At 44.9% G+C, this 72,089-nt stretch overlaps 1 pseudogene; it reads right to left on the reverse strand.

Annotated features, from left to right (window-relative positions):
* Window positions 1–36,177: 36,177 nt before the first annotated feature.
* On the reverse strand, window positions 36,178–45,381 carry LOC138394056 (zinc finger protein 568-like; annotated as a pseudogene).
* Between the last annotated feature and the right edge of the window lie 26,708 nt (window positions 45,382–72,089).

Consider the following 72,089-nt stretch of genomic DNA (forward strand, 5'->3'; position numbering starts at 1 on the left):
AGGCCGGGGGCTGACCCTGGGCAGCTTGGCTATCGCAGGCGGGCACGGACATGTGGGCCTGGCGCGCAGAGAGGAGGGAATGGGAGGAAGGGGACCAAGAGGGTGGGCGTGGGGGGCGCCCTGACAGCCCGCTTGCCCCCTGCCAGCCTCCCTGCCCGCCGGCCATGTGGCCCCCGCTGGTCCTGCTGCTGCTGCTCCCCGCCGCCCCCATCCCCACTGCCGAGGCCGCTCCGCTCCCAGACGCCGGCACCCAGGAAGGCCTTCAGAGTCTGATCCAAGGTTTCCACCGCCCCGCTGGGGGAGGGCCGGGGACAGGGAGGAGGACCTCTCTAGTCGGGGACCCAGAGAGGAGAAGGGACGGAGGCGGAGACAGGGACCAGGGCAGAAAGACCAGGTGATGCAGCGGGACAGACGAGCGGCAAGAGTGGAGGGTTAGCGGACAGGACAGGACGAGGGGACAGAACAGAGGGACGGGACAGTGGCGGGAGCGAGCGGCCCTGAGGGCCGGGGGTGGACAGAGAAGGGGGTGAGCCTGCTCCCTCCGCGGAGGCCCAGCTGCGGGCTGGACTTCAGCGCCTCCCCAGGCCCTGATCCTGCGCAGCGGACCGGGGCCCCCGGCTGGGGGGCGGCACCCTCTCCAGCCAGCACCAGGAAGGCCAGCCTGTCCCCCTTTGCCAGGAGCCCGAGCTGGCGCAGACGGAGAGCTGTGGGCGGACTCAAACCCGGCCCACCGCTCGGGCTGTCCTCCCCGCTCCTGAGGTGGCTGCGTCGGCGGTGCAGCGCAGACCCCTGAGAGGACCTGCAGCTCCGAGAGACACATCCAAGGAGATCACGGGCTGGGCGATCCTGGGACTACCCGACTCCTGAGCCCGCCTCTTGTTCCTTCCCAGGCCCATCAGCTGCTGTAGAGGCTGGGGGTGGACATCAAGGCAGTGGAGGGAGACAGATATGGCCCCTCACCAGAGCCCACCCCCAGCACCATTTAGAAATGAAATTCTTCCTTAGTTAGCAGTGCTGGTTTTGGGGGGGATGGGCCCCCAAGGCCTGGTCCACCAGGCCTGACCTGACATCTGAAGGTACCAGCACTGGGCCAGTGTTCCCATTCGGGTATTGTCACTGTCATCTGACAAAGCCACTCTATCCCTCAGTCTCCACCTGACATCCCCAGCCCCGCCGGACAGTCACCTGCAGCCCCGTCTGTGCACCCAGTCCCTGGTCCTGTCATCTCTAGACGCTGCAGACTGTGGCTGCCCCACTTGTGGTCCCCAATCTTTCCAATGGCTGGGAACTTAACTTCCTTTTACCCAAGACCACCTGTGATTTCCGAGGAGCATCTCTGTGCCATCCTACACTGGGGTAGCCCCTGCTACTTTCAGTCCCATAGACTGAAATATACCAGCCCTAGTGGTTTCTTAAAATGTTAAACACACACCTGCGGCACCACCAACCATTCCACATGGAGGCACTTAACCCAGAGAGATGAAAGCACGTGTCCCCACAAAGACGTGCACGAATGCTCATAGCAGCTTTATTTGTAATTGTCAAAACTGAGAAACAACCCAATATCGACAGGTGAATGGATAAATTATAATATATCCTTATGATGGATACTAATCAGCAATAGAAAGGAAAGAATTGCTGACATATGGAACATGAATGGACCGCAAAAACATTATCCTGAGCAAAAGAAACCAAATCAAAAAGATTATATATGAGTCCATCTTTTATGAAATTCTAGAAAAGGCAAAATGAGTCTACATTGACAGCAGATCGGAGGTCGCCTGTGACGGGCTCGAGGGGAGGGTGGGGGTTACAACGGGGCACAGGGGAGCTTTGGAAGTGGATTGATTCATTTTCTTGATTGTGGTGATGGTTTCACAGGTGCAGGGAGATCTCAAAACTTGCAGAAATGGTGCAGTTACACAGATGTAGTTTATTGTGTATCAGTCTGCCCCCCCCCAACCCAGAGGGACCTTGTGCCCCTCCCAGTCCCCTTGGTCTCTGGAAACATGGGACAAGTTGCCTCTACACCATGGGGAAAGACGGGTGGGCGGTGGCACCCAACCCTCCCCCTGCCCGCCATCACGGGAGGCTGTGACTGCTGGTCTCTCTGCTCCCAGGGCCCCTGCTCTCCTCTGTTGAATGCCCACCCTGTGGGTCTGGCTGGGCCTCCCCCGGCCTCCCTGGCCCACCAGAGTGCCCGAGGAGGGATTCGATTTAGGGGACCCTGCCTCAAGGCCTGGCATCTTCTGGTGTCACACATTTGCTCCATATAGATGCCACCTCTGCATCCACTGTTAGGCCTGACTTAAGTGTTTGGAACCCAATCGTACCCCAGGCACCTTTGACCTCATTAAAATGTCCCCTCCCCATGTGGTTGGTTGTGGCATGAGCTTTCACCCCACAGCCACTGACCACAGTGAAAACCTGATGGCTAACACCAGAGTCTCATAAATCAGTTTCCTTCACACGTGTTTTCTGTAAACCCGCCAGGCCACACCCCCACCTGAGGCCAGCCCCGGGGCCCTTAATAAAGGCGCACTCTTCGGTCCGTCCACTTCCGGATGTGTGAGTAGTATAGACTCTCTGTCACTTCACCCGCTTTGCTGTGCCACCTCCTCCGGGCCTCGTGTCCCTCGCACGCCCCGACCTGACTTCTGTCCTGGTCAGAGCAGTGGCTGTCTCGGAAGGCACAAACTGGCCAAGAGCCACAGGGCGTCCAGTATGAACAAGCTTCCCGAGAGAGGGCCACTCGGTCACCACCGGTCAGACACTGAGGCATCGGGCCACCTGCCGGGACAAGGAAGTCTCCCATGAAAGGTATAGTCACCACCCACAGCCGCCTCCCCTGGAACCCTGTTGGAGCTAGTTTCTAGCCACTCTCTAGAGAGACCCCAGGACCAGAGTAGGAGGAAATGGCAACCTGCGCAGCCGGGGCGGGGCTCCCCTCACCCGGACGGGCACGCGTGGGGCTCTTGAGGGACGTGCAGACCCCAGAGTTTCCTCACAGGTCTCGGGCGGACTTGTTTTCCGTTGTAATGAAACGTCTGGCCAATAATTTCCAGAAATGGGGTTTGGGTGTTTGGTGGTTTTAGCTGTGAACCCAGGACGGGCTGTTTTCTGCCCACAGGCGTGTGTGTAGACGTCATTACAGAGCCCGGCGGCGGGGGCTCTAACGCGATTACTTTCCCACGGTGCCTCTACAAGCTCCCGGGGCAGGAATGGCCACGTTTCCTGCTGTGTTGCAGGACGCTTTCTAGAGAGCTTGGCGGATGTTTGGAAACTGTGCCGGTAACTGTCACCGTGCACTGTGTGGCGGGGGACACTTCTCTGATGCTCCAACCCCCGGTTTCCACTTCAGTGTCACTTCAAGCTCAATCATGCGGGACTGTTTAAAGCACCAGAGTCCTAATGTCCCAAGACTGAAAGTCCAAACGCTCTCACATGTAAGTGGGCACATTGGCAGTGAGTGAAAATAAGTGGGTCTCTCACAAAGGAGCACGTTGGTCACTGTGGGGAGGTAAAGTCCTGAGGTTAAAGTGATGACGTCTCCTCTTCTGGCTCTGTTCTCTGTCCTGGGGGCCAGGGTCCAACCCTAGGCCCTGAGGGCTGGAGTGTGAGCTCCTCGGCAGCCCAGACACACCCAGCTCTGCTTCCAGCCCACGGGGGTCCTGGCCGTTGTCTGGGTAGGTCCGGGCTTGAGCCAAGCCAGCGGCGCTGGCCCAGAGGATGTCTGCCTTCAGGCTGGGTGGTGGGGCACAGGGGATGTGGGGACATCAAGAAAAGAGGGGGCCCTGAGCTGGAGGCCAGAGAGTATGGGACTGTGCAGACAGCAGGGACAGGGGCGGAGGAGCAGCCCGCACCCAGGCCGGGGTGAGCAGGCATAAGGAAGATACCAGACACAAGGAGGGAGGCCAGAATGGCGCAGGGGGGAGGATGTGTATTGTAGGAGATGTCATAGCCACCGGTCCCTTGGCTTCAGGCCACAGCGTGACTCAGGTTGCTCTCTGGTTGCCTCTGTGATCCCAGGCTGATAGAACCACCCAGTCAAACGGCAGGTACTTCTGCCAACAGGTGAACACCCATCGAGTACCAGCAGGACCTGGTACTGGGACCTTCTGCATCCTTGGTGTGTGCCAGACAGACAAGCAGGGACGGCCGCTGCTCCAGCCTCCGTGCTGGAGCTTTGCTCATTCTGTTCCACCATTTGGAACGCCAGCTCGTCCTCACCTCAGTCCCTTGGGAATGGAAAAAGTGAAACATCGTTACAGAGCCTATAAGAGGATAATATCAACATTCCATGAATTTGAAAATTTAGATAAAATGGACAACTTTCTCGAAAACACAACTTACTGAAACTTTCACAAGACATTGAATCTGCAGCTTAAAATCTTCCCACCAAGAAATCGACATGCTCAGATGACCTCATTAGTAAATTCTTCAAAACTCTTATAGGAAAATATTTCTGGCGTCCTACATAAACTCCTTCAGAGAACAGTAAACTTGGGTTAGGAAGCCAAAATAGCCTTGTTGCTAAGACCTGGAAAGTAAAATTGAAGAAAGGAAAATTTTCAGTTCAGTATCTTTCATAAACACAGGTGCAAAAAATCCTAAACAGCATATTAGCAAAATGAATCCACCCTCATAAGGCAGATAATTGTGGGGATTATGGCTGAATTAGGTAAATTAAGCTCAGCTGTAAGGAGCTACCCATATAGAACAGGATCCAGGACTTGAAGATATTAATGAGCTTTCACAGGTTGTAGAACTTGAGTGCTGGGTCAGTTGAGATAAACATCATCACCTTTTTTCACGAAATATGAACTTTATGTAGAGCAAGGAAGAAACTGACCCATGGCAGATTCTTTCCTTGTAGTCTGGTTTTGATATTTTGCAAGACTCAGATTTGCTAACAGATGCATCTCAAGAGGTTTCATTTGTGGTCTACCCATGACTCCTCACTCCAGAATGGAGCCTGCTTGTCAGGAAAGAATCCACAACCCACTTCCCACAGAGGTCAGGCCCCTGGGCTTCCCTCCAGGACAGAGAAGCAAGTCACTAGTGTCAATTCTAATTGATGACATTGATTTGCAATCTCTTCTGCCTGGAGGGCAGCTTTTATTCTTTATGATTGGGAAGAAACCTGCCTAGGCTCTTATTGCAAGAGAAATAAGCCTAACTTGTGAGAGGAAGACACCACACACACACACACACACACACACACACACACACGCTGTGTGTGTTCTTGCAGGCAGAAGGGGAAGCAGGTTTGGGGCTTGGTCAGTAGCAGGGAAACTGCTTTCTGTGGGTCCAGGTGGTACCTGAGCCCGGAGCAGCCAGGGGAGCATAGTGGGCAGTAGTGCAAGACGGTAAATGTCAACAGCTGGCTCTTTGAAGAAACAAAAATCCCTGGTTTGAAGCATTTGCCAATTTCTACAATGTAACTAATCCCACAGTGGCCCATTTAAAGCTTCGGATGTGATGTGAACTGGCTCACAAAATCCTGGGAAGAATTGGTTTTCCCGAGGAAGCAGGGCCAGCTGCAGCACACCTCAGACTGCTGTGCTCAGGATGGTGCCATCTGTTTCTCACCTCCCCAGGCGCTCTGGGAGCGATGTCACAGGTGTTTGCAAAGGCACAAAGAGGGAAGAGTCCAGGCTTCCTGTTCAAGGGAAATGGGCACAGCTGGGCTGGTCTCCTGAAACATGTCCTAAGACCTTAGGAAATGGTCCCCCGAGGAGCTAGTTGGCTCTTCCTCAAGTGAATGAGGGGACGTGTCACCCTCTGACCCACAGCGTGGCAGGACTCTCTCTCTGGGGGGTGGGGGCGGCGACGGTCACCTTAAAGGAACAGAGCTCTTCAGCTCTCTTCCCCTCCTGGGAAAAGACATCCCACCCCCTTAAATGAACCTGCAAGGGGGGTTCTCTCTGTTGCACGGAAAGCCAGTTACTGAGACAAGAGGACTGTCGGGGAAGAAAGGAGATTTAGCGTGGAGGATGCATCAACCGGGAGGCGGGAGGAACAGACTACCTCAAATCCACCTCCCTGACCAATGGGGTCAGGGTTTTTCCTGGAGGTGAAATAAATAATGCATGAGGGGAGTGAGCATCGTTACACGTTTGGGGCAGAGTGCAGGGCACGCAAGCACAGTAAGAGATCATGCTAGTACAGACATCGTGTGATCAAACAACGGTAGATAAGTCCCCCCAGGGCTGAGATTTTAGTAGTATGATGAGCTAGGGGTTAACACTGGTCATTCTTTCAGCCTTGTGTGCAGATGGGATGCAGGGAGTAGGTTGCTTGGTGGGTCCTTGGGCATGATCTGTGGTGGGGTGTCGCTTATCTTGTCTTCTCCGGACAAACAGGTGGTGTGAGGCTTTGTAGTTACCTCGTGGCTGCAAGGAAGTTCCACCATGTCTGGGGTGGGGAAGACTCAAAAGGGAATGCATCGGTGCAACAGAAAGTTACAAAGTTCTGGTCTGCAAATCTCACTGGCCTGGGAGTTTGAAACATAAGAGAACTATATAAAAAGGCATTTTTACTTATGGAGCTGGTCGCTGCCACCCCTTGAGTCCACTGGAGCACAAGATCGGTGGCTTTCAGGCCATCAGCATGCAGCTCAATTTACGTGTGGCATGAGCTCCTGTTCCTCATGGTTCCGGAAGGGGATTCTCATGCCCTCCAGTGAGCGTGGAATATTTTCCTGTCCCTTAGCCCTTTGCTCACCTGGACTCAGCGTGAGTGTGGCGAAGGACTGAGCACACCCTGCCCCCTGCCCAACCAGTCCCTCAGGGAGAGTCTTGTCGGGTCTGCTTTTCCTAACAAAAGACACCTGTGGCCTTCTAACTTCAGCTGTGACTGGCAGGTGCAAAATATTGGGAAACCCATGCGGCCCCAGCCCCACTACTTCCTCCAACTCAGTGTTGTTTATAATGAAACTAATGTTTCGACTTCTGTGCCTCTGACTCCAGTGTCTGTCTCTCAGGGGACTATAAGGGGCGAGGGGGAGGACATCAGCTGCCTTCCTCAAACCCTCAAATTCGAGTCATTGTCACCTGCCTGCATGTGTGGACGTGGCGACCGGCTTCAACACCTTCGCTCTCCCCACTCCATCCCACCGCCTCGCAGCAATAGCAGCACGGAGCTGCGCTTCCTGCCCGGAACCTGCAGCCAGGCAACATCGGCCCTGCCCCTGAAACCCGCTGAGGAGCCTGTACAATCTGGAGGATTCCGCACACATTTATCCCCACTCCATCTCAAAACCCACAAGGACTTTCTTAAAAATAAAATAGCTTCTTCCCCCCGACAAAGATAAAGGGGGCATGAAAACAGCTGACTGCAGAAGAGAGATGTCTAGGCCGCGCTAGGAGAAACCTGGATGTGCCAAGGCCAATGTCTGAGCCCAAGTTCTTGGGAGGGGACTAGGGGCGGGGGAAGGGCAGGGCACAGTGGCTCACGCCTGGAATCCCAGCACTTTGGGAGGCCAAGGCAGGAGGATCACTTGAGGGCTTCAAGATCAGTCTGGGCAACGTAGTGAGACCCCGTCTCTACAAAAAATTTAAAAATTAGCCAGGTGTGGTGGCGCATGCCTGTAGTCCCAGCTACTCAAGAGGCTGCGGCGGGAGCATCGCTGGAGCCCAGGAGTTCGAGGCTGCGGGCTGCCCGCCCCAGCCAGCTTAGGGTACTGGCACAGCTGAGGATCAGGGTGAAAACAGGACTTCACGAGAGAGCTGCGCACCCAACAGCGGCACCACGACTGTCTCCCGGAGCTGAAAACATCCTTGCGCACGCCAGGCGGAGCGCGGAGGACACGTAGGTACAGACCCGCTCGCTGAAGGAAAAGGCCGCCTGCCACGCGCCTTGTCTCGGAGGACACTGGGCGGCCCTGCCCCCTGGTGGCCGCATGCAGAACTGCGCCACCTACTCCTGCTCGTTCCTTCCAGAAATACCCGCTGGACAGGGGTGGGACCTGGCGATGCCACAGTCAACAGCAGTGCCTTTGTGGGCTACAGCCTCACAAGGAAGACAGGAAAAAGCTTTATTAACACCAATTACTGGCCAGGCTGCGGTGGCTGACACCTGTAATCCCAGCACTTTGGGAGAATCAAGTGAACACTTGAGGCCAGGAGTCCAGCGAACCCTGTCTCTAAAAAAATCAAACCAATTACTGCTGCTGAGAGAACGAGGGGCTGAGGGAGGTAACTTCAGAGGGGCCACCTGAAGACTGGGGACAGGGTGATGTCTATAAGAGCTATGAGACTCAAAGGTGGCCTCCGGGTTCCAGCGCAGAGCTCAACGTGGCTTTGTCCCGGGTGCTCCCCTGGGCTGTAGTGTGAGGCTCTTACCTGGACATCTCACTCCAGGCTCTGAGCAGTGGGCTGCAGGCTCAGTCCCTCCCTGGGTGTGGGGGTCTCTGTCGCTGCTGTGCAGAGGCCTGAGTTCTGCCTCTCCTCTGGGCTCAGGGGCTCACGTCTAGTACCGGGCTCTGGGCTCTTTGGCTCTGGCCCTGTAGTGAGGGCCAGGCTCTGGGCCAAGAAGACCCAGGTGAGCAGGTGTGTGAATAAGATGATAGAGCAGGGACCAAACCTATGGGAGATGCCAGGAATGGCTGGCGCAGCGTCTGCTCGACCTCAGCCCTGGGGCGTGGGGGGCGGGGCAGTAGCTGTTCACATCTCCCGTCAATATCCAGACCTGTGCCTGCAAATTCCGGGTTCCTGAAGCCACACAGGGAGGACCCACAGGGTTCTTCCACAGGCCCTACCTGCCTGCAGGATCTTTGAGCCTGGGGAAAAGCAGGAGCTGGAGTAAGTGTCTTGGGGAAAGGGGGGACCCCAGTCACTGATGCTGTGGACCAGCCTTCAGACAGATGGAGGCAGAGATTTTCAGAGATGGGGCCTGTGTTGAGGAGACTCCTGTGCCACCCCTAGGTCAGGCTGCCCTAGAAAAAAGCCCAGAGCCCCTGGAGGGGACAGACTGTGCTAGGGTCGAGGGGGTGTCTAGTGCTTGCCCATTCTACCCAGATGGGACTCCCGGGAGCCCGGAGAAGGGCTGGAAGCCCAAGAATGCTGGAGAACATTCGTAGTTGAGAGGTAAAGCAGAGAGCGATCTGTCCCCTCGTGGGTACATAGCCCCTCAAGCTGTCTTTGTCCACTTGGGCTGCTGTGACAAGGTACCATAGACTGGGTGGCTTATAAACAACAGACACTATTTCTCCGAACTCTGAGATCAGGGTGCCAGCATGGTCTGGTTCCAGTGAGGGCTCTCTTCCGGGTCACAGACGGCAGCCTTCTTGCTGTGTCTTCACATGGTGGGGTGGGGAGGGAGCTCTCCGGAGTCCCCTTTATAAGGGTACTAAGCCCATCGTGAGCTAATCACTTCCCACAGGCTCCACCTCCTAATACCGTCACATTGGTGGGTGGGTCTCAACACACCTGCAGGCACATTCTGCAGGCACATTCGGTCCATCACAAGAATAGCAGGGTATGGTTTAGTGTTTGTGTGTGCGAGAGAAATGGGAACAATATTGCAGGCACAGACACCTGGCTTCAATCCTGCCCCAGGATGGTCTCTGCTGAGAAATGACCCCTCCTTGGCTACCCCCATCTGGATCTCATTTCCTCATCTGTAAAATGGGAACAAGAATAGCAGCTCCCACAGGAGAGGGATTCCCGCCCTCCTAGGCTGGTATTTTTGGATCAGAAGTGTGGAGTCTGGGCTTGTGAAGAAAAGGGGACCCTTCCAGGTCCCCAATTTCCTGAGCCATCCATGGGGGCTTCCTGAAAACACCTGGAGGAAGCCCCTCCTCTCCGCAGGGGTACAGGGTGGAACACTGCCCTCTTTTGGCAAACTGGAGTTGCAGTTCCCAGGAGCTGGGCACTATTGGTTTTTGTTTTTTGTTTTTTTTGAGACAAAGTCTCTGTCCTATATAGCTAGAGTCCAGTGGCGTCATCGTAGCTCACTGCAACCTCAAATTCCTGGGCTCAAGCTATCCTCCCACCTCAGCCTCTCAAAGTGCTAGGTTCCCAGGGGCCAGGCTTTCACCTTGACTCTGTTGAATGCCTTCAGGCCTGGGAGGAAAATGCTCCCTCTCCATCTCAATGGAATCTCTGACCCAAGGGGCTCCCCCAGACAAACATGAAATTCAAGATTCACATTTGGACCCGGCGCAGTGGTTCACGTCCGTAATCCTAGCACTCTGGGAGACTGAGGCGAGTGGATCGTTTGAGCTCAGGAGTTCGAGACCAGCCTGAGCAAGAGCGAGACCCCGTCTCTACTAAAAAAAAAAAAAAAAAAAAAAAAATAGAAATTATATGGACAACTAAAAATATATAGAGAAAAAATTAGCCGGGCATGGTGGTGCATGCCTGTAGTCCCAGCTACTCAAGAGGCTGAGGCAGGAGAATTGCTTGAGCCCAGGAGTTTGAGGTTACTGTGAGCTAGGCTGACATCACGGCACTCTAGCCTGGGCAACAGAGTGAGACTGTCTCAAAAAAAAAAAAAAAAAAAAAAAAAAATTCACATTTGTAGGAACAAGTACAAAATTTCCTTCCAGAAAGTTTGACAAAGTTACACTCCCACCAATGGTGAGAAAACTCATTTCCTCTCACCTTTGCCAGCACTGGATGTTAGAAAGTTCAAAAATTTTTGCTGATATTTTTGCAAAAATTCAATATTGCCTTTATATTCTTTTTGTTTTCATGTATTGAATCAAAAGCAAATTGAGAGGGAGAATCACTTCCAGAATGGCAGCCTAAGAACCTCTGAAGATCTGTTCCTCCATAAGAACAATAAAAATACTGGGGGAAAATGGTCAAGATCAACGTTTTCAGAACTGTCAGGGTGGAGACACTAGTGCACATGGATTTTGAGAAAGATTTCTCCAGACAAAGATTAGGGTAGAAAGAAGAGGTTTATTTACTTTTCCCGGGGGTGGGGAGGACAGGCACAGAGGTGCAAAAGGAAGAATGTGCTGGCCAGAAAACTAGCTATTGAGGCTTTTTAAAGGGGGTTGTAGAATGGCAGGTACATTCGAGAAACTGCTACATCTGCTCCTTCCTTTCTTCTTGGTGGCAGGTGGATAACAAAAACTGCTAGGATGTCCAAGTCCAAGAGCTGGCTGTCCCGCCTTTCCTTGGAGAAGGGATTATCACAGGAGATATGGCCGAGGGCTGGAGCTTGCACCCTGCTGTTCTCTCAGGAACTCTCAAAAAAAAAAAAAAAAAAAAAGACAATTTTCAAGAGAAAGATTTACATCTCTTTTCTATCTTTTCAGCTCTTTTCAGAAGCTGTGCAAAACAGAACTCCTGCAGGGTGGCTGTTAGTGAGAGAACTCATAGGATTGCTCTCTGACTGTGACTGGGGAAATTGTGGGATTAGGTCTTTTCCTGTAAATTTTGCAAGGCCGCCCCTTTCAAGAACCTTAGAAATTAACCTAAGACTTCCAACAATTTGGGGAGCATTGATTTAAGAAAAATAGCTGAATATTTGTAAGATCTGTGAGCTTTGTGGCATTTTAACTTTCCATTCCTTTCTTCCTAGCTCTGTGGGAGCCTTAAAAGAACAACAGCCTCCAACTACAGCAGCTGTGACAACCAGCATCCCGGCAGCCACCTGAGAGCAAGTAGGTTTGAATTCCCCAAAAAGCCCTATGCCCGGAGACTTGTCAATACTCGACCTTAAGGCAGCCCCCTAGGCAAGCCTCGTTCCCAGGGCTTCTCTTGAATTGCCCTAAGGGCTCATTTGGTGAGTAAAGCCTGATCCCTGGGGCATTTTTCTAAAACAATCAATGGTAATTGAATAACATTGCAGCTGTCTACAGTGACAATACCAGTTGAGGCAAACAAGAACTTAAAAGGAAATTTTGGAGAATGAGAAGTCCATAAGGGACTTTTAAAAGCTCTGACATACCCCATTGATCTAGAAGGCCAGACGTATGCGTGAGGCTGTGACATGCACAGAAAGTGTCTTGAATAGCTCTACTGTCACATCTGGCTGACTCTGAGAGTCTGAGCAAGCAGGAAGTGAAGGCTAAGGCAGAGCTGTCAACTGCCGGGGTGTGTGAAGGTGGATCCTAACACAAAAGGGACCCCTTGGCAAAAACTGGAAGACTTACTAGCATAAGGAAAGCTCTGTCCAGTCATTGACTAAACACTAGTAACTGAGCAGAGGCAACAACAAAGAGCAACAACCACGAACTCTGAGGAGTAAGGGGGGAATCTGAATACCAGAGTTACCATGTTATATTACTCTAGTCCCCGCCTTATCTGTGGCTTCACTTTATGCAGTTCCAGTTATGTTTGGTCAACTGTGGTCCAAAAATATTAAATAAAAGATTCCAGGAATAATTCATGAGTTTTAAATGGTGCACAATTCTGAGTAGTGTGACGAAATCTTGTGCTGTCTCACCTGGAATGTGAATAATCCCTATGTCCAGTATATCCATACTGTATATGCTACTCTCCGTTTAATAACTTAGTAGCCATCTGGGTTATCATATTGACTATAATAGTGTCACAGTGCTCGTGTTTAACCCTTATTTTACTTAATAATGGCCCCAGAGAACAAAAGTAGTGATTCTGGCAATTTGGATATTCCAAAGAGAAGCCATAAAATTCTTCCTTTAAATGAAAAGGTGAAAGTTCTTGACTGAATAAGAAAGGAAAAAATCATATGTTGAGATTGCTAAGATCTACTGTAAGAACAAATCTTCAATCTATGAAATTGTGAACAGTATATTGTTGTTATTCTTTTTTTTTTTTTTTTTTTTTTTTTTGAGACAGAGTCTCACTCTGTTGCCCAGGCTAGCGTGAGTGCCGTGGCATCAGCCTAGCTCACAGCAACCTCAAACTCCTGAGCTTGAGCGATCCTCCTGTCTCAGCCTCCCGAGTAGCTGGGACTACAGGCATGCACCACCATGCCCGGCTAATTTTTTCTATATATATTTTTAGCTGTCCATATAATTTCTTTCTATTTTTAGTAGAGATGGGGTCTCGCTCTTGCTCAGGCTGGTCTCGAACTCCTGAGCTCAAACGATCCGCCCACCTCGGCCTCCCAGAGTGCTAGGATTACAGGCGTGAGCCACCGCGCCCGGCCTATTGTTGTTATTCTATTTTATGATTAGTTGTTAATATCTTATTGTGCCTAATTTATAAATTAAACTTTAGGTGTGTATATGTAGGAAAAAATAGTGTATATAGGGTTTGGCACTATCTGTGGTTTCAGGCATCTCCTGGGGGTCTTGGAAGATATCCCCTTCAGGTATAGAGGGACTACTGTATTTAAAATATACAGTTTTATGGGAAAAAATACATGCAAAGAAACAGAAAGGTGTGGCCCATGCAGAGAAAATTAAAAAGCAGTCAAGAGGAACTGACACTGAAGAATCCCAGTGATGGGCTTAACTAGACTAAGACTTAAATAAACTATTATAAATATGTTCAAATAACTAAAAGAAATTTTATCTAAAGAATTAAAACTATGAGAACAATGTTCCACAAAATAGAGAACATAAATAAATATAGAAATATGGCAATTCTTTCTTCTGCCAGTTCAAATCTGCTGCTGAACCCTTCTAGTGAAGTTTAATGCTAGATTTCTATTTGATCTTTCACATAATTTCTATGTTTATTTATGTTCTCGATCTAGATTTTCTCTTTGTGACATAACTGGGCTTAGCCAATCTGAGGAGCACAAAAAGAACAAAGCTTAAGAGCCCTGTGTTGTACCATCAAGCAGACCAACATACACATAATGGAAGTTCCAGTAGGAAGAGAAGAAAAGACATATAAAAAATATTTGAAGAAATAGTGGCCAAAAACTCAACAAGTCTGATGCTAATTTACATATCCAAGATCAATGTACTACAAGTAGGATAAACTCAAAGAGATCCATATCTAGACATATCATAATCAAAGTATAGAAAGCTACAGACTAAGGAATAATCTTGAAAGCAGCAAAGAAAAAAATCATATGCAAGGAATCCTTAATATTAATAAAACTAACAGCTGACTTCTCATCAGAAACCACGGAGACCAAAAGCAGTGGAATGATATATTCAAAACACTGGAGGAAAAAGCCTGGCAACCAAGAATTCTATTTACAGTAAAATTATCCTTCAAAAATGAGGGAGCAAAAAAGATAATTCCAGATAAAGAAAAACTTGAAGAGCTGTGCTATAAAAATTACTAAAGTGAATCTTTCAGACTGAAATAAAAGGACACTAGGTAGTAACTTGAATCCACATGATAAAATAAAAAACACCAGTAAATGTAACTACATAGGTAAATGTAAAAAATAGTGTATTTTTGTTAGTATCTCTTTTCTTATCTTAAAAGACAACTGCATAAAGAAACAATTATAAAAAACATATGGATAGACGTATAAGATAATTTGCATGACAATAGCACAAACAAGGGGGAAGAGAATGCACCTGTAATACAGAAGGGTTTTTTTCACTTTTATTATTTTTAATTTACACATACTTGTACATATTTGGGTGATACAGTATGATGTTTTGATACATGTATGCAATGTGTAATGGTCAAATCAGGGTTATTGGCATATCCATAAGCTCAGCCATTGATCATTTCTTTGTGTTGGGAATGTTCAAAATCCACTGTTCAAGCTATTTGAAAATATATGATAAATCATTAATTGACCCTCCATAAATCACCCTCCAGTGCAATGGAACACTAGAACTTACTCCTCCTATCTAGCTGTAATTTTCTATTTGTTCATCATCCTCTCTCTACCTCCTGCTTCCCATCCTCTAGTAACAACTATTCTACTCTCTGCTTCTATGAGATCCACTTTCTTAGTTTCCACATACGAGTGAGCACACATGGTATTTATCGTTCTATTTCTAGCTTATTTAGCTTAACATGATGCCCTCTGAGCTCATCCATGTTGCCAAGAATGACAGGTTTCAGTCTTTTTATGGCTGAATAGTATTCTATTGTGTATGTATACCATATTTTCTTTATCCATTCATGTGTTGATGGACATTTAGGTTGATTCCACATCTTGGCTATTGTGAATATTGCTGCAGTAAACATAGGACTGTAGATACCTCTTCAACAAATGGATTTTCTTTCCTTTGGATATATACCCAGTAGTGGGATTACTGGATCATATGGTAGTTATATTTTTAGTTTTTTGAGGAACCTCCATACTATTTTTTATAATGGCTCTACTAATTTACATTCCCACCAACAGTGTATAAGAGTTCCTCTTTCTTCACTTCCTCACCAGCATTTGTTATTTTTTGTCTTTTTGAAAATAGCCATTCTTATTGGAGTGAGATGATATCTCATTGTGATTTTGATTTGCATTTCCCTGATAATTAGTGGTGTTAAGCATTTTTTCATGTACCTGTATGTCTTCTTTTGAGAGATATCTATTCAGCTTATTTAACCATTTTTAACATTGGATTCTTTTATTTTTTTTGCTGTTAAATTGTTTGAATTCCTTGTATATACTGGATATTAATCCTTTGTCAGATAAATAGATTGCAGATATTTTCTCCCATTCTGCAGAGTGTCTCTTCACTTTGTTGATCATTTCCTTTGTTGTATAGAAGGTTTTTGGTTTAATATAATCCCATTTATCTATGTTTGCTTTTGGGGTCTTATTCATAAATCTTTGTAAAGAACAATGTCCTGAAGCATTTTCTCTATATTTTCTTCTAGTAGTTTCATAGTTTTGGGTCTCACATTTAAGTCTTTTATCCATTTTGAGTTTATTTTTGTACGTGGTGAGAGATAGGTGTCTAGTTTCATTCTTCTGCATGTAGATACCCAGTTTTCCCAGCACCATTTATTGAAGAGATTGTCCTTTCCCCAATTAATGTTCTTGGTTCCCTTGACAAAAATCAGTTGGCTGTAAATATGTGGATTTATTTTTGGATTCTCTATTCTGTTTCATGTGTCTGTTTTTATGCCAGTACCATGCTGTTTTGATTACTATCGTTTTATAGTATATTTTGAAGTCGGGTAGTTTGATGCCTCCAGCTTTGTTCTGTATGCTCAGGATTGCTTTGGCTATTCAGGGCCTTTTATGGTTCCATCTGAATTTAGGGATTGTTCTATTTCTGTGAAGAATGTCATTGGTATTTTGATAGGAATTGCATTAAATCTGTAGAATGTTTTTGGTAGTATGGTAGTTTTTATAACATTCTTCTAATTCATGAATATGGATGTCTTTCCATTTTTTTGTATCTTCTTCAATTTATTTCATCGGTGTTTTATAGTTTTCCTTGTCAAGACCATTCACTGCCTTTGTTAAATTTATTCCTAGGTATTTTTATAGGTATTATAAATGTGATTGCCTTCTTGATTTCTTTTTCAGCTAGTTCCTTGTTTGTATAGAGAAATACTACTGATTTGTGTATGTTAATTGTGTATCCTGCAACTTTGAATTTGTTTATCAGTTCTAAGAGTTTTTTGGTAGAGTTGTTAGGTTTTTCTATAAGATCATGTTGTCTGAAAATAGGAACAATTTGACTTCCTCTTTTTCTATTTAGATGCCTTTCATTTCTTTCTCTTGCCTAATTGCTCTGTGCAAGACTTCCAGTAATTATGTTGAGTAAGAGTGGTGAGAATGAGCATTCTTGTCTTGTTCCAGTTCTTAGATGAAAGGCTTTCAACTTTTCCCCATTTGGTATGATGTTATAGCTGTAGGTTTGTCATCTATGGTCTTTATTGTGCTGATGTATGTTCCATCTATATCCAATTTGTTGAGAGTTTTTATCATGAATGGAAGTTGGATTTTGGCAAATGATTTTCTGCATCTATTGAGATAATCACATGGTTTGGGGCCCTCATTTTGTTGATGTGATGTATCACATTTATTGATTTGCATATGGTGAACCATCCTTGCTTCCCTGGGTAAATCCCACATGATCATCTTTTTAATATGTTGCTGAATTTGGTTTGTTAGTATCTTGTTGAGGATTTTTGCATCATGTTCATCAGGAATATTGACCTAGAGTTTTCTTTTTTTGTGATGCCCTTGTCTGGTTTTAGTTTCAGAGCAATGCTGGAATTGTAGAATGAATTTGGAAGAATTCCCTCCTCTTTAACTTTCTGGAAGAGTTTGAGAAGAATTTGTATTGGTTTTTCTTTAAATGTTTGGTAGAGCTCAGCACAGAAGCCATCAGGTCCTGGGCTTTTCTTTGATGGGAAACTTTTTATTGCTGCTTCAATCTCATGGCTTGAAATTGGTCTGTTCAAGGAGATGTATTGGCTGGACAGGGTCGCTCATACCTATAATCCTAGCACTTTGGGAGGCCAAAGCAGTAGGATCACTTGAGGCCAGAAGGTCGAGACTAGCCTGAGCAAGAGTGAGACCTCGTCTCTACAAAAAATATAAAAATTAGCCAGGCATGGTGGTGCATGCCTGTAGTCCTTGCTACTTGGGAGGCTGAGGCAGGAGGGTTGCTGGAGCCCAGGAGTCTGAGGTTGTAGTGAGCTATGACGACACCATTGCACTGCACTCTAGTCCAGGTGACAGAGTGAGACCCTGTCTCCAAAAAAAAATTTTGTACACTATTTAAATTAGGTTGGTATTAATCCAAACTAGATTGATTTAAGTTGTTAATTGCAATCCTCAAGAAAATCACTCACCCTCCAAAAGCTGTAGTAAAGGAGACAACAAGGGAATTAAAATAGCGTGCTAGAAAATATCTGTTTAGTGCAAAAGAAGGCAGTAATGGGGGAATAGAGGAACAAAAAGACATAAGACATGTAGAAAACAACAAAATTGCAGAAGTCCGCCCTTATTGGTAATTACTTTAAATGTATTAAACACTCCAATCAAAAAACAGATTGGCAGAATTAATTAAAAAATCTTTGATCCAGCTATATGCCATCTACAACATACTCACTTTAGATTCAAAGACAAAATAGGTTGAAAGTAAAATGATGGAAAAATATATACCATGCCAAAGCAATCTTCCAAGTATGACACAGAACCTAGGAGCCATAAGAGAAAATATTGATAAATCTGACTATTGAAATTTTAAAAATCTGCATGGCAAAAATCTGCTATAAACAACATCAAAAGGCAAATAGCAAACTAGGGAAAAGATTTACAATTCCTATTAAAAACAAACTTTAAGGCCGGGCGCGGTGGCTCACGCCTGTAATCCTAGCACTCTGGGAGGCCAAGGTGGGCGGATCGTTTGAGCTCAGGAGTTCGAGACCAGCCTGAGCAAGAGCGAGACCCCATCTCTACTAAAAATAGAGAGAAATTATATGGACAGCTAAAAAATATATATAGAAAAAAAATTAGCCGGGCATGGTGGTGCATGCCTGTAGTCCCAGCTACTTGGGAGGCTGAGGCAGGAGGATCCCTTGAGCTCAGGAGTTTGAGGTTGCTGTGAGCTAGGCTGACGCCATGGCACTCACTCTAGCCTGGGCAACAAAGTGAGACTCTGTCTCAAAAAAAATAAAAAAATTAAAAAAAAAAACTTTAATTCACTTAATACCTATTTTTAAAACTACCTAAAATCAATAAGAAAAAGAGCCAAAGCAAACAGAAAAAAATGAGCAATGTATATTATTAAATGCTGCAAAATATGCAAATGGTTTTTAAAAATATGAAAGAAAACTGAACTTTATAAGAGAAATACACATATAAATGATACTGAGACACCACATTTCTATCAAATTATCAATGACAAAAGAACCTGATAGCACTGTTGGTGAAAGTGTAGAGAAATAAACATTTTCATATATTCCATGGGAAAGCATGAAGTGCTACAGTGGAAAGCAATATGTCAACAACTAAAAAAATAACAATTTAAAATGCACAGACCCTTTGAGCTAATAATTGTACACATGCCAAATAACATATGGATGAACAAGGGTATTTGTTATAGTGTTGATTATAATAGTCAAAGATCAGAAAACATTCTAAATGTCCTTCAAAAGGGGACTTGTTAAAGAAATTATGACATCTATTAATACATAAAATGGCATGTAACGCAACCATGATTAAAAAATAAACAAGGGTGATCTCCATGTGCAGGGCAGTGCAGTGTAGCCACAGACCACACACACAGCATAGTAGTTACAAAGCGTGGGCTCTGGGTCCTTCTCCACTTGTGGAGACTGACCCACTCCTCTCTGGAATGTAAAAAAATAATAAAAATAATAAAAACCCAAAGCATGGGCTCTGGAGGCACACTACCTGTTCCTACTCAGTAGCTGTGTGAGCGTGGGCAAGTGAGTCAACGCCTTTATGCCTTAGTGGTGAGAATAGTACATATAAAATTAGAGTTATTAGACTTGAATGGATTAGTATTTTTGAATCACCATAGAACAGTGTCTGGTCGATAGTAAACACTATATTAGTGTTTGTTAAATAAACTAAAAATATATTGATATAGAATGATTTCCAAGATAATATTGCTAAGTGAAAACGAACATGTACTTAATTGAGGATACTGCTAATAATTTGTTAATTAAGAATGGCAAATAGCAAATAACACATACATGTGCATAACATCTTACATACAGTTGAATATCTCTGTAAGAAAAAATAAGGACTTCAGAAAAGCTATTGCCTCTGGGTGAGTTTGGAGGCAGGGTTCTTGGGACAGAACATACTATTATATACACCAGGGGTAAAGAACCTGTAGCCTTAAGGCCACATGTGGCCTTCTAGGTCCTTAAGTGTGGCCTTTTGACTGAATCCAAATTTTACAGAACAAATTCTTTTATTTTTATTAATACATTTTGGTGCACCTTTTATATTTTTATTTTAGTTTTAAATTGAGTGTATTTAAAATACCAAGAATAAAATAAGTTTCAGTGAAATAATCCTCCCAAATTGACTGGCACAATATGGCTTACTAATGTTCTAAAGTGACAACTGCTACGCTCATGATTTAGTTCTAACTTCCCCCACCTGCCTGACACCACTGCCGCACAGGGCTGGTTGGTGAGAGTTTATCGGGGTCAAGTACACCAGTCTGTTATCAGCTTTTGATAATGGTGCACTGCATTTCTGTTTGAAGTGGAATTTGTAAATAGTTGCACAGCTCAACAGTATTTTTTAATTCTGTCTGCTTAACAGCCCATCATATCAAAGAAGACCAAGAGAATGCTAAAGGAAGAAAACAGATTTTTTTGATGAGGGTTGGGAATTGCACTATTATCTTGTTTCTGCTAAAGATAAGATGATATGCTTGCTTTGTGATACTGCAATATCAACATTAAAGAAACTCAGTGCTCGTCAGCATTATACCACTCATAAGGACCACAAATATTTTACATTAGAGGGAGAAGTGCAAAAGGGTTGTATTTCAGAAATTAAAAGATGAGAAGCAAAAGCAAAGACAATTATTTCAAGCAGCAATAAGACCTGGATATAATGCCACTGAAGCAACTTATAAAGTGGCTTATATACACGGAGAAAAAAGGGAAGCCATTCAAATATGCAGAAATTGTGAAAGAATGCATTGTTGAAGTTGTAAGATGGTTAGTGACTGATAATGTTTCAAAGTACAAACAACTGCCTCTTTCAAGGAGAACCATAACTGATCGGCAGCATGAATTAGCCTTCAACTTCACAGAACAACTTCATGCAATACTTCAAAAGGAAAATACATACTATGCAATTGCTTTGGATGAATCAACTGATACTACTGATTTAGCACAGGTTTTATACTTCATTCAGGTCATAACAGAAGATTTTCTTTGCTGTGAAGAGTTAACTTGCTTTGGGCACTCTTGCAAACAGAACACAGGGAATAGATATCTTCAACTTTCAAGATAAATGTGAAATTGGACTGAATTTGGTAAATTTAGTGAGTGTATGTACAGTTAGTGTGCCTTGCATGACAGGAAAACATGAAGGGTTTATTGCACAGATAAAAAAAAAAAAAAAAGTATTCCAGATGCTCTCATTTGTTTTCATTGTACCTTGCATCAGCAAAATCTCTGTGCCAAAGCTACTGTTTTAAGTGACCCTTTGCAACAAGTTGTAAGTATTGTTTATTATATTCATGCAAATGCAACATGGCATCTTCAGTTTCGTAACATGCTAAAGTTGAATAATGAGGTACTCAATGTGGATTTGCCATATCATTCTAAAGTCCATTGGCTGTGACAGGGACAGATGTAAGCCAAAATTTTATCCCTGCGAGAACAGATAGCTAAATTTTATGAAGAACAGAATCAGCAATGTGAATTATTGACAGATTTCTATAGGAATGCAGCATTTCTGTGTGATATCATGTCAGATCAAAATGACTTGAATATTCTTTATAAGGTAAAACTAAGTCTATATATGATATGTGGCAAAAAAAAAAAAAAAAAAAAAAACCCCAAGCATTTCAAAAACTATCTTTTTTCAAAGCACTTATTGAATAGGAAATTTCAGATGAACATTTTCCCCAGTTAGCAAAGGTCATTGATGAGCAGGATGATATATGTGAATCATTTGAATACGCAGCTGTTATAGACCTATTAATTGGAGAATACAATGAAAGTTTCACTGACTTTGAGAATCATGACATCCCACTCAAATTAGCACTTCAGCCTCACCTAGTTGATTATCACCAAGGCACCTAAAGAACTACAGACGGAATTGATTGAGCTCTCAGTCGACATTTTAAAGTCATTGTTTGATGCTAAGAAAGATCCTATTGAAATGCAGTGAGATCTTTCTTCTTTTCTAATGTAGACATTTATCACTATAAAATTCCTTCTCAATATTGCTTTTGCTGAATTCCGTAAGTTCTTGGTATGTTGTGTTTTTATTTTCATTTGTCTCGAGATATATTTTGAATTCCATTTTGATTTCTCTTTGACCTAATGGTTGTTCAAGAGTGTATTGTTTTGTTTCTACATATTTGTAAATTTTTCCATTTTCTTACTGATTTCTAGTTTCATTCTGTTGTGCTCAAAAAGATACTTGGTATTATTTCTGTTGTCTTAAATGTGTTAAGATTTGTTTTGTGACCCAACATGTGAGCTGTCCTGGAGAATGTTCCATGTGTGCTTGAGAAGAATGTGTATTCTTCTCCTGTTGGGTAAAAAGTTCTGCGTATGTCTGTAAGGTCCATTTGGTCTATAGTGTTGTTCAAGTCAGCTATTTCTTAGTTTTTTTCTGTCTGGATGTTCAATCCATTCTTGAAAGTGGGGTATTGAAGTCTTCTTCACTAATACAGACTATTATTGTATTACTGTCAATTTCTTCTTCAGATCTGTCAATACTTGCTTTATATATTTAGGTGCTAGGATGTTGGGTGCATATATATTTAGAATTGTTTTTTACCTAAAGTCTATTTTGTCTGATATAAGTATAGCCACACATCCTTTCTTTTAGTTACTGTTTGCATGGAGTATCTTTTTTTCATTTCCTCACTTTCAGGCTATATGAATACTTAAATTTAAAGTGACTCTCTTGTAGACAACTGATTGCTGGATTTTTTAAAAATCCATTTAGCCATGCTATGATTTTTGACTGGGGAAGTTAATCCATTTACATTTAAAATAATTATTGACAGGTGAGGACTTCCTGTTGCCATTTTGTTACCTGGTTTTCATCTGTTTTGCAGTTGTTTTATTCCTCTTCTTCCTCTCTTACTGTCTTCCTTTGTTATTTGATTTTTTTTTTCTTTTTTCAAGACAGAGTCTTGCTCTGTTTCCTGGCTAGAGTGCAGTGGCATCATCATAGTCATCATAGCTCACTGCAACTTCAAACTCCTAGACTCCAGCCTCAGCCTCTCCAGTAGCTGGAACTACAGGCGTGCACCATCATACCTGGCTAATTTTTACCATTTTTGGTAGAGACAGGGTCTCGCTCTTGCTCAGGCTGCTCCTAAACTCCTGACCTCAAGTGATCCTCCTGCCTCAGCCTCCCAGAGTGCTAGGATTACAGGCATGAGCCACCACACCTTGCCTGTTATTTGATTTTTTTAAAAGTGATTTGCTTTGATGCTTTTTTCTTTTTATCTTCTGTATGTCTATTATAGGTTTTGTCTTTGTGGTTAGCTTGAATAAAGTAGTTATACCATCTATTTTAAGTTTCTAACAACTTCAATTGCATATAAAAATTCTATACTTTTATTCCCCCTCCACACTCTGTGTTCCTGAGGTCAGAGTTTACTTCCTTTATATAGCATACCCATTAACAAATTTTTGTCATTACAATTATTAATATTTTTGTTTTTTAACTTTTAGTGTTAAATGTAATTTACACAGAACCATCACAGTGTTATATTATTCTATATTTCTCTGTACATTTACCTTTGCCAGTGAGATTTTTCACCTGCTTTCGTGTTGCTATTAAGCATGTTTTTATTTCAATTTGAAGAATTCCCTTCAGCATTTCTTATAAGGCAGGTATAGTGGTGATGAACTCTTTTAGGTTTTTATCTGGGAAAGACTTTTTCTGTCTTTCATTTTTAAAGGATAGCTTTTCCAAGTATAGTATTCTTGGTTGACAATTTTTTCTTTCAGTACTTTGAATATATCATTCTACTTTCTCATGGTCTCTGAGGGTTTCTTCTGGGAAATCTTCCGATAGTCTTATTGAGGTTCCTTCCTATGTGATGAGTCACTTTTCTCTTGCTGCTTTCAAAATTCCCTTTGTCTTTGAATTTTGACAATTTAATTATGTTTCAGTGAAGACCTCTTTGTGTTCAACCAATTTGGGGTCCTTTGGGCTTCTCGAATCTAGATGTCTGTTTTCATTCCCAGATTTGGGACTTTTTCAGTCATTATTTCTTTAAATTAGTTTTTCTGTCCATCCCTTATGCCTTCTGGTACTCCTACAATGTGTATATTGGTTTGTTTGATTGTGTCCCATAAATCCTGTGGGCTTTCTTCACTTTTTAAATTAGTACATAATAGTACATATTTATGGGGGTACATGTGATACTGTGATACTTGCATACAATGTGTAATAATCAAGTCAGTGTAATTAAGATATCCATCACCTGAAAAAATTATTATTTACTTGTGTTGGAAACATTTCAAACCTTTTCTTCTAGCTATTTTGAAATATATACAATAGATTGTTAACTATAGTCACCCTACTGCGCTATTGAACTAGAACTTATTCTGTCTGTGTTTTTGTGATTTCTGTGACCATTTATCAATCTCTCTTCACCCTTCCTCTTTCTTCACTTTTTTTTTTTTTTTTTTTTTGAGACAGAGTCTCAGTTTGTTGCCCAGGCTGGAGTGCAGTGGCATGACCACAGCTCACTGCAACCTGGAACTCCTGGGCTCAAGCGATCCTCCCTGCTCAGCATCCCAAAGTGCTGGGATTATAGGCATCAGCTACCATGCCTGGCCCTTCACTCTTTATGCTTCTTTTTTCTTTTTTCTCCTCTGAGTGGATAATTTAAAATGACTTGTCTTTGTGTTGGCTGGTTCTTCTGCTTGATTGAGTCTGCTGTTGAAGCTCTATATTGTATTTTAAAATTTTCCGTTGTTGTATTCTTCAGCTCCAGAATTCCTGTTTCGTTCTTTTTTATGATTTCTCTTTGTTGAAATTTTCATTTTGTTCTTGTATAGTTTTCCTGATTTTGTTGAGTTATCTGTGTTCTCTTGCAGCTCACTGAGCTACTCTATAAGTAGCTGAGCTTCTTTATAATTATTTAGAATTCTTATTCAGGTAATTCATAGATAGCCTTTTCTTTGGGTTTGTTTGCTGGAAATGTATTGTTTTTCTTTGGTGGTGTCATGTTTCCTTGAGTGAGTGTGTGTGTGTGTGTGTGTTGTGTGTGTGTGTTCCTTGTAGCTTTTTATTGGTTTCTATTCTTTTGAAGAAGCAGTTGTCATTTCCAGACTTTAGGGACTGGCCTCGGTAGGTAAAGACTTTTCCCTGCAGGTGGACATGAGGGTACTAGCTTCACCAGGGGTGAGGGGGTACACACGGGTGCCAACATTGGGGGGAGGATGCAGTAGCTCCAGTTTGGGAAGGCATGGTGGCACAGGCTCTAGGTGGCTCTGGTAGGTAGGGTCCATGTCAGTCAACACTGTATGCATCCTCAGCAGTGAATGGCGTGGGGGGTTGTGGTAGTCGTCAGGGCTTCTGGAGTCCTCTTGTTCTCCTTTTCCCCTGCAGGGAACTTGAAGCTAAGAAGATTCAGCCCTGAGCTGTGCCTGGGGAATGTGGTGACATAGGAAAAATGAAATGGTCCTTCCTATCCTTTTTTTTTTTTTTTTTTTTGAGACAGAGTCTCACTCAGTTGCCCAGGCTACAGTGCCGTGGCGTCAGCCTAGCTCACAGCAACCTCAAACTCCTGGGCTCAAGTGATCCTCCTGCCTCAGCCTCCCAAGTAGCTGGGACTACAGGCATGTGCCACGATGCCCGGCTAATTTTTTCTATATATATTTTTAGTTGTCCATATAATTTCTTTCTATTTTTTTTTTTTTTTTAGTAGAGATGGGGTCTCACTGTTGCTCAGGCTGGTCTCAAACTCCTGAGCTCAAACCATCCACCCACCTTGTCTCCCAGAATGCTAGGATTACAGGCGTGAGCCACCGTGCCCGGCCCCTTCCTATCCTTTTGTATGCAGTTATTCTTGGGTTTTGTGTTGTACTGGGTTGATGTGCCTTCTTAACTGGACTCTGGAGCTCTCCCAGAGTCATTTTGGTCTGTGGATAATTGCTAAATCATTGTTTTTGTTGGGGGTACAAGGGCCAGGACCTCCTAGTCCTCCATATACCCAGGCAATTCATTCTGAGGTCATCAGTCTCCCAGCCACCCCTTGGTTCAAATTTTGGGAAAATGTGGACAAAACAGTAACTTTCCTCTCTTTTCTCCAGGGAGCTGTCTACCAAAGTGTTTTGGTCTATTCATTCCCTTGGGTTCAAGTTTATCCCACCTCTTCCTACAGACAATCTCTTCATCACTGCAGGGAGGTAGCCTCCTGTTCCCTTGGCCCAGAAGTTTCAGACTCTCCCAGGATATCACAGTTCAGAATTCCCAATTCCTCTCCTGCTTCCAGCCCTTAGCCTTTTGAGACCATCATACTCCTTAGGTACTGCAATGTGGGGAGAAGATCACTAATGAGGCCCTGGGGCTTTTGGATCAAGCCAGACCCTTAAGTGGGCCCTGGGAAACCTATTAAGCAACTTTTCTTACTGGGAGTAAGTATTCCCTCCTTACTTGGAATAGAAGTTGGAAGATAAGAGGAGATGAGGGGGAAAGACGTGGTGGAGTCTGTCTGCTCCCACTGCCTACAAAATCCTTCTACAGTCAACTCTGCTACTTTTTTATTTTGTTTACAGAGAAGCTGATGTGTGATCTGGGCCTGAAAGAATGAGCAAATCTCCAGGTGGGGAAAGGACATTCTGATGTTGGAGAAGTATGTGGAAGATCAGGGAGTAACGGGTGGTTGTGGCGTATGCAGGTTGTCGTGCGGTTTGCCAGCAAGGAGTAAGGCAGAAGATGGTGTGGGGTGAGACCTAAACTCTATGGTGGGCCCACATTGTGATGACTGGAATTGGACTTGCTCCAACCAGAATCCAAGTCACCTTCTCCTCAACCCAGAATCAGCCCTGCTCTCTCTCAGGAGTCGTTGCTAAGACTTATGTTGGCTCCAGGGTAGGAGTGGGGACAGTGAGACTGGTCAACTGAAGAGCTGAGAGTTAGAGAGGGCTGGACATCGGGGTATGGTGGTCTGGGTCTACAGGTTTCTCTAAAATGAATGTCCCACACTCTGGTCTTTTCCCTCCAGGGATGGCACAGAAGAGGCCATTGAAAGTGTGTCCTTGTAGGGTGTGGGTGCTGGGGACTGAGTTCAAAGCTCCTGATAGAATTTACTAGCTGGAACTCACGTTTAAAGTAGAGAAATTCCTATAAGGAAGGGAGTCTTAGGTCCAGAAGGCTGATGGGACACGGAAGATTCCAGATATACCTTCCTTTCCGTCTCCCTCCCCACCTCTTTTGTAGCCCAAAGCCTGGTGAGTCGCTTGAGCTGGGGGTGCTCCATCAAATGTCTTCACTCTTAGTGTGTTGGTCACTGCCCGCCGGCAGGCATGCCTCTGCCCCATACGGCCCCTGGTCCATGCCTCGCTCTGGCTCTGCACCTCTGTGTCTCCGTGGGCGCCTCTAGGTCCGCTGGGTCTTTCTCTTTCATCCCTTCTCAGTTTCCCTTCATTTGAGTGGGGAAATGCAGACAGATAAGAGTGCTGCAGAGAAGCAGAGTCTGCCTACGTAAGAGGACAGACCTTGAAACCAAACCTAGGGACCGATCCTGGCCCAGGGCGAAGCTGTATGACTCCTTTAACAAGTCAGTCTCTAAGTCTCAGCTTCTTTACGTGTAAATTTATAATGATGCCTACTACCACATGGTGGTCTTGCAGGGATTAAATAATACTGTGCTTGTGGTGTGCTTAGAACATCACTCGCCCACTGTAAGGGCTCAACAAAGCAGTAATGGTCGCAGCAGTGACAGTTACAGCAGCAGTGGTGGTTGTGTTGTTGTTTCTATTGTTATCTCACTCTTATCAGTGTCTACAGGGAATATGGGGATATTGCCAGCAACGGGTAAGTTGGAGGCAAATATCAGTGCCTCCTGCCAGCTGTCCAGGAAAGCAGGGAACAGAGAGATGGGGGGGGGGGGGGGGCGGGAACGCAAAGGCATTTCAGGTGTTGGATTCAGAGCAGCCAGGAAGGGTAACGCTGGTCTATTGCCCGCCTCTGCCGTCCAGATCCATGTGTTTCCTTCCTCTTGCACCGTTTAATCTCTCCAGATAAGTCTTCCATCCAAGAGGTAGACTGTGATGGGTGCATGGTGAGCAGGGAGCAAAGTGAAAGGACTGAGCATGTCTTGCTATTTGGGGATTTTTCATTCACTGATACCTCCTAAATGCAGGGCCCGCTGCACCAGACGCTTCCCTACGTCACTTAAAATAATCATGAAAACATTCCTGTGGGACCAAGAATGTCGTTGATGCTTGAAAAGCTTAAAAACTCTGGCTAAGCTCTTGTTTAGGAGAGGTTGCAAGTGAAAGAGCTGAGACTAAAACCCAGACGTGCGTGAGCCCAGAGCTCCTGTGTGTCCCACTGTGCCGTGCTGGCTCCAAGGAAAACAACATGCTCCTGCCCTCAGGAAAGTGGAAAATTATATCTTGGGGCTCTCTTGGGGGCCACAACACTTGAGTCCCTCATCAAGGGGGACCAGTGGGGAGTCTTAAACCCAGAGGAAAAAATGTGACTCAGGCACATCACCTACCATCTGGGAAGCCAGGCAGGATTAGAAGCCAAACCTTCTGACTCCAGCCCCCAAGCTCCCTGTTACCTGAGGCTACCCCAGAGTCAGATGGCGAAGCAGACATCCCAAAACGTGTTGTACACTGGCACACACGTGTGCAAATGGACACTTACACAAACACATTGGTGTAGCTAGAAAGAGCCTTTGTTTTTGAGACAGAGTGTCACTTTGTCACCCAGGCTAGAGTGCAGTGGCCTCATCATAGCTCACTGAAACCTCAAACTCTTGGCCTCAAGCGATCCTCCTGCTTCAGCCTCCCAAGTAGTTGAGACGACAGGAATGCGCCCCCACGCCCAGCTAACTTTTCTATTTTTTGTAGAGATGGGGTCTTGCTATGTTGTATAGGCTGGTCTTGAACTCGTGGCCTCAAGAGATTCTCCTGCCTCAGCCTCCCAAAGTGCTAGGATTACAGGTGTGGGCCACCGTGCCTGGCTAATAGAGCCTTTTAGATAAGTATTAATATATTGGCCTAAGGCCCTTCTGAGATCTGTAGATTGGCATCAATCATGTTTGTGCCTAATTTAACATCTCCCTTACTGACTTACAATTCTAAATTAAACTGATGTCTTCAAATTTCTTTATAGGCTCCTGAAACATCAAAATAACTTTCGCAAAGAGGATGGTTTACTGGGGAATAAAAATATGATCACAAACACAACTTTTGATAGAACCATAAAATATCAGAACTCGAAGAGACTTAAAGATCGTCTGGTCCAACTCTCTCTCATTTTCCAGGTGAGGAAATGGGCTCTGCTACCTTGTGATCAGCTGACCCTCACACAGCAGATGCTCAAGGGCAGATTTCATGGTTCTCCACGCAGTGACTGTTGCTCTAAGCTCTACCCAACTGACCTCAATGCACTACCAGCCTCCTGTTGGGAGAGGAGCCGTTGGCTAAATAACAAGGCTCTGACGCTGATGCGACGTCAACCTCAGCCTGACCTGGCAGCTTGGGGTTGATGGACACCTGCCGTGCAGGTATGTAAGTGCCTAGAAGCAATAATTTGATCTGGCCAGGTGAGGCCTCTTAGGGAATGTGAGCTTGAGTTTGGGTTTCAAAGGAGTAAAGTTTTAAGGCTTGGGATATATGAAGAGAAAGAAGAGGAGAATGTGCCTCTTAGTTGAGGGAGTCAAGGGGAAGGCAGGGTGATTGACCTTTGATTGCGGGGTGGGGAGGTGGCCATGATTCCAGTGGTTTGGGGAGGTATTGATCGTGAAGGTGACAGATTCCGTGTACCTCATCTGAGACTGGTGGCAATGTTGGTAAATGTCAAGGGGCATCTTTAGGGGAGGATCCAACAGAATCCAGAGCAACCGGCGGTGGCACGGGGGTGGGGCCTCTGGCTCTGAGTACAGGGCCAGCAACCCTGCTAGGGACTTAATAGGGACATTGAGAGGAGGCACAAATTTGGGAGAAATGAGGATTGAGTGATTCGGTCAATTACTTAAAATCAGCAAACAGCACAAATCCAACTCCAATCTTTGATTCCAGGAAACTGAGTTTAGTGGAGTTGCCATAACAACCGTGGGACTGGAGGATGACACCTGTCAGCATTCAGGACGTGGCATAGGAGAGCAGCCTCGGGGGATGAATCGAACTTCTCCAGGTGGGTGACGAGGGACTCCAGGGAATACCAGGACGTGAGAACAGCCTGTCCAAAGACAGGTGCACTGGGGAGTCGGAGTGAGGGGTGCTCACAGGGGGGCAGCGTCGTGAAGGCCCAGAGTCTGCGCTAAGGGGCATGGACTCGATGCTGATGGTGAGGACGGGGCAGTGAAGGTCAGGCAAGTTGGTGGTGAGAAAAAGCGAGTATCTGTCAGAGTCACCAGGAAGGAGAAAATGAGCATCACGAAAGGGGAGAAGCTCTGGAGGGTGAGGTGCGCGTGACAGGATGTGGTGCCCAGTCGTACTTGAGGGTGTGGGAAAGAGAATTCATCTAGAATCTTCTCGACTTCTGATTTTGCCACTGGGCCAGCTCCACTCCCAGGCGGAGGGGGAGGTGTGGGTTAGAGATGATTGAGAATCGAGCTGAGGCAGGCGGGGTTGGAAGGGGTGGCAGAAGTGTGCTTAGGGGCGGCACTGGGTTTCGAGATGGATTTGGGAATCGTCACTGCAGCCCGAGCCCTGAGAGCAGGTGCGGTTGCTCACGCAGGATGATACACCTGTACTTCCCCACCACGGCCATTCCCCGTGGAGAAGGTGGACCCTCTTCCTTTATAGTTTTCTGCCCCCATAACTGAGAGAGAAATGACAGACCCAGGATCACCATGGGCTTGTCCTGAACGCAGCTAGGGAGAAGAAACGGAAAACATAAATGAACCGACCCAGGGCAGGTGAGAAGAGAGACACACATGGTCCGTCAGCGTAGAGCTGGGAGGCATGGGAGGGGGTCAGATGGGCCTCTACGAGCAGAAGATTCTAGCATTGCTGCAGCCCCTTAGCCCTCAGGGCTCTGTCTGCAGGACTGGCCATCTGTGTCACTGGCAACCAGCCTGCTCCCTGCAGAGGTCACCGGGAGAAGCTGGAGTCCCTCCAGTAACTTTTCCACCCCAGGTGCTCAGTTTCGCTCACCGTGGCCGGGAGGCAGGATGCCCAGCTCCCTGGGTACAGACGAGGTGGGGCGCAGAGGCTGGGCAGGGCCTGGAGGTGCACAGGGCAGGGGTGGCCAGAGGTTCTGACATCTGAATTCTGGAGGCCGTTAGCCCTTGGGAAGTGCAGGGTGGCCGGCCTGGGTTGGGGCGAGGACATGAGTCCCTGGGGATGTGGCGGCAGGGGGTGGGCCATGGAAGGCTGGGTGTGGGGCTCCTGGGCCCAAGAGAGGCAAAAGGCACACATTTTTCTGGGAGGGAGGTGTCACGGTGACTCCTCCAGCCCGTGTTCCTGTCTGCTCCCCCTCACCCAGGCCCCAACACACGCCACTGGCCTGAGTCCAACTGGACGAGCCCACAGGAGTTTGTGATCCTGGGCTTCTCCGGGTGGCCACAGGGGCTCCGCGTGCTGCTCTTCGCCCTCCTCCTGCCGCTCTACCTGGCCACGCTGGCGGGGAACCTGCTCATCCTGGCTCTGGCCCTGGTGGCCCCGGCCCTGCGCACGCCCATGTACTTCTTCCTGGGGGCGCTATCTGCCGTGGAGGCGGCCTACACGCTGGTGCTGACCCCGCGCATGCTGGCCGGCTTCCTCCTGCCCCCCGGGGGCCAGGCTGTCGCCCCCTCCACCTGCGCCGCCCAAATGGGCCTCTTTGTGGCACTGGGGGGCTTCGAGTGCCTGCTGCTGGCTGCCATGGCCCTGGACCGCTATCTGGCCATCTGCCACCCCCTCTACTACCCTCAGCTCATGACCACTGGCCTCTGCTGGGGCCTTTTGGCCTCCTGCTGTGCGGGCGGCTCCATCCTGGCCTTGGGCCTCACCACTGCCGTATTCCAGCTGCCCTTCTGCCGCGGCGGCCTGGTCAACCACGTCTTCTGCGACCTCCCGGCCGTGCTGCTGCTGGCCTGCGGGAACCGGGACCTGCAGGAGCACGTCCTCCTGGCGGCCTGCCTGCTGCTGCTCGTGCTGCCTCTTGTCCTGATCCTGCTGTCCTACACCCGGGTGCTGGTGGTCATCCTGGGAGTCGGGGGTGCCACCGGCCGCCGCAAGGCCTTCAACACGGTGGCGTCCCATCTCACCGTGGCTGTGCTCCACTACGGCTGTGCCACAGCCATGTATGCCAGGCCCCTGAGCAGCCGCTCCCTGGAGGAGGACAAGCTGGTCTCGCTCATCTACATCAACCTCACACCGCTGCTCTACCCGGCCATCTACACGCTGCGGAACCGGGACATGCAGGGGGCCCTGCAACGAGTGATCAGCCAGAGGACCCCGGGGCTGGCCCACCAAGCAGATCTCACCTGACGCTGAGTCCAGGTGGTGGCGTCTGCCTGAGACTTTCCCCTCTATGGAAATCTTGCCCTTCCAGAGCCATCCGTGGCTCCCCAGTGCCTGCTGGACATAAACCTGAGCACGGCCTACGAGGACCTCTAAAAGCTGACCCCAGCCTGGTCCTTCTGCTTCTGTTCACGGCTTGAGCTGGACAGGCCTTGGTTGTGAGGGTATCTCCTGAGCACTGTAAGAGGTTCAGGCCCCACAAGCGTCTTCTCACTAGATGCCAGTAGCATCCTTCACCCCACCCCCAGATGCAATGATCAGAAATGTCACCGGACATTGCCACAGGTCCCCTGAGGGGCAAAACCACCCCTGGCTGAGAACCACTGCTCTAAACTCTGGCCACACAGTATCTTTTGAAGAGAAATGGGTATTAATGTACAAGAAGTTTACAGCAGCACTATTTATAATAGACAGAAGTTGAAAATGTCCATGAATATACAGCAAACAACTTGTGGCATATTCACTCGATGGAACACTACACAGCAATAAAATAGAATGAACTGCGGCTACCAGCAAAAAAAATAATAATAATAATAATGACAACACAGATGTAATATGGAGTCTAAGAAGCAAGACACAGTGAGTACCTACCCTGTGATTTCATCTAAACAAAGGCCAGTGACAAACTGACGGTGGCCGATGGTTGATGTCATAATGGTGGTTACCTGGGTTAAGGATCTGTGTTGGCGGGGGCCCAGGGGAGATTGCCTGGACGCTTAGAGACGTTCTATATCTTGATTTGGGTGGTAATTACCTGGCTATGTATGTGTGTAAAACTCCATCAAGATGCACACTTAAGATGTGTGCACTTTACTATTCAGTCTTTCCTTGGCATCCACAGGGGACTGGTTCCAGGAAACCCCTAAAACTCACAGATGCTCGAATCCCTGATACAAAAGGGTGTGGTATTTGCATATAACTTATGCACATCCTCCCATATACTTAAGTCACCTCTAGATTGCTTATAATACCTAATACAATGTAAATGCTGTTAGTCATTATGCTGTATTTATTTATATTTTTGATTTTTAAAACATACTTATTTTCTATCTGCGGTAGATTGAGCCTGTAGATGCAGAGGGCCGACTGTATATAAAATAAACTGCAGCTGACTCACGTGAGTCAGGAGCAGAGGCAGGACTTCCAGACTGTCACGCCCTCCTCGGGCTGCTTTAGGCCCCTGTATCCTCTCTCTTCCTATGACAATCCCTACACTACTCGGGGATCAGCCCAGATACCGTTTTCTCTGCAAAGCCCTCCTTGGTACCTTTCCTTCCTCATCTCAGTGACCACTGTTACTCTAAAAAATAATTTTGGTATCTGCCTTAGACTGTGAGCTCATTACAGCCAGATCTCTGATAGACCCTATTATTTCATTTCAAGATCCATGAACTTGGCAGTTCTTAACAAATATTTGACAGAGGAATAAACCATAGAAAAGCCCTGAGTAGTTCTGGGGTCTCGCCTACCAACTATAGGGCCGGCGACATACCTCTTGAAGCCTCCAAGACTGAATCCTCCTCTGAGTATTTTCTCCAAGAGGGTCTGAGCTGGCTATGAGGAAGGACCCCAGGTGGCAACTCTGGGGCCCAACTTACCAATGCCAAGGGGCCTTGCAAGTAACAGGCATGTAAGTTGGTATAAATAACGGCATTCAAAAAACCTGACACACCCTGATTATATCTCTGAGGCCAGTGTCCTAGATTCCACGGGAGGAACTTTTCCCTAAGATATGACTAAGGACCATCCTCAGCCTAAAAACATTTCCTGAAGGGCCCATTCAGGAACCAGGAATCTTAGAGGCAGAATTGGTGCAGGTAAGTTCGGCCTACCTGCCCTCCTGGCTGGAGAAGGTGTATGTCTATCAAGGCTGATCTGGAAGCTGTAAGCAGGCCAGACAGAGCACAAGATAAAACTTTATTTTTTATAGTACTTTCAGGTTCACAGCACGATTCAGAGGACATACAGACATCTCCCGTGTACCCCGCCCCCACACAAGATGAACTCCACTTGAGGTTATATGTCAGAATCCTGAGAAATGTGGGTTGAATGTGTCTTCCTCCCAGAATGTTTGTGTTTGCTTCTGAAAGTTATTTCAAAGACTGCAACAAATGTCTATGTTAATTGTTCAGTTTTTCTACTGGACAGGACTAGAACAAAGTCAAAAGTCTAACTTACACGAGATGCAGGTCAGAGCTTGACTCAACCAGGTAAGCTCCTGCCCTACCAAGAGACAGACAGACAAGCTTTCGTTCTCTCTGGTCTACCTCTCCTCCCTGGATGTACAGCCTTTTGAAAGTTCTGAATTTGTGAGTTATGTCAGGACCAGCTCCCTTCCTGGTGTGGCCCCAAGGCCTGTTGCTTGTCCTCTAGAGTCTGTCACACTTAAACCCACAGTGCAGCTGCAGCATCGACTCACGCGTTTTATTTCTGGTTTTCAGTTCCCTCTGCGTAGCTGGCATCTGGAAACTTCTCTTATTTTCTTACGAGCTGAATTACACATTGAAAAGAACGTTAGCCTTGTGTTACCCATCATTTCTAGCTGCTTATAATGGAAGATTTCCACTTCGTCCACTAGATTGCCCGAAATGGGAGCTCTAACCTTACACGTTTAACATGTAAACAGAACTTATAAACTGGTCGATTGAGAAGTATCAGAAGATGCCACGAGATTGCTAGCTTCCAGACTCGGGGCTCTGGAATACTTGCCAGCAAACAGCAGGACAAATGGCAGGTGGTGCTGCAGATGGACCTCGGGTTTGGTAATGAATTCATCTTGTTCCAGGTATAATATCTAACACAAAGACAAGGGTGTGCTTTAGTATAGTAAGTCTTGATAGATATTATTCTATATAGTATGGTGTGTATCTCTATAAATTCAAAATTACGCTCAGCTCACCAATGCAACTAAAAAATAAATAATGATTATTTTTATGTAGCACGCTCAGGAACATAACCCCTATTACCTCTGGGATTGTTCTGATGCGTAAATCATTAAGACAACAGCTATAATAATCTATTCCCATATTTAAAAGCTTAATATCCACAGTTGACATAGATACCCTTTATAATTAAGCATATCCTATAAAAATATATCACTCTAGCACGCTATTATCCTCCCATCGTTAGTGTTAACAGAACAAGCTTTCCTTAAATCTACCAAATTATCAGAATTTCAAGTTGGTGTGGCACTCTGCAGATGGTGGCCATGACTGCCTGGCTCAGGGCTCTTCCACACCTGGAACATCCACAGGTTTTCATTCCCAGATGTGTTGTGACTTCTTGACGATGACTTTTGCTCGCACTCACCCATACAGTTTCTCCCTGGTGTGAATTCTGTGATGCCGAATGAGGTTGGCCTTCTGGGAGAAGGTCTTCCCGCACTCGGAGCACGCGTAGGGCTTCTTTCCCAGGTGAGTCCTCTTGTGGATGATAAGGCACGAGTTTTGGGAGAAGGCTTTCCCGCACTCAGTGCACCCGTATGGCTTCTCGCCTGTGTGCGTGCGCTGATGCAGAATGAGGTGTGACTTTTGGAAAAAGGCTTTTCCACACTCGCCGCAGCCGTAGGGCTTCTCTCCTGTGTGGATCCTGTAGTGTATGATGAGGCAGGACTTCCGGGAGAAAGACTTCCCACATTCCTGGCAGCCATAGGGCTTCTCCCCGGTGTGAGACCGGTGGTGCTCCACGAGGCGTGACTTGTGGGAGAAGGTTTTCTCACATTCCGAACACTTATAAGGCTTCTCTGCAGCACGAATCGTCCCAGATCCAGAGAGGCCTGGCTTCTGGGAGGTCGTGTTACCAAGACTGCTGCCTCCACTGGGTCCTTCTTTTGTGTGATTTCCCTGATTGCTGAACCCACTCCCCTGCTCGCTGCACCCATAGGCTCTGTCACCCCTGTGGACCCTGTGATGTACGATGAGCTGTGATCTGCGGGGGAAGGTTTTCCCACACTTGGTGCACTTGTGGGGTTTCTCACCGCTGTTGCTTCCCTGACCCACATTAAGGGCTTTGTCGTGGCTTAAAGCTTTTCTACACTGGTTACATTCACGTGGATTCTCTCCAGGAGGAGGAGTTTCAAGCTTAGAATAGAGAAATAAGTTCCCATGTCTGTCACACTCAAATCTCCTTCTTGCAAGGTAGGCAGTAGGACTGAAGTCCACATTACATTTCAAACTTTTTCCACACGACTTACATGTGTGGGCTGGTTGTCCTGAAGAGACAATGTTTGTGTTCTGATGGGAATTTTTTCCAAGTTCATTGCATCCTTGGAGATCTTTTTTGTTCACGTTTTTCTGGTCTAGGTCTGCATCACCTGAACGTTTGTCTTGGTGTTGCTGTTGTCTACCTACTTGCCAAACTTCTAGAAAAAAATAAATGACAAACTTGTTAATCGTGCTAGTATCATATCACAAAATTAAATTATTTCAGAAATGTTTGGGAGGTGGATTAATTTTGTGCTTTTGAGCCTAACTTCCCAGGCTAAAATAATAACTCTTTCATGACAACAACTTTGTAGTCACTTGGATTTTGAAAAAAAAAAAAAAAAAAAAAAGACATCAGAAAGGGATAAAACATCGATGAATGTAAGTAGCTTTGCTGTTACTGAGTTTCACACAGGAGACTATATGGCAGAAGAAACAGACAAGTCGAAGTGAGCCAGCACGAGACACTGCAAGGGAAGTGGCTTTGAGGCAGGGACATGTTGATATGAGCCAGCTCACTGAACGGCTTGCAAGGGGGAGCCCCTGATCTGCAGTGGCTCCCCACTTCCCTGGTGGAAACACCGTGGCTGGCTTCAAGTTGCCACAGTGATATCACTGAGTGCACAGCTGGGAAGGTTCCGACATAATTGGCTATGACAGGCCAGTCCCAGACAGCTCTGGCATATCCCTCTGTGAGGAGGGAGACATGACAAAGACAGCCCGTCAGGAGATGCGGGTATGCATTTAGGAAATTTGAGCAAAGATTAAAGACAGACTAGGGTTTCCAGGGGAAGGGAGAGAGAAGAGTGTATAAGAAATCTGAGCAAGGGACTCAGGCTGAAAGAGGTAAAAGCGACGCCAGTCCCTTGCTGTATTCCTGGGGTACAGGAAGGCTCCTCACTGTCTGCACTTCCTGTGTCCTTTCCCCTTTAAGCTCCCTTTCATTCTGCATACCAAGTTAATTTTCTGAAAGCATTACATCCTTCATTGTCCACTCTGCAGTGATTTACCCTGCCATGGACCTACACATCTTTATTATGTCCAATATAAGGACACGAGAGTAAGTACAAGCCATCCTGGCCCCAGAATCAGGTTCCCTGCTGCTCTGACGCCTGTACTGCCACTTCCTCCAAGGACACCACACCTGGCTGACAGCCAGACCCTCACTGGGCCTGTTTCCGTATGCCTGATGGACTCGACTTCAGACCAGCCTCCCACTAAACCCACACATGTTGTATGTCCTTGGACATATTGGTTTTGACACCACTGTGGAATCCACTTTGAGAATCTTAAATGGCAGCGTCTTCACTCTGTACTTAGATCCTTACATGCTTGTATCTTTACTTACATTTTAAACCAAAAACTCTACCTGCTGTTTCACCTATGGCACCCCTGCCACCCTTCTGTTTAGAAGCTCAGTTCCTGAGCCCAACTGCTGAATTCCCGAGAGGTAAAGACCATCACCTACTGCCCTCCCCCCATCAAACTGTCTGGGGTGGGGCCCAGCCAGGGGTATTTTTAAAGCTTCCTACGTGACTCTGGTGTGGAGCCCTAGTTAATAACAATTGCCCTGAACAAATGCCTGGCAAAGAATCTCTGTCCTGGAAGGAAAGGAAAATCCTTCCCTTGAGGAGGGATTTAGTGAGTGCGCACCGCAAGCTTCCCGTGGCAATGAGAACAAATGAAAGAAAGGCTCTGCTCCCCGGGGGCTATACCGAGATGGGGAAAGCTGCACTTATAACTATGAGACAGAATAGGACCGTATTACATGGTTTTGAAAGCGAAGTTTAAAAGTCATATAAAAAGTAAGCTAAGGCTGGGTAGCAGAGTAACCAGATGCATTAAGTAAATTAAGTTGGCATTAACAGCCAAGATCAACTAGAACCAGTAATAGAATCGGGACAGCCAACTAGTAATTAAACCCTCCAAGCATATGATATGTGAGAAGAAACAGAAAATATGGAAGGAAATTAAAGGAATGTCTTTTAAGAAGGACCTACGGGACCGGGCGCAGTGGCTCACGCCTGTAATTCTAGCACTCTGGGAGGCCGAGGTGGGAAGATCGTTTGAGCTCAGGAGTTCAAAACCAGCCTGAGCAAGAGAGAGACCCCGTCTCTACTAAAAAATAGAAAGAAATTAGCTGGACAACTAAAAATATACAGCAAAAAAAATTAGCTGGGCATGGTGGCACATGCCTGTAGTGCCAGCTACTCGGGAGGCTGAGGCAGAAGGATCCCTCAAGCCCAGGAGTTTGAGGTTGCTGTGAGCTAGGCTGATGCCACAGCACTCTAGCCAGGGTGACACAGCAGGACTCTGCCTCAAAAAATAAAAAAATAAAAAGGACCTATGGGATTAGAAAGAAAAGACAGCACAATGAGAAGATTATGTGGCCCTGTGGTGACTAAGCCAGAGCATGCAAGAAAGAAATAGCATTTAACAGAAAAGACGTCCAGCTCTCAATAACCCAGCCCTTTCATTTTTCTATGGCAGAAACTCAGCAATCAATATGAGTAAATGCAACACAAAGGCAAACTCTAAGGGACACAATGGTGATTGAAAGCCATCAATTTGCACTGAAGGACAGGAATGGCTGTCACCTGCTTGCAGGTGTGAAGAAAATGGGAACTGAAATATAGGTGTAGCAAGTAAGTTCCCAAGGCATTTCACAGTGAAAGAAAGGAGGAGAAAAGATTAAAAGAAAAATAAATGGCACAAAATAACAGCTATTTTAAAACAGGGCAAACCTATGACTCCCTGAACACAAGGGAAAGCCTATTCTTTAACCAGGGGAAAAGCATGAGACAGATTCTAGAGAAAGACTGAACAATCAAAGTCTTGGTAGACACAGCAGGGCAGAATAAAAGGATAAATGAAGACAGACTACATCTTTCTCCACACTCCAGGGACAGGAAAGTAACTGTGTAGTGAATGGTGTGTGCAGGTGGCAGGATCATTTACGCATCTCGAGGTCTGGGGCCACATGTCCACAGCTGCTTGCAAAGGCCCAAGGCCATGAAGAATGGCTGCCTGGAGTACAGAAATCCCCCGAGGTCCTGCTCTGTGGCGCCTGCAGGCTGTTCACTCACCTGGGAAGCTCCACCTGCGCATCTCCTCCTTCTCCACCCATGGCTCTTTCCCCTGCTCCAACCTGGAGATCACAGCTGGTTTGCTGACTTGACACCCTGTTCGTGAAAAATAGGTACAGGATTTGTGCCGAGCCAGGTCCTCTAAGCAAACAGACGGGACGTCTCGGCCAAAGAACAGATGTCTCACTTGGGAGGTAACTTCACAAATATAATCCAAGTGAGATGGGGGCTCTGAGCGCTGAAACCCAAGGCCAAGCACTTTTAGAATCTCAGAGGTTTCCCGGTTTTACAGAACTGAGCGAGGAAAGGAGCTCAGACAGGCCTGCGGACCACCGGGAAGCCGTCCTCACCTACGGAGACCAGGTGGCTGTAGTTCTCCAGCATCACATCCCGGTACAGGCTCCTCTGCGCAGAGTCCAGCTGCTGCCACTCCTTCCGAGTGAAGCCCACAGCCACATCCCCGAATGACAGTGACCCCTGGAAAAGCACGTTCCTGATTAACCTGGCGTGGCCGGCACTGAGCACCACGGCACAGGCGTGGAGATGATCTTACCGCCTTCGGAGTCAGGCTGCCCGTGTTAAGTTATATAGAAAGCTTGGCACACCCCTAACTTTGGGCTATACTTTGTGGGAGAGTTTAAAAAAAAAAATGATCCTTAGAAAAGAATCTCACTACTGGGTCTCCATTCGTTCCTTCAGTGAGCGAGCACCTACTGAAGACCTGTGTGCTGCTGGCGTCCTACTAAGTGCTTCGGGGCAAGAATTGAACACAACATCACTCCTGTTCTAAGGTGCTTAGAGTCCGGTGGGACAAGAAGAACGTGAAAGCTGTACGGTAAGATCACACCGACGGCCGAGACACAGTGTAGTTACGTACAGCATGAGCACAGTGCTTCAAAGGCGATCACGTTTGAGCAGAGTCATGAAAGATAAACAAACAGTGATCTGATGTCTGGAGGATATTCCTGTCAACAGTCCTGGCACGAGCAAAGGAGTCACTTCGCTGCAAAGTAGGGTAGGAACTGCAAAGAGGTGAGAGTGACAATGTAAGGAGTAAGGCGTGTGTGACAGAGATCACGCAAGCAGATCACAGGAGAAATTAAGGTTTTTTTGTTTTTTTTCCTGTGGGCCATACGGACTGCCACATCACAGTATTTACAGAGAAAAAGTACAAGAGATGATCTGATGGTGGGGGGGGAGTTACTGGGAGGGAGACGTCGCAGGAGATAAATTAGGGCACAATCCTAATCCTCAACGTGAGACGGTCACAATTAAGGCGGCAGCAAGAGGAAAGCAGAGAAAGGATTCCATAGACAGAGCGGGGCTTGGCTCGCCCGCCCCTTCTCTCCATGAATTAAAGGCCCAAATTTTACATTTTTAAACTTATATCTATTAGAAAAAAAGAGAATATACTTGTGGACCAGAAATGAGGATTTTAGTCACAAAAGACAAAGATCATAAAGGAAAAGGTGGGCAGTTTTGCCTACATCTTAATTTATACAGAGGCCACTTTAATAAAAGTTAAAAGCAAAAAAAAAAAAAAAAAAACCAAACAAACAAATTTTTAAGAATGTAAGTGACAAAGGATTAGAATTGGAAACAGGAACTCCAACATACCAATAAGAAAAGGACAAGCAACTCTACAGAAAAATGCATAAAGGATGGAACAGTCAATTCATAGAAAAAAGAAAAATAAATGAAATGGTGCTCAATGTAACTATTAATAGTAATAGGAAAAATGCAAATTTTCAAAATTAAAAAAAAAAACCATTTGCATCTATCCAATCAGCAAACACATTTTCAAGATATTTCACAGTGAAGAAACAAAAGTTCCCAAGAATGTGGGGAAAAGGGAAGCTTGAACCCTACGTGGGAGCGTACACGGATGCACGTACCACAGAGAGCAACTTAGCAACAGCAAGTATGAGCGAAACACCAAGGTTTCTGATTTTAGGTGTATTCTCCCTAAACCCTCACAATGCTAGCTGCCCAAAGAGGGAGCTGAACAAAGATGACAATGACAGTGTTTGCAATAACAAAAGATGAAAAGACAGCTACCATCTCAATCTACAGGGGCTAGAATGAAAGAACCTGACCTTGACCACTCTTGGAAACACAATGGTGGGAAAAAATAGTCCACTGCCGGATATTACAATGATACCATTTATGAAACTTTAAAACCACCGCAAACTCCATAGATTGTTCATAGATACCTATCTATGCAATAAACATATTAAAAATATGGACAGAGGCTGGGCACGGTGGCTCATGCCTGTAATCCTAGCACTCTGGGAGGCCGAGGCGGGTGGATCACTCGAAGTCAGAAGTTCGAGACCAGCCTGAGCAAGAGCGAGACCCCATCTCTACTGAAAAAAAAAATAGAAAGAAATTAGCAGGCCAACTAAAAAAAAAATATATAGAAAATATTAGCTGGGTATGTTGGCGCATACTTGTAGTCCCAGCTACACAGGAGGCTGAGGTAAGAGGATCACCTGAGCCCAGGAGATTGAGGTTACTGTGAGCTAGGCTGACGCCACGGCACTCTAGCCTGGGCAACAGAGTGAGACTCTGTCTCAAAACAAAAACAAAACATATGGACAGAAAAATATAAAATCACAGAAGCATTTGCCTCAGTGAAAAGAGGAACATATGGAATGGGAAAAAAAGACAGAGCATGTCAGCTGAGAAACAGACTAGCACAGGCTAAGTGCACAGTCTCCGGAGACAGACTGAGTTCAAATCCTAGCCCTGACACTTGTTAGCTGCGTAGCCTTTCACAAGTTACTTACCCTCTCTGGGCCTTAATTGCTTCCTTTGCTAAATGGGAATAATGTATTCATAACTACTCTATCTCCTAGAAGATTGCCTACTAAAGGAGTCAACACGCATAGAATATTTGTTACTGTGGTCTTCAGTGTCAGCTGCAGTTATTATTGCCTAAAATGGTTTCTTTTAAAATGAAAGATCTGAAAGCAACGTGACAAAATGTTAACATTTAGTCATTTTGAGTGACAGGTATAAGGTCTCTTGATATATTATTCTTTGTACTTATGCATTTTTTCTTAATTTTTCAAGATTAAAAAAAAGATCCCTAGGCCGGGCGCAGTGGCTCACGCCTGTAATCCTAGCACTCTGGGAGGCCGAGGCGGGTGGATCGCTTGAGGTCAGGAGTTCGAGACCAGCCTGAGCGAGAGTGAGACCCTGTCTCTACTAAAAAAAATAGAAAGAAATTATCTGGCCAACTAAAAATATATATATAGAAAAAATTAGCCGGGCATGGTGGCGCATGGCTATAGTCCCAGCTACTTGGGAGGCTGAGGCAGGAGGATCGCTTAAGCCCAGGAGTTTGAGGTTGCTGTGACCTAGGCTGACGCCACGGCACTCACTCTAGCCCGGGCAACAAAGCGAGACTGTCTCAAAAAAAAAAAAAAAAGAAAGAAAGAAAGAAATCTAAATCCAATTAAGATTGAAGTGTTAAAAAGATGAAACAGCAAAATTATATTGTTTGGGGGATTCCGACATTATCACATGATAAATAAGTGTGAGTGCAAACTGCATTAAGTATGCAGATAAGTATTGGGGGGGGGCCTTCCTCACCGTGACAGAGGTCAGGGGAAGGCACCCCGGAAACCTGGCGTCAGCAGGGAGAGGAAGGATGGGCAGGACATGCATAGGCAACTGGGTGGCCCAAAGTGTCCCTGACAGTAGGACAAGAAAAGAATATGCAGCAGAGGGACAGGAAGCAGCACAAGGCCTTGGAGCAGCAGCTGTTGGGGGAGGGGGCCAGAAAGAACAGCACAGCCCAGGCCGTGCTAAGGAGCCTGGCTCCCTTCCAAGATGATGCCCTGATCTCTAGCACACATGCGACCAAGGGCTGAAGTCTGCTTAAGGCAGTGGCTTCTTAAATCAATATTGACCTATCACACACTAAACCTCTACTGTCCCACAGATATACAGAACTATAGAATGTGAGCCAGAACTTAACACATTAACTGTGGTGAGTTGTATTTAACTCGCAATAGTTTTGAACCTGGGGCCTCCTGCATGGAGCAAGTGTAACTCACACGTCTCTCTACCTTGGGAGCCGTGGGAACTATTTTTCAAGTTGCATATAACTCACACACAGAAAACAATTAAAAATAAATTTGTCCTTAAATTAGAAAGGATTTTGTTTTCAAAGTTTTTATTCCATTTTCGTAACAAAACATTGTGGCCCCAAGGAATTTTTTTTTTTTTGTCTAGTGTGGCAGTTAATGTGTTAAAATTTTCTATTTAGTCACATTTTCCTAAAAAGTAAAAAAGAGAAACAGGTAAAATTGTCCTTAATATCTTTCATGTAACCTGATATATCCAAAATATCATTTTGACATATATGCATTATTTCAAAAATCACTGTTTTCCATTTTTTCATACCACATCTTCAAAACTGGTGTGTATTTTATACTTATAGCACATCCCAATTAAGACATCATATTTTAAATGTTTATATTAAAATGCAGTCCCATTAAAATGATAAATTGGTGTTTAACAGAAAAATATTTTCCTGTGGTTCAGTTTTAAAACTTTTTTTTTTTTTTTGAGATGGTATCTTGCTCTGTTGCCCAGCCTGGAGAGTATAGTGCCACAATCATAGTTCACTGCAGCCTCGAACTCTGAGGCTCAAGCTATCCTCCTACCTCAGCCTCCCCTGTAGTTGGGACTATAGGCACGTACCACCATGACTGGATAATTTTTCTATTTTTTATAGAGACGAGGTCTTGTTATGTTGCCTGGGCTGGTCTTGAACTCCTGGGCTCAAGTGATCCTCCCGCCTTGGCCTCCCAACATGCTGGGATTACAGGTGTGAGCCACTGTGCCTGGCCCAGTTTTAAAACTTAAATGTCAATTAAAAATTCAGGTCCTCCCAGCCTGAACAAGAGCGAGACCCTGTCTCTACTAAAAATAGAAATAAATTATCTGGCCAACTAAAAATATATATAGAAAAAATTAGCCGGGCATGGTGGCACATTCCTGTAGTTCCAGCTACTCAGGAGGCTGAGGCAGGAGGATCGCTTAAGCCCAGGAGTTTGAGGTTGCTGCGAGCTAGGCTGATGCCACGGTGCTAAATCTAGCCCAGGCAATAGAGTGAGACTCTGTCTCAAAAAAAAAAAAAAAGATTCAGGTCCTCAGTCACACTAACCATACTTCAGGTGCTTGGTAGCCACATGTGGCTAATGGCTACCTTAATGGACAGTGTGGTCTAGACTGCACAAATACTAGGGTATTCCTTTGCTGGGCACAAGGTATTGGTAGATAAAACCACAGTTCAGGTCAGTCATTACGGGCCCAGTTCTGTAGTCTGTCTGCATTCAGCCTAATAGATGTGAGACCTCAGGCAATTTGTTTAACATCTCTAGACTCAGTTTGATCCATCTGTAAAATAGGGAGAGGTGGGTTACACATAATACCCTCTCCCCTCTCTCAAAGGTTTATTTGTGAAATAATATATGAAAAAGCACAGAAACCAGCATGTAAGTGCTCAACAGATAGAGTTTTATAACTTTTGTTATTACCTTTATTACAGACTGCCCTACCAGGGAGAAGTTCCCAGTGAGACTTCGTTTCCTAAAGAATAATAGCTTCCAAGAAAGACACCAAATGAAACCTCCAGCTTCCAGGTTCGCAGACAGGTGGAATCGGCTCTCTCCTCTGGGAAGGCTGCGTGTGGAGCCACCACCTTGTTTTCAATCTGTCATACTGGCCTGAGAGGTTTCTGATGTCACACACCCAGCTAGCCCTGGCTTTAGTAAGCACAGACATAGAAACCAAGGCTCTGGGAATGCTCTCCTGCCTGGAGTGGACGGTTGTGGTGTTTGTCCACGAGGCCTCATTTTCCTCTAGGACTGACCCCGTCCTGCCCCCACCTAGCACGGGGTGCTCCTGGGAGCTCCCCATAGTGGTCCCAGCCCCTGAGCACAGCTGACTGGACGGAGAGGGCCTAAACCTGAACTGAGCTGGACCAAACATATCTTTCCCCAAGACCTTTCAAACTGGATCTGCGAAAGGAGACTTGGTCCCTTTCCAAGGCAGAACGAGTAAACGTGAGCGGGGAGGCTGCAGCTGTGCTTTTTCTGGCCACACAGATAAAGTCGGTTTAAGAAGGAAGTCACAAAGAGACAAAGGAACAAGAAAGGCTTCCGAGAATAGCTGGGTTCCTGGGTATGAGGGCCTCTGATCCCTGCTAAAAACCTGCTCTTCCAGAGTTCAGGGTGCTGCCTGCCTCGTAAGATTGTTTTCCCCCAATCCTAACCTAGTTCTAGTTGGATTTCTGGCTCTTGCATAACTTCAAGGGTTCTGACCAGTGCACTCCACATTCACACGTTCCTACAACCCAGGGCAAGGAGTAGAGGAATCTGAGAATGTGGACGGGCTCCCTGAAAACACAAAGTCACTGACGTCCAAAGAAAGATGACAATCGAGAAAGCACTCAAAGGAGACCAAGGGCAGATGAGTGAGGACCAAGCCCCGAAAAGAGAGGGGAGATCACCTCCTCAGATTCGAGGAGAAAAAGCTGGAAGACCTCAGATCTTCTTCCCTTCATTCCTCTGCCAAAGACTGAAACTTCGAGCAGTTCGCTCTCCATCTGTGTCAAAAATCATTATGAAAAATAATCTGAACGTGCGATTCATTCATTCCTCTAGATAATGTGGTGGTGTATCTAGGACAGTTTGAACCGTAAGAGGCTGTCTCTGTAGACTTGAGTGTTTTGAATCCCTGAACAACTGGAATCATAGATGTCTGCTTTGGCATAATATCTACTGTTTATACAGGGGAGGAAAGTCACAAGAGATTTGCTGTTGTGTTTCTTTCAAGGTTGTTATTATTGAGGAACCCGCCTGCTACATCTCGAATACGAAGATCCATCAAATAAATTTCTAAATGCCTGAAAAAGCTTTATTTCCCCTGAGAAGTGGACGTGCTTGTCCATAACAGACAACACAAGTCATATATTAGATAGAATCCTCCTGCCTTTTTAAAGTGACAGAAATGTCAGACATAAATTTTCAGGGTGCCTAATAAGTCCAGCAGCCTCTTCAGCATCTCCACCCTGCCTTTCTTATATCTTGACTTCCCATTCCCTTCATATTTTCACTGATTCTGATTTCTGTTTGCATTTTGTTTTATTGGATACCTTCTTATAAGCATCCTGAAATCTCTCGTAAAACAAAGTGTAGTATAAGGAAATGCCACACTCACCTGTGACATGGCTCTTCTCTGCTGTTCTGGGAAAGCAGACACCTGTGAATGTAGACATCAGGGTGGGAGAGAGAGGATATGAGAGGCCAGGCTCGTCTGGTGGCCTCCCAAGCAACTGCCGAGACACCCCAGGCACACGTGTAAAGAGCCCTGAAGGAGCCCCATTATCAGAGTGAAGCCCTCACCTTCAAAATGTGATGGAGACCTACTCTTGTGAGGCTTGAACTTGACTTTTTCTTTTTTTTCCATTTATTGAATATGTGTATCTGTGTCTGGGTAATCAACATGCAATTTATGATAACTCTCCCCCACCCCCTCACACTCCCAGAAATGTAATTAACAGAAATTTATTCTAAAGAAACAATCATGAATTCAGGCAAAGATTTAGTTGCCAAGAGATTTATTACAGTTTGGTTAAACCCTGAAAAAACAGAAATAACTAAATATCCAACTTTAGAGGACTAGATAAATAAATATACAACATCCAAAGGGGAAAAAAAAACATTATGTAGTTAATAAAAATAAAGTCATAGGAAACTATTTGACAGCATACTGACACTTGAAAATGTGGGAGAAAACTGTCTGATCCAATACACAGACACACCCGCACGCTCACGAGATAACCTCTGAAACAATGTAAAACAAAATGCTGGTAGTAGTTAGCTTTGGGGAGTAAGATAATGATCATGTTTAAATTTTCTTCTTTGTACATAGATGAATTTCTGAGCTTTTCTATGACAAACATATTTCAGATATGATGATCAAGTTTTTAAAGTTATTTAAAAAATATTTATAGCCTACCAATCTTCCAACCAAAAGCTTCTACCACCAGCCATGCCCTTGGCGTTGAGGAAATTCACAGGAAAATATAAAAATGGGTTCTTACAGGCAGAGGTCATTAAATGGAGGTTAGCTGAGGCAACTGGAGGTTTATTAACATGGGGCTCTCCATTCTATCCACGAAGCCTGCTAAGTTTTGTCCTCTCGTAGTTGCAGTTTGTCAAAAGTAACTTATTAAGAATCAGTCTGGCTAAATTGGGCTGATCTGTGCCCAGGAAGTGGTCCTGGACTGGCTCTGCCACTTACAAAAAATATGCGGCAAGATTTGAGGATTTTGGCACCCTCCCCTCCTTTCTTCACTTCCCAGGGAGCAGGAGGGCTCAGAAGCAAACGTGCTGTAGCCAGAAGCATCAGCCAGCCCCACACCCATCATTCCTGAGCAGACCGCAGGCTAACCTCAGGAGTGGTCCCTTCATGACAGACAGGCCAGAGTCAGCAAGGTCACCCAAGTGGCCTTGAGCCCTGAGTTGGATCCAAAAATTCTGCAGAGACATTAAAACTGTGGAATTATAGTAACTCCGCAAAGAATTCTGAGGGTATTTTTTAAAAAACTGGATACTATCTAAGAGCTTAAAAATAGAGATTGGTGGCCTGGCGCAGTGGCTCACGCCTGTAATCCTAGCACTCTGGGAAACCGAGGTGGGAGGATCATTTGAGCTCAGGAGTTCGAGACCAGCCTGAGCAAGAGCGAGACCCCATCTGTACTAAAAAATAGAAAGAAATTATCTGGACAACTAAAAATATATAGAAAAAATTAGCCAGGCATGGTGGCGCATGCCTGTAGTCCCAGTTACTGGGGAGGCTGAGGCGGGAGGATCGCTTGAGCCCAGGAGTTTGAGGTTGCTGTGAGCTAGGCTGACGCCACAGCACTCTCCAGCCTGGGCAACAGAGTGAGACTCTGTTTCAAAAAAATAATAATAATTAATTAATTAAAATTATGTAAAAAAAAATAGAGATTGGTTAAAAAATTATGAAACAATTAAAGCATGCCAAGCTAGGAATCAATTTAAAATATATTTGACATGGGAAGATCTTCCAACAATACCAGTAGCTTAAAAAAAAAACAAAACACCAAGGTACACGAGTATGATTCACAGATGGGCAACAGGAGATTCCATGGGATTTTTCCAGGTAACTTGGAATTTTAGCTAAGTCCCAAATACCCCAGATTCTAAGGAGAAGCTGCGAGACACACTTTAACATAAATTCCTTCTTTCGGGAGAGGAAACTAGTTGAAGAAGGGTTGTTTATGGAAAGGGTAGTATTGAATGCGAAGGTGGTTTTTCCTCCCCTCCCCAACGAAGGGAGGGGCGTTCCAAGAAAGCCAGTCCAGGAGCTGGGAGGGTGCCTGCCAGGAGAGAGGATCAGAGGGGAGCTCTTGCATTCCCAGCATTTGTTAGAACAAAGATGTAAGAATTTCCTGGGGGTTCAGAGGACGCAGGGAAACCAAATGGGAGGAGAGCCAGCCCCGAGGGGCGGGCACCACCGCGGCAGGAACTGAGGGGTGGGGACCCACAGAGTCTGCTGGAGAGTCCCACCCCCTCCCGGTGTCACAGGCTGTGCACCCGACAGAGAGCCACCACGTGGCCTCCCGCATAAGTGAGGGCAGCCAGCGACAGGCAGGGGGGAGCTACAACACCAAGCAAGAAAAAACTGCCACTTTCTTCTATTTCCCCTTCCTCGTAGCCTGAGCCTGGAGGAGAAAGCCTGTGAAAAGAAGGAAGAGTTAAAGGCTGAGGAGGGGCGGGGATGGCACAGGTGGTGAAAGAACAGACTGCAGGTCCTTCCCCTGGGGAGGTCCCAGGCCCGCAGCTCTTGCAGGGAGGAGCAGAGAAGCTTGAAACTGGACATGAGCAGAATGTTCGAGGAGACTTTCAGTAACCAAGGCGAGGCAACCCTTCGTCATAACTTGAAGTGACCGTGCAGCTATGGGGTCTCCCTGCTAGAGAAGTGTTATGGGTTGAATTGTGTCCATCCCCCGCCCCCCCCCCAAAAAAGACATGCCGGAGTCCTAACCCCTAGAACCTCAGAATGTGACTTTGGAGACAGGGTCTTTACAGAGGTGATGGAGATACAGTGAGGTCATTAGGGTGGGCCCTAATGCAATATGACAGTGCCCTTATCAGAAAGGGAAATTTGGACACGGACACACACAGGGAGCACACTAGCTGAGGAGGGAGGCAGAAGTCAACATAATGCATCTCAAGCCAAGGCACACCAGAGACTGCCAGCAGCCACCAGAAGTGAGAGGCCAGGCCTGGAGCAGATTCTCCCTCATGGCCCCACAAAGAACCAACTCTACCAACACCCTGATCTTGGACTCCCAGCCTCCAGCACCGTGGGACGATATATGTATGTTGTTTAAGCCCCCAGTGTGTGGTGCTTTGTTATGGCAGCCCCAGGAGACTAAATACAGGAAAGTAGGCCCGACAGTGTGGGTCAAAAACAGTAGCTGGAGACACTTCAGTCCATTTTCCTGTTTGTATACATTGACTGCAGCACATTTAGTGGGTTTTCATAAGCATATATCTATAAAGAAAAAATTCTGAAGCTTTAATACATGTTAATCATGTTAACAATGGTTATCTTTGCACGGTAAGATTTTTTTTTAAACACAGTGGCATTTTCAAATTGTTTTCAACAGTAAACATGTGCTCATCGTTTGTATTTAAATATTTCATAAAAAACATACATACATCATCTTACTGTGTTTTCTCCCCATGAGCTCCTATCAAAGTCCTTCCCCTGGAGGAAGGAAATCCATGAGGAGGTCTGAAGGAGCAGAAGGTGGGAAGGGGCAAGTTTTAGCGCTGGATTGTGGAACAGTGGAAGAAGCCCCTGCCTGAAGGACAAGAGCCCTGGGTGCTAGTGCTGCCTCAGCCTCTAGTGAATTGGGTGGCTCTGAACACCTCTCTCACGCCCATTTTCTTTAGTCTTTAACACAAGAAGGAAAAACAGAAAACTCTTAGGTTAAGAAAGCAACTTCTACGCCTTGACTATAGCATAAAGGGGTTTATATCTTGCTAGAAACCAAGTATGGAGGTGGCCGTGCCATGCACCGAGCTAGCGCTCTAGCTACACAGACAGGAGAGGGTGAAAGTAACTGTGTGAGTTTAGAGACTGGGTGGGGGTTTCCTCCGAGTGTTGGGGAGATCCTCTGGCTCCTAGCCCGTGCCCTCGTGTACCCTAAAGCAAGACGCCCTGTCTCCTCCTAGCAAACTTTCCACTAAACTAAATCTCAAATGATCCCTTGATGTGATAACGCCCAAAGTTGCTCTGCCAGCATGCAGGCCAGGAGCTGCTGCACGTTCTCTGACCCCAGGAGCTGCTGCCACCCTCTGGGTGACTCTCCAGCTTTGGCCTTAAGCTACATAAAAAGGACTCAGAAAGCATCTTGCTTTCCAAAGTAGATTCCTGCTCCCCAGGGTGTGGTCTTTACAAGAATTATTTTATTCCTGGAATGCCTGGGTCTTGAAAACTTGGGCAAATTCACTTGGTTGCCAAAGCTCTGCTGTCCTGCTGAGAACTTACCTTCAGTTGGAGGCTCAGCTTCAGCCTCTGAGACTCTCTGTGGGGTAGAAACGAGCTTGGCTATGCAGAGAGGAGGGAGCCGCCTTAGCTACAAAGTTGATCCTAAGCTTTTGCAAAGATGCTAGGAAAACCTGAAAATAAAACGACATGGTGAGGCTCCCACGGAAACATCAGCAGGTACTTTACCTCTGAGTCGGAAACTGGTGGTGGAAGGGAAAGTCAGAGAGACTGGAAAGTTGAGACGGGGTGGTCAATCCTCTGTTTCTGGCTCTGAAAAGACAGGGAGCCCGTGAGAAGGAAAGTAGGTGGCCTTAAGGAGCTGAGGAAGCCCTCCCACACTGACAGCCAGCAAGGAATCAGGAACCTGAGGCCTAAAACCACATTCTGCCAACCATCTGAACACACCTGGAAACGGAGTTTTCCTTGGAGCCTTGGATAAGAGCCCAGCTCATCCAACACCTTGATTTTGGCCTGGTAACACTCTGAGCATAGAACCTAGCCAAGCCCACCCCGACTTCTGACCTGCGGAACTGTGAACTAGCAACGGGAGTGGTTTTCAATCACTAGATTTGTGGCTGTCTCTTACACAGCAATAGAAAACTAGTACAGACCTTCCCTGAGTGCTCACAAGAAAGATCGGGGCTGGACAGGGGACCAGAGGGACTCCCTGGGAGTGAAGGTCTGGAGGAGGGTGTGGCTGCCGTGGAGGGAAACACATGAAGCCCTATCCAGGATTTTCTCTTCTGAGGAACCAAAGGCTTAAGCTGCTGGGAGAACGGCAGCCAATCCTGCTGCCCCCAGAGACAGGTGAGACCGTCTGCATTTCCCCATGGGAGAGGGGCAGGAATGTGTCCTGGGCTCAGGCTTAGAGGTCTCCTCCCACTGAGGGAGGGGAAGGATCACTGAGACCAAGAGACCTGGGGCCCACCCCTCCACCGCCAAGCTAGCAAGTGCTCAGAAGCAAGTGACAGCGGACAGCACGAGGAGAGATTCAAGAGCTAAAGGGCCCACTCGAAGCACAGGGTAATGCTACAGAACTGTGAAGCTAGGGGACCACTGGAGGTAGCCATAGCAACAAGCCCACAGCCCACTGGCTCCTGGCTGGACCAGGAGCAATCGCCCTCCTGGCCTCCCTGGTTCACAGCAGTAACAGCCCAGCACAATCGTGCCCATGTCCTAGTCTCCGCTGTTCTACGCACAGCATCTAGCCTTCAAGAAAAAAGATGTGCAAAGAGCAAGAAAATACAACCCACTGCAAAGAGACAAAGCCATGAACAGACGCTAACTTCATCTTAGGTCTGCAGGTGCCACAAACATACAAAAACCAGAAAAAGACACGATGAGAAACTGATGAATCCTCCCTCACAGTAAAAGATTTTAATGTACATTTTTTAGAAACTAAGATCTAGAACACAAAACATAGTAAGGATATGTAGGATATGAATAACAACTTAAAAGCTTGATCTATTGGATACAGAGAGAAGAATACACTCAGTAATTAGAGAATATATTCTCATTAACCACATCTGGAATATTTATAAAAATTGACAAGCTAAACAAACAAACAAACAAAAAAACCTCAATACCAAAAGAAAAAACATTTGTGGCATAGACCCCACTCTCTGATAACAAAAAGCAATAAGATTATAAAGTAATAAAAGAATGCAAAAAATACCTAAACCACTTAACATTAAATGAAATGAATCCATGCTCAAAAATATTCCCATCAAAGAAACACCACACCCACATTTTTTAAAGGAATTTTATCAAATTCCACGAGATTTTTGTAACATGTGTAAGTGGCTTATTTGGGTTTTCTGTTTATCAGTCAAGTTTAGTAATTTATATTTTTCTAGAAAACTGTCCCATTTAATTTCAAATTTGTAGTAACAATTTATAATAATCTCTTATAATTAAAAAAACTATATCTGAAATTATCTCCTTTTCCATGTCTAGAAATGGTTTGTTTCTGCTTTCCCTTCATCAATTGGGCTCAAAGTTTGTCTATTTTATTAGTTTTAAATACAAATGAATTATTTTATTAGTTTTAGCAAAGCCTTTTGAAGAACGGATTTTAGGTTTTTCTTCTTAGGTTTTTTTTTAATTTGTGCACAACTTTAGACTTAAAGGAAAGTCTCAAGAATATTACAAAGAATTCCTGAATGCCCTTCATCTAGATCCCCCCAAATAGAATATTTTACCACATTTGCACAGGGGGTTGGATGGATTTCAGCGCTGATAAAGATTCCTTCATGATGTGGCAGGACCACTGCGAGTGTTAGCTGGGTGAGGTTTTGCGAAGGTGGGGCCCTGGCAAGGGGGGCTACTATCCAAAAATGGGAGGGGGCAAGGCAACTCCTAGGTATCTCTGGGTCACAGCTGTTGGGGTCTTATTTATGGCAGGTAGATGTTGCATGCAGTTTCTTGGGGTATGCAAAGACTGAGAGCTCTAAATGACCAAAAATCTGCCTATATCTGGGCTATGATTAAAACAATTGGATGTTTTGAACTTTGAGTTTAGTGCTGGTGGGCTTTTGAGCTAATGGGTCTCAGCCTCCTGTGAAGGAACCACCTAGGGGTGACTACACAGAAGCCATCTTTGGTTCACTTACGTATCAATTTACTTTATCCTTCTCTTTCTGCTCTGTGTGTATGTGTGTGTGTGTGTGTGTGTGTGTATGTGTGTATAAATACTTCAATGTGCACTTCCCAAAAACAAGGGCATTCTATCACACAACCCCAGCATCATGATCAGAATCAGGAAGTGAGCACGGATCCAATGCCACTGTCTAAGCCACAGATCTCACTAGCTGTCCCCAAAATATCCTTTCTCACTAAAGGATCTCAGATCTTCCACTGCATTTCTTTTCATGTCTCTGTGGTCTCCTTTAGTCTGGAACAGTTCTTCAACCTTTGTCTTTCATAACATTGATATTTTTAAAAGAGTTACAGACCAGTTATTTTGTAGAATGTTCCTCAATTTAGGTTTATGTAATGTCTCATCATGATTAGATACATTTGTGGCAGGATTTTTTTTTAACCTGCTATATTATTTCTATAATTTCTTCTTTTTAAATTTCTGCTCATACTTTTAGGGGGGTATACTCCTTTTTTCTATGTTCCCCTCCTGAGTTGAATGCCATTAATTTTCAGTCTTTTATTTAATATATATCTTAGGGCTATAATAATAAGTTAAAAAGAAAAACTAAAATCAATTATTGGGAAGGTTTTTATTAAAACTAATGAAATAATTAGTATTTTACTGATTTAAATTATTTAAAACAAATATTTAAATGATTTTAAAACAAAAAATTAATTGCTTAAAACTAATAAAATAGACAAATCAGGCACAATTGATCAAGAGAAGGCAAAAAAAAAATCCACTTTGGATGTGAAGAAGACAATTTCAGATGTAATACAGTTTCTTAATTATAAGAGATTACTATAAAGCATTTAATGCCATAAATTTGAAATTAAATGGGACAATTTTCTAGAAAAATATAAATTACTAAAATTGACTGACAAGCAGAAAACCAGAATAAACCAGTAAACATTAAATGATATGGATCCATACTAAAAAATACACCCAGAGAAACACCAGGAATTTTATCAAATTCTATTCAAAATTTCTGCAATGTGTAAGAGCCAAAATGGATTTATATCTAGAACATATGAAAAAATACTAAAAATAAGAAAAGGGCAGCCCAAAAGAAATATAGTCAAAGGTGATAAACACACAAAACAATTTTATGTGCTGTTCATTGTTACATTCACACCTAGTAAGTAAACATAAACATAGAAGGATACACAGTTGCTTTTGGGAACAGTGCAAAGAGACACCAGTGGCATTTACAAGGTTTTAGTTCTTTAGAAAATCTGAAGCATGTACACTTTCAACATTTGCTCAGTCTGGATGAGTACAAAGGTTTTTCTTTTCTTTCTTTCTTTTTTTTTTTTTTTTACTTTTGTATGTAGATATTTTCTAATATAACTAATTAAAAATAGTAAAAAAGAACTATGGACGTGTAGCAGGGAAACCTCCTCCAGTAAGACCCCAGCGCAAGTCCTGGTGGAAAAAATGGACACATTTGGCCCTACCGAGATTTAAAATCATAGTACCAGTCTCCTATTTTCCCCCAAACTGAAGTCCGTTGCATCTTAAAACAAAAATCATCAAAAACAAATCTTCCTCATCTCTGCATCGCAGCCCACCCTGTCGCGCTCCTCCCTTCACCATGTGTTGGAAAAGAACAGTCTACACTGAACTGTTCCAGCCGCCTGCCTTCCCCAGCAGTCTGCAGACGCCGCGCTCACACTGTCCCGCCCGCATCACCCCGGCCAGGCGTTGCCCGGTCTGCGCCCCATCTCCCCACTCGACGTTCTCACCGCCCTGTCCAGCCCTCGCACCTCCGCGCTGCCGGTGCACTGCGACCGACCGACCGCGTCCCGTGCGAGGGCTGCCCAGCAGGACCGCGCTGCTCGGGCTGCCAGACCCGCTCCGAGCCCACCGCCGCCAGTCTCGTCGCCTCAGGCGGCGCCCACCGTTTTGCGCCTCTTACCCCTTACAAATGTGGCTCCCTTGTCGCGGAATTCTCTTTTGCCCCTTTCTCCTATCCAGACCTTATTTTTATTTAATCTGACCTGAAGTCACCCCTGCCCCCGTCAGAAGGTACCCTCCCTCCCCTGGATGTGCACGCGTCCAGCCGGGACAACTCTCCGGACGCCTACCCCTTAGTGGCCCGTATGTGTTAACGTGACAGGCATCTCTACAGGACTCCAGCGAGGACGGAACCCAGTCCTCTGCTTCCCCAGCACCTGACCCAAGTGCTTGGCAAACGTTTGTCGAATGCCCAGAGACCCCTGTGGTAACAACCATCTCACATGCTCCGTATCCCTCGCATCTCAGTGCCTACCACCCACCGCGACGTGGGGTCTGCGGGAGCCATGGAAGGTTGGAGAGAAAGGGGAGGAGGCTTTCCGCGGCGTCCATCCTGCCACCCAGAGACTTGGCACGAGTGGAGTAGAGTTCAGGGGAGGAGGCTCGAGTGGAGTGGAGTTCAGGGGCCCGGACAGGTGGAGAAGCTCCAGGTCAAGGAGCGGGAACGAACCCACCCTGGGCAAGAACGGGGTCGTCTGGGCAGAGAGGACGAGCCCCCAGCTCACCTCGGTCGAGGATGTCACCTCGGGGTCCCCTGCTCCAGCCTCCGGGACGGTCAGCTCCGACGAGGCAGAGCTGCGGGAGGAGAGAGGAGCCGTGAGACGGGAGGTCTGCCGCTGCTCCAGGACCCCCTACCTGTAGGGTCCCCCAGCCCAACTTGCGGGCACCCCGATACCCTGCGAGGACGTCTGCAAGCCCGCGCCCAGAGCCCGTCTCGCGCCGTGCCGTCTCTGCAAGTGGGTCCGGCCACGCTCGGGCTCTATAAGCAGCCCCGAGCCGAGGCACCGCCTCCTCGACGCTACACGAGGGCTTTAGGACAGCGCTGGTCCACGGTGCCACGGTCGCCGTAGGAACGGCGTGGTACGGAAGTGTACACGTCCAGTCCAACACCCCAAAACACTGAGTAGGAGACCCCCTCCCGGGAGGGGGCACTACAACTCCCAGAAGCCACCGCATCACCCCGCTTCCGGTCAGCGGGACGTGCTTCCGGCCACAGCCACAGGAGGCTGGCATGGGCAGGCAGGACGTGGCGCCGTGGACTGACCCCGATATCTCCACGGTGTCCACGGTATGCCAGAGGACACGCCCCCTCCCACGTACTCCACTGACGGTGACCCCCGGGCCCCACGCTGACCTGGTCTGCTCTGTCCCCAGCCCTGCGCCATCTTGTGGGTTATGGTTGCTACGAGCTCAGTCCAACCTGGGCCTGGCGCTGGGTGGTCTCGTCATAAGAATTTTATTTTTAAATAAAGGCCTATCCTTCAGTCCTCATGACAAGCCCCCCAAATAGGCGTCATTATCCTCATTTCATAGATGAGGAATCAGAGGCAGCCTGTCTCAATCTTTGCCCTCCAGGAACCTGTGAAACAATCTCAAGGACTCCCTGCATAAAAATTATGTCTGCAGCTCACGATGAGATAAGGTGATCATTGGGCCAGGTGGCTCACGCCTGTAATCCCAGCGCTTTGGGAGGCCGAATTCAGAGGATCACTCGAGCCAGAAGTTACAGACCATTCTGGGTAACACAGCAAGCCCCTGTCTCTACAACAAAAAGAAAAATTAGCCCAGCATGGTGACCCATGCTTGTGGTCCCAGCTACTCAGGAGGCTGAGGCAGGATTGCCGGAGCCCAGAAGTTGGAGGCTGTAGTAAGCAAGCTGTGACTCCCACTGCACTCCAGCCTGGGCGCCAGTCAAAACCATGCCTCTTAAAAAAAAAAAAAAAAAAAAAAAAAAAAAGGGCTGGGCGCGGTGGCTCACACCTGTAATCCTAACGCTCTGGGAGGCTGAGGCGGGAGGATCGCTTGACGTCAGGAATTTGAGACCAGCCTGAGCAAGAGCGAGATCCCGTGTCTACTAAAAATAGAAAGAAATGATCTGGTCAACTAAAAATATATATAGAAAAAATTAGCCGGGCATGGTGGCACATGCCTCTAGTCCCAGCTACTCTGGAGGCTGAGGCAGGAGGATCACTTGAGCCCAGGAGTTTGAGGTTGCTGTGAGCTAGGCTGACGCCATAGCACTCTAACCCGGGCAACAGAGCAAGACTCTGTCTCAAAACAAAACAAAAAAAAGGTGATCATGAAGTAGTACATATAAGAGACTGAATGATGTGCAAATGAACAACAGCCAGACCATATATAAAAAAAGAACTCTGACCCACCCTGCTGCAACTAACCCAGGAAAACTAGGAAACCCTTACTTAGAATAAATAGCACAGAAATGCAGATTGCTACCTCTAGTAAAAATCCAGTAAGCTAAACAATAACTTTTGTAACTAAAGGCCCTACACAGCCAGGACTTGATCAATAAGGAACAGCTTCCCTAATTTTTGTTCTGGTTTCCAAGGTAGGACCAACCACAGAAAGCCAAATAACTCTAACCAATCACATCAGCTGCCTCCAGCTTCCCTAAGCCAATAGCCTGCAATCAGGCAACATCTGAACCCTTCCCTTTTTCCATTATAAAGCTTCCTACACCTCCGCTTGCCTTTGAGTCTATGCCGAAATGCAAGGGAGGGTGGCTGGCTCCCTTACTATATAGCAAGCTCTCAATAAATTAAATAGCCTTCACCTGTTCTTGTTTAGGAAGTCTTTGTTTATTTCCATAGATATAATTAAATGTCAGTATTTTTCTGAAGATTCTATATATTGTGGCCAGCTTATCAACCTGCTCCTTTTGTGTGATTTTACATTATTTGACATTAAAAGTTTATTCAAAATTTACAAAGTTAAGTGAAGGTAAAAGAAATAAGTTTAAAATGCTGCTTTTTGTATGTTTGACCATTTATACCTTTGAAGTTATGAAAAACTTTGGGATCATTTGTGTTACATAACAGTGTTAATAAATTAGAATTCTTGTTTTGCAGCGTTAATGGAATTTCCTATGAGTTTGAACAAACATACATGATGTTGGTCTAAAATAGATATTCTTTATGGTGTCATGTATTGTGGGGGCAGTGGGCAATGAATGTCTCCATGTGATTTTATAAAAATCTATTAATTGTAGGCTCAGCTACCCAGAAGGCTGACTCAGGAGAAACTCTTGAGCCCAGGAATTTCAGACTGCAATGAGCTATGACCATGCCACTGCACTTCAGCCTGGGCAACACAGCAAGACCCTGTCTCTAAAAATAATAAATCAAAATGATCATTTTAGTCACTTATTAATATGTTCACATAGTAAATTTTGTATCAATTAATCTATTTTGCATTATTGTGCACAGCCAGTGAGTATTTTTTAAGTATACCATTAGATTCAGTTCATGCTCTTTTTTTTTTTTTTTTTTTTGAGACAGAGTCTCACTCTGTTGCCCGGGCTAGAGTGCCATGGCGTCAGCCTAGCTCACAGCAACCTCAAACTCCTGGGCTCAAGCGCTCCTCCTGCTTCAGCCTCCCGAGTAGCTGGGACTACAGGCATGTGCCACCATGCCTGGCTAATTTTTTATATATATATTTTTTTAGTTGTCCAGCTAATTTCTATTTTTTTTTTAGTAGAGATGGGGTCTCGCCCTTCCTCAGGCTTGTCTCGAACTCCTGAGCTCAAACTATCTGCCCACCTCGGCCTCCCAGAGTACTAGGATTACAGGTGTGAGCCACTGCGCCCGGCCAGTTCATGCTCTTTTTGAGAGGGGGGGGGGGGGAAAAGGAATCCTATTGTTTCTACAAAAGGAAACAGGTTTTGCATCAGGTTTCCTGTATCAGGTTTGGATATCAGGGATTTGAGTCCTTTGCACATTAAACTACATAGATTCCTACCCTATAGTTTGTTTTAGAGAAAATTATAAACAGTAGAAATCATCTCCATAAAAATGATTCATTTATGAATCTTCTGAGTGTAGAACCTTTTAAGGATAATCTTTTTGGGATGTTCTTTTCTTCTTAACTCATTTTGGTAATATATTTTTTCTTCCAAATTGCCTTTTAAGCAGTATTTTCAAGTGCTTGACTCAGTTTTTTTATCTATTACTATAATTATTTACAATTTCTGTATAAATTTGCATTTTAGATCAGCGGGGAAAAAATACACTATACTTGACCCTTGAACAATAAGGGTTTGAACTGCACAGGTCCATTTACACGAAGATTTTAAAATTCTTATTCATTTTTTAGAGATGAGACTCTCATTATGTTGCCCAGGCTGGAGTGCAGTGGCTATTCACATGTGCAATTTATTGTGGCTCACTACAGCCTTGAACTCCTGGCCTCAAGCAGTCCTTTCACGTCAACTGCTGGAGTAGCTATGACTATAGGCACAGGCCACCACACCTGGCTATGTGAATTTTTTCCAACCAAACTTGGATCAAAATTACAGTATTCTACTCCAGAGACTGAGGCAGGAGGAACGCTTGAGCCCAGGAGTTCCATGCTGTAGCAAGCTACGATCTTACCACTATACTCCAGCCTGGGTGGCATAATGAGACCCTGCCTCTAAAAAAAAAAAAAAAAAAAAAAAAAGATACAGCATTTGAGGGAGGTGAAACTCACATGTTCCGATGGCCGCCTCTTCCTACACACAGTTCCATAGGGCCGACTACGGGACTTGAGTATGGTGTACTTTGGTATGGGGCAGTTTGTGTGTGTCCTGGAGCCAATCCCCCTCAAATACCAAGGGCTGACTGTATTTTAAAATGGTGGGGAAAAAAATATGTTTTCATTCCCAATAAATTCATGGTTTCTAAAAAAATAACAATAAATAAAATTTCTGAATCTACTTTTAGAAGTTTCCAAGAATTGGTTTCTTTTTGTACTGATTAGTGTAACCAGAGTGGTAACAAAGCACTTGTTTATTTTTCCAAATATAAAATCTTAGATTTGTTTATTGCTTTTTTTCCTTTTCTTCCCTGGTAAAAGAGAAAATAAAACTCTTATAGCTATCATCTTCTAACATCAAGATAACATGAAAACTACTTTAAAATAACTGAGGAAGGGGAACATTGCAATTCTAACAAATTACAAAAGGATAACTAAAAAATATATAAAATATATTAATTGGGATGTGGATAAAACCGCTGGAATAGAGACCCCAAAACAAAAATGCCTTAAAATCTGGGGTGGTAGCTCACAACTGTAATCCCAGCAACTCAGAAGGCTGAGGCAGGAGGATCACTTGAGCCCAGAAGCTCAAGGCTGCAGTGAGCTTTGGTCATGCGACTGCACTCCAGCCTGGGCAATAGAGCCAGACTTGGTCCCTTAAAGAAAAAAAAAAAAGTGCCTTAAAAATCATCGACAATTATTTCTCATAAAACCATTGAGGTGGCTCCAAAGGAGTCAGAAAACTAGACTCCTTCTAAATTACTGCTCTATCATCTCTAGGGTGTTCTCCCCATCTGTATGGTTCAAGATGGCCAACTGGGCTGGGCGCAGTGGCTCACGCCTGTAATCCTAGCACTCTGGGAGGCCAAGGTGGGTGGATCGCTTGAGCTCAAGAATTCAAGACCAGCATGACCAAGAGCGAGACCCCGTCTCTACTAAAAATAGAAAGAAATTAGCTGGACAACTAAAAATATATAGAAAAATTAGACTCTTATAGACATTGGCCTAGGCAAAGAATTTATGAAGAAGACCCCTAAGGCAATCACAGCAACAACAAAAATAAATAAATGGGACCTGATTAAATTAAAAAGCTGCTGCACAGCCAAAGAAACAGTCACCAGAGTAAACAGACAACCTACAGAATGGGAAAAAATTTTCGCATGCTACACATCCGATAAAGGACTCATAACAAGAATCTATTTAGAACTCAGGAAAATCAGTAAGAAAAAAATCAAACAACCCTATCAAAAAGTGGGCAAAGGACATGAATAGAAATGTTTCAAAAGAAGATATAAGAATGGCTAACAAACATATGAAAAAATGCTCAACATCTCTAATCATCAGGGAAATGCAAATCAAAACCACAATGAGATATCACTTAACTCCAGTGAGAATGGCCTTTATCAAAAAGTCCCAAAACAATACATGTTGGCGTGGATGCAGAGAGACAGGGACACTCATACACTGCTGGTGAGACTGCAAACTAGTGCAACCCCTGTGGAAAGCAATATGGAGATACCTTAAACAGATTCAAGTAGACCTACCATTCGATCCAGCAATCCCATTATTGGGCATCTACCCAAAAGAACAAAAGTCATTCTATAAAAAAGATACCTGCACCTGAATGTTTATAGCAGCACAATTCACAATTGCAAAGATGTGGAAACAACCCAAATGCCCATCAATACATGAGTGGATTAGTAAAATGTGGTATACGTATACCATGGAGTATTACTCAGCTATAAGAAATAACGGTGATACAGAATCTCTTTTGTTCTCCTGGAGAGAGTTGGAACCCATTCTACTAAGTGAAGTATCCGAAGAATGGAAAAATAAGCACCACATGTACTCACCAGCAAATTGGTTTCCCTGATCATCACCTAAGTGCACATTTGGGAATAACACCAATTGGGTGTCGGACAGATGTGGGGGGGTGGGGGGAGGGGATGGGTGTATACCTACATAATGAGTGCGATGCACACTGTCTGGGGAATGGACACGCTTGAAGCTCTGATTCGGGGCGGGGGCGGGGGGGATGGGGGGAAAGGGCAATATACATAACCTGAACTTTTATACCCCCATAATAAGCTGAAATTTAAAAAAAAAGGAAAAAAAGAAAAAATTAGCCAGGCATGGTGGCACATGCCTGTAGTCCCAGCTACTCGGGAGGTTGAGGCAATAGGATTGCTTGAGCCCAGGAGTTTGTGGTTGCTGTGAGCTAGGCTGATGCCACGGCACTCTAGCCCAGGAAACGGAGCGAGACTCTCTCAAAAAAAAAAAAAAAAAAGATGGCCAACACCACATCTGTACTTCAGCCAGCAGTATAAGGGAAAAAGGAAGTAGATAGAAAGCCCTTTCTTTAAAGGGCATGATTCAGAAGGGGCACAAGTCACTTCTGCTCATACGCCACTGAACAGATCTCAGTCATGTAACCGATACTATCTACAAAGAAGGCTGGGAAATAGAGTCTTTATTCTGGGAGGGCAATGTTCCCTAGCTAAAAATTGAGGGTTCTGTTACTTTAGGAGGAGAGAACAGATATTGGTAGATAACTAGCAGTCTGTACTGCAGGAGATAAGAGAAGATGCAGGATATCACAGAGAATGACATCCGAACAAGTGAAGCTGATGAGTGACTTTAACCACAAACCTCCCCCCACCTCGCCAAATTAGACTATACACAGCAATGAATTTTATTTATCTATTTTCTCCATTTCACCAGAGGATAAGCCGTCACTGTTCTAGGGCTGGGAGAAGAAAGGGTAAGCAGGAATAGCTGCCTGGGTATGCTGTACCGGGCTGGAGACGAGGGAATTCAATTTCTCTGATTATAGATTTTCATTTTTTCAATTTACTTGAAAAGCGTAAGAAATATGTGTTGTAACAAATCAAATATAAATATATAGAGACAGCTAATTCCCCTGCTTCCATATCCCAAAGTAATGAATATAAATGGCCTAGTATGTATTCTTCTGTATTATTCTCCTGCCTCCATGCAATCACAAAATCATGCAAAGACCATTCGCATTTAATATGCTGTTAATATGGTTGGGTTTCACTCTCTCATCTTGGTTATTTGTTCCATTTTTATTCTTTGTTCTCTTTTTCATCTTTTTATAAAAGCCTCCTTTTGGATTAACTGAATATTTTTTAGATTAATTTTAATTTCTTTGTTGGCTTATTATCTATGATTCTGTGGTTTGCTATATCACTGTTAGCTATAGGGTTCATAGTAGCCATTTTAACTTACCCCACTCTATCTTCAAGTGATATTCTGCCACACCACATATACCCCTCGAGAGCACTCCGTCCTGAGAACTCGAATTACTTTGGTCTCCCTGGGCTCTCAGGTCCAGCTCCTCATCTCAGGGAGTCCACCAGACTTTATCTGGCTTCTCTTCTTTGAGAATAGAATTCTAGGTTGACACATTTGTTTTCCTTCCAGCACTTAAAAAGTCATTTCATTTTCTTCTGGCTTCCATAGTTTCTTACCTTGTTCCTCTGTAAAGAAGTTGCCTTTATTTTTTACTGTGTTTAATATTTGTATGCTTCCATACTAAGAATTTCAGCAATAGAATAGCAAACCCAAAGGAAATAGAAGGAAAAGAAGATTGGAGGATAAATTGATAAAATAGAAATTAAAGTAGGAAGGGTAAAAATCCAAAATGCCTGAATGTGAAAGGCAAAATTATATCACTTTTAGAAGATAATATAGGACAGTATCTTTGTGTTTTTAGAATGGGGAAGGATTTTCTAAGAAAAACACACAAAAATATTAACTATAAAGAAATAGATTGGTAAGAATGTATCAAGATTAAGGATATACAGGGCACAGTGGTTCACCCCTGTAATCCCAGCATGGCACTTTGGGAGGCCAAGGCAGGAAAATCACTTGAGGCCAGGAGTTTGAGACCAGCCTGGGCAACACAGCAAGACCCTGTCTCTGGAAAAAAAAATTTTTTTTAAATTAACTAGGTATGTTGGCACATACCTATAGTCCCAGCTACTTGGGAGGCTCAGCCAGGAGGATTGCTGGAGTCTGGGAGTTCGAGGCTGTAGTGAGCTGTGACTGCACCACTGCACTCCAGTTTGGGTGACAGAGTAAGACCCTGTCTCCAAAAAAAGAAAGGAAAAGATTAAGGACACTATAAAGAGACCAAATGAACAAGCCACAGAGTAGGAGACAATATCTATAATATGTATCAAATATAACTTACAAAAAATTATGTGCAGAACTAAGAATTCCTACAAATCACTTAAAAAAAACAGATCATGCAATAGGAAAGAGAAATGATCAAAAATTTAAACAGGCATTTTTCAGAAGAGAAAATCTAAATAGCCAGTGAAGCATATAAATAGGTGTTTAACTTCAGTAAACATCCAAGAAATGCAAATTACAAACCACCACACTGGTATTGGCTACACCAAGGACTAGCAACTGGAACGACTCGAACACTCATTGCCAGTGACAGTGGAAATCAACACGACTACATGGAACAACATTTTAGTGTTATCTAGGAAGGTTAAACATACATGTGCCCTGTGCCCCAGCGATTCCACCTGTACGTATATACTGTTGAGAAGAGTTTCTCAACCTCAGCACTATTGATATTTTGGCCCAAATAACTCTTTGTTGTAAGGGGCTGTCCTGTACATTGTAGGATGTGAAACAGCATTCAGATGCTAATAGCACCACCCACAAGTTGTGACAACAAAGAACATTGCCAGATATTGCCAAATGTCCCCGGCATGTGTGTGATGGAGCGGAGAGGGGGCACGGTGGGGTGGAGGGAATTTGCCCTGCAGTGAACAGTGGTAAGTGGCTTATGCAAGTTGGGCTGTAGCCTCTTCAGACTTGAGACTTAGATAATGAGCAACTTATCTCCTATCCCGAGCAAGTGCCCCACAAGGTAGAATCAGCCTTCCTTCTTCTAGAGCTGGAGCTTGGGCCATCTTCCATGGAACTGGTGGGGTTCCTTCAGCCTCTCCATTTTGAGGTCTCAACTTGGAATGGAACTATAAAACAGGGCTTGTCGCTCATTCTCGTGAGAAATATTGCCCTGGAGAGCAGCTCCAGGTCATAGGTCAGCCTCAAATCTCTTTCCAAATATGAAAATTCACCCAAGTTGATAAGGTAGCCCCAAAATGTCTTGAGACAATCAGTAACAATTCAACAAGCAACCAATAACAGCATAGTTAAAATGACATACCGCCAACACTTACAAAAAGTCCCAGATTTCAGTAATATGAACCCCTGGTATCATAAGCTTTAACTGAAGAATCAATGACGCATAATGAAATCCCTTTCTTGGAAAAATGTAAACACCTAAATCTGTCCCTTACTTAAAAAAGAAAAAAAAAAGTCTGTATAGCCCTACCTATGCAGGTGTCAGGTGCCTAGGTAGAATCTGCCTCCCTCCTTCTAAAGCCCACACCATCCTCCATCAGAGCTGATGTTTCCTTCAACAACTCCAGAATTAGACTAATTCTTCCCCAAGACTATTGTGTCCCCACATTTCCAAACTCCAATCAACTATATATCTAAAAATTATACAGCAGATCAAAGGAGCTCAGAAGTTTCCACTCCATCCAAACAAGTAAAAAGCTGAACAATCTGAAACATCAATAACTCTTAGATCTGCCAGAGGAATGAGGTCACAGAGCAAAATCCTGCCACCAAAATTAAAGAGACTGACAAGCAAGTGCAGAGAATCAAAACCGTCCGTAGCAGAAACCTCCACGGACCCCATGCCAGCATAGGAAAACCTGACCTGTAATTGACCAAGTGCTGGGGGCGCTGTGTGGACAAGTCTAAGAGATAAAAACTCCAGGGGCCCCAGTGCAAGGAAGGCCCGCACTTTTGTGAGGTTTATCTCCAGGTCCTCACAGTGAACATCAGAGAAAAATCTTGAGCTTGCATTAGGGTGGGGGAAAGTAACCATTTTGAAGCACACCGATGCATTGCATTCTTTTCCTCTTAACAAGATCTGCCCTCAGGAGAAACCCTTGACCACAGCCCAGCCTGCTGGGGGAAAGAAAATACCCAACTCTAGCTCCTTCTAGACACTCTGTCCCACTTAAGGGGGCAGGGAACTGAGAAGTAAGTACTCATGATGTTCACAGTCCAGAGAAACAGGTTCACTAAATCCACTAAATGACTGAGACCTGCTGGCAGGGCAATAGACACGAAAGGCCTATTTACAGCGAGTGCTTTTACCCAGTACATTACGATCACCTTTCAACAAAAATGATAAGTCATACTTAAAGGCAAAAAGCGCAGTTTGAAGAGGCAAAACAAGCATCAGAATGCGAGTCAGATATGGCAGGAATGTTAGAATTAAAACAGGAATTTAAAACAACTATAATTAACAGGCTAAGGGCTTTCATGGAAAAAGTGGCAACATGCAAGAACAGATGGATAATGTAACCGGAAAAATGGAAATTCTAAGGAACAATAAAAAAATAAATGCTAGAGATTAAAGACACTTTTGCAGAATGGCTTTGGTGGGTTCACCAAGAGACTGGTCATGACTGGGGAAAGAATCTCTGAACTTGAAATATAACAACAAAAAATTCCAAAACAAAAAAGCAAAGAGAGAAAAAAAAACAAAAACTCAAACAACAGAATATCCAAGAACTGTGGGACAGCTACAAAAGTGTAACATACTTGTAATGGGAATACCACAGGGAGAAAAAAGAAAGGAATAGAAGCAATATTTGAAGCAATTAAAGCCAAGAATTTCCCCAAATTAATGTCACACACCAAACCACAGAACAGGAAGCTCAGAGAACACCAAGCAGGATAAATGTCAAAAAACTACAAGTTTTCTGTAGTCAAACTACAGAATATCAAAGATAAAGAAAAAAACCCTGAAGAAAAGCCAGAGGAAGAAAACGGATCACCTATAGAGAAGCCAAGATGAGAATTACACCTAACTTTTCCTGAGAAACCATCAAAATAAGAGGAAAGTGGGGTGAAATATTTAGTGTCAAGAGAAAAAAAACCTTATCAACCTACAATTCTGCACCCTGAGAAATTATCCTTCAAAGGTGAAGGGTGAAATAAAGACTTTCTCTGACAAACAAAAATTGAGGGAATTTCTTGCCAATAGACCTGCCTTGCAAGTATATGCCATTAGGGAATTACAAATTACAACAAGTTAACACTACACATCTATTAGAATGGCCAAAATCCAAAACATCGACAACACAAAATGCTGATGAGGATGTGGAGCAACAGGAACTCACATTCATTGCTGTTGAGAATGGAAAATGGTACAGCTACTTTGGAAGACAGTTTGGTGATCTCTTACAAAACTAAACACACTCTTACCATATGTTCCAGCATCACACACCTTGGTACTTACCCAAATAAACTGAATACTTATGTCCACACAAAAAGCTGCACACGGATGTTTATAGCAGCTTTATACATAATTATCAAAACCTATAAGCAACCAAATGTCCCTCAGTAGGTGAATGGATAAACTGGTATATCCAGACAATGAACTATTATTCAGCACTAAAAAGAAATGATCTATCAAGCCATGAAAAGACATGGAGGAACCATGCTATGATTTGAATGTGTCCCCTCCAAAATTCAGGTGTTGCCAATGTGATCATATTAAAAGGTGGGGTCTTTAGGCCAGGCACGGTGGCTCACGCCTGTAATCTTAGCACTCTGGGAGGCTGAGGCAGGCAAATCGTTTGAGCTCAGGAGTTTGAAACCAGCCTGAGAAAGAGCGAGACCCCGTCTCTACTAAAAAAAAAAAAAAAAATAGAAAGAAATTAGCTGGACAACTAAAAATATACAGAAAAAATTAACTGGGCATGGTGGCACATCCCTGTAGTCCCAGCTACTTGGAAGGCTGAGGCAGAAGGATCCCTCAAGCCCAGGAGTTTGAGGTTGCTGTGAGCTAGGCTGATGCCACAGCACTCTAGCCAGGGTGACAAAGCGGGACTCTGCCTCAAAAATAAATAAATAAATAAATAAATAATAAAAGATGGGGTCTTTAAAAGGCGATTAGGCCATGAGGGAGCCTCCCTCATGAATGGGATTAAGGTGCTTATAAAAGAGTCTTCATGCAGCATTCAGCTCTCTCGTCCTTTCACCTTGCACCTTGCGAGGACACAGTGTACCCCTCACCTCCAAGGAGGTAGTATCAAGGCACCATCTTCAAAGAGAGGAGCAGCCCTTACCAGACAACCAAATCTGCCAGCACCTTGATCTTGGACTTCCCAGCCTCCAGAACTATGAAAAATAAATTTCTGTTCTTTCTGAATTACCCAGCCTGTGCTATTCTGTTGCAGCAGCACATAATAGACTAAGAAATTGGTACCAGAGGAGTGGAGTGTTGCTATAGCAAATACCCAAAAATGCAGAAGTGGCTTCAATAATGGGTAGAGGGATAGAATGGTTTTGAAGTGAATCCTGCAAAAAGCCTAAATTGACATGAATGGAGCATTAAGAGTGATTCTGGCAGGGGCTCAGATGAAGAAGAGAGCTGCCGGGAAAGCCTCAGTCTTCTTAGAGATTATCTTAGTGGTCATGACCAGGATGGCTGGTAGGAATATGGGCGGTAATGACTATTCTGATGAGGTCTCAGATGGAAATTAAGAACAAGGTATTGGAAATTAGAGGAAAGGCCATCCTTGTTATAAAGTGGCAAACAACGTGGCTGAATTATATCCACGTCCTAGAACTTTGTGAAGGGCAGAGCTTAAGAGTGATAAACTAGGATATTTGGTGGAAGAAATCTCTATGCAGCAAAACTATTTATTTGCAACAGAGTTTCATTCTGTCACACAGGCTGGAGTACAGTGGCCCAATCATAGCTCACTGCAGCCTCAAACTCCTGGGCTTAAGTGATCCTCCTGCCTCAACCTCCCGAGTAGCTAAGACTACAGGCATGGGCCACCATGCCAGGCTAGTTTTTAATATTATTATTATCTTGTAGAGATGGAGTCTTGCTTTGTTGCCCAGCCTGGTCTCTAACTCCTGGCCTCAAGCGATCCTCCTGACTCAGCCTCCCGAAGTATAGGAATTATAGGCGTGAGCCACCATATCTGACCTAAGCAGCAAAATGTCAAAGGAGCTACATGGCTTCTCTTAACTACTTATAGTAAAATGTGAGAAGAGAAAAACAATTTAAAGATGGAATTATAATCAAAAGAGAAGTAGGCCAGGCACAGTGGTTCACACCTGTAATCCCAGGACTTTTGGAGGCCAAGGTGGGAGAGGCACTTGAGGCCAGGAGTTCAAGATAAGCCTGGGGCAATATAGCAAGACTTCATTTCTACCTGCTCTTGATCATTGAAGGAAATAAAAAACAACCTCATCTCTACCAAAAAAAAAAAAAATCCAATCCAGGCATGGTGGCACATGCCTATAGTCCAAGCTACTCAGGAGGATATTTGAGCCCAGGAGTTGGAGGCTGCAGTGAGCTATGATTGTACTACTGCACTCCAGCTTGGGTGACAGAGTAAGACCCTGTCTCTTAAAAAAGAGAGAGAGAGAGAAGTAGAATGGAAATATTTGGAAAATTCTCAGCCTAGCCATGTAAGGAATAAAAAACATGTTTAGGAGAGAAAACAAGGGTGTGGCCAAGTGCCCATGTGATAAGGAGATTAGTATGGATAGAAGGGAGCCAGATGCTATTCATCAAGATGAAGGGAGAATCAAGAGAAGGGGGAAGGCATTTTGGAGATCTTTGAAGCTGCCAGGCCCATCACAGGCCCAGAGTGTTATGGCCTTGAGGCTAGAAGCGCTTTGAGGGAGGGGCCCAGGGTGCCTTGGAACCTCAGCACGCACTGCCCAGGGCCACCTCACAGGCACGCCCAGCTGTGGCTTGAGCTGCAGCTCTGACTGGCACAAGTGGTGAGCCCTGGCAGCACCCACATGGTGCCAACTCAGCAGGTGCACAGAGTGCAAGAGCTGTGGAGGCACAGCTCCCTCCACCTCGATTTCAAATGTTGTCTTGAACAGCCACATGCCTTGATCTTGGACTTCCCAGCTTCTAGAAGTGTGAAAAAAATAAATTGTTCTTCATAAATTACCCAGTTTTCAGGTATTTTGTTATAGGAGCACTAACAGACTAAGACAAACTTGAGTGCATACTACTAAGTGAAAGAAGCCAATCTGAAAAGGCTGCATACTGTATGATTCTCTGGAAAAGGCAAAACTATGGAGACAGTAAAGAGATCAGTGGTTGCCAGAAGCTGAAGGAAAGAAGGGATGAACAGATGGGGCACAGAGGGTTTTTAGGGCAGGGAAACTACTTTATATGATACTATAATGGTGGATACATGTCATTATACATTTGTCCAAATCCATAGAATGTACAATACCAAGAATCAGCTTTAATGTATACACTATGGATTTGAGGCGATAATGATATGTTAATGCAGGTTCAGTTATACGAGGCAAGGCTCATGCCCTCAGAGAGCTTAAAATTTAGTAAGTTAGTACTAAAAAAAAATGTGAAAAATTACATACCAATAACACTATAAACAATGTAAAAAAGTAAGCTAAAGTTTAGGAGATGATAGTTGCAAAAATACAGGAGACAAATTATATACATATAGCACCTACATATCAATAAACAACCCATATAAAAATGTACAAATGACTCCTATGTTTATCACAGAACTATTCACAATAGCAAAGAATCAACCTAAATGTCCATCAGTGAATGACTGTATAAAGAAAATCTGGTATACAGACACAATGGAATATTATTCAGCCATAATAAACAACGAAATTCTGTTATTCATGGCAACATAGATGAGCCTGGAAGGCATTATGTTAAGTGAAATAAGCCAGGCACAGGAAGATAAATACCACATATTCTCACTTGTAAGTGGGAGCTAAATGATATGTACACATGGATATAGAGTGTGGAATGACAGGCACTGGAGACTTGGAAGGGTGGGGGGTGGATCATAAGAATTACTCAATGGGTACAATGGATTATTCAGGTGATAGATACCCTAGAAGTCTGACCTCCCCACTATCCATGCAACAAAATTATACCTGTATCCTACAAATTTATCCAAATAAAAAAGCACCAATGATATGAACAAATAGTTTAGCCAGCAGACAATAGTTTTCTGACCCCTGAGTTAGAAGACTACTGCAATAATCCTGGTGCCATCAATTAATGGTGACGGTAGTGAAAGATGTGAGATTGCATATTTTATATATTTTAAAATCAGAATCAACAAGATTTGCTAACAAATGTGATTTGAGATGGAAGAGAAAGAGATGTGAAGAATAATTTCAAGAAAAAGGCCGGGCGTGGTGGCTCACGCCTGTAATCCTAGCACTCTGGGAGGCCGAGGTGGGCGGATCGTTTGAGCTCAGGAGTTTGAGACCAGCCTGAGCAAGAGCGAGACCCCATCTCTACTAAAAATAGAAAGAAATTATATGGACAGCTAAAAATATATATAGAAAAAATTAGCCGGGCATGGTGGCGCATGCCTGTAGTCCCAGCTACTCGGGAGGCTGAGACAGGAGGATCGCTTGAGCTCAGGAGTTTGAGGTTGCTGTGAGCTAGGCTGACGCCACGGCACTCACTCTAGCCTGGGCAACAGAGTGAGACTCTGTCTCAAAAAAAAAAAAAAAAAGAAAAAAGGAAAAAAAAAATACCACAGTGTTAGCCCTGCACTCACAAAACCAAGAAAATACCAGCAAAGTCATGGCCATCACAGCAGTTTCAAAGCTAACATCCAAATGCCATGTCCTAGGTCAAATGGCATCCTGCGGGCCTGCCATGCTGCTGTCACTAGCACTGGAATCACTACTTAACATTAATTGACTCCTTAACAGATGCCAGATGCTGTGCTAA

The sequence above is a fragment of the Eulemur rufifrons genome, chromosome 14 (genome assembly GCF_041146395.1).
Source record: "Eulemur rufifrons isolate Redbay chromosome 14, OSU_ERuf_1, whole genome shotgun sequence".
Classification (NCBI taxonomy): domain Eukaryota; kingdom Metazoa; phylum Chordata; class Mammalia; order Primates; family Lemuridae; genus Eulemur; species Eulemur rufifrons.